This window comes from Lycium ferocissimum, chromosome 11 (assembly GCF_029784015.1).
Source record: "Lycium ferocissimum isolate CSIRO_LF1 chromosome 11, AGI_CSIRO_Lferr_CH_V1, whole genome shotgun sequence".
NCBI lineage: Eukaryota > Viridiplantae > Streptophyta > Magnoliopsida > Solanales > Solanaceae > Lycium > Lycium ferocissimum.
Genome location: NC_081352.1, coordinates 42,893,859 through 42,965,947, shown reverse-complemented (window position 1 = coordinate 42,965,947; position 72,089 = coordinate 42,893,859). Strand labels below are relative to the sequence as shown.

Below are 72,089 nucleotides of genomic sequence, written 5' to 3'. Positions count from 1 at the left end.
AAAACCCTCTATTTCTAGTAGTGAATAAACTCAAATTCACGCCAGAAAATTCATATTTGCGGGATAAAGTTCTTCCTAACAAAAGCGATTTCATATCCAGATCTCGAACCCGAGAATTCTGATTATAAATGAAAGTGTACTTACCACTACTCAACCACAATCACTCAGCCACAATCTTATTGATTATAATAGTTAATTTAATTCTTATTTTATATATTTCCCTAATTCCTTCCCCTGTATGTCCACCTCAAAAAGTTTGAGTGATTCCTTAAATAACATTTTTTTCTCCACAAGAATTCAAACCCATAATCATTAATACTACTTTAATCTATATTATTTTTGAGACTGATGTTAGACTCCTGGGCCTTTTAATTATAGGTGACAAATAGGTTTTAAAATTGAGTTGGGGTAACTCTAGTTTTTTTAATTGAGTAGGGGTGATAAACTTTGGATTAGTGATTAGGGAGTTTTGACTCACCCCAAAGTTATATTTTTAACACTTTGACCCCAAGCTTTGTTTTTTACACTTTGCCCCTAAGTTTTATTTTTAACACTTTGACCTAACCCATATAAACCCTACAGAGCCAAAAAAATGCGCCAATTTTCTGTTTGCCTGCACCGTTTCCACCATATTTGGCTTTTCTTTTTTGCTTCGTTTCTTCTTCTTCTTGCCGCTTCTTCTTGCTTCTTCTTCTTATTCTACTGCTCGTTTCTTCTTCTTCTTCTTCTTCTTTTTCTTCTTCTTCTTCTTCATCATCATCTTCATCTTGACTGGATTTTTCTCAAGAAAGAAAAAAATAAAACCACCTGATTTTGCAATTTTTTGACTGAATTTCATTCGTGTAGCACTGGGAATTACTTCATAACTCATTCCATTGTTCTTCTTTCTTCTTCTTCTTCTTCTTCTTCTTTATCCGCCATTGTTGCTCAAGAAAGAAAAAAACGTGACCACCCGATTTTGCAATTTTTTTGACTGGATTTTGTTGGTGTAGCACTGGCAATTACTTCATAAGTGTTTTTCGCTCATTTGGTAAGTACAACAATGCTGTTTTATTTCAATTTTTCACCTGGGTATAAATCTATCGATTTTTCAACAACTTACGAGCCATTGTTGTAGTTATTGCAACATATAATGTAGTTGTTGCAACTTCTACACGATTATGAATTTATTGTAATTGTTAAATAAATAACAACAACGGTGAGTGAGTTGTTGCAACAGTATTCCACTTGTTGCAACAACTCAATGATCTGTTGAGTCAACTCGTTTTATGCGAAACAACCCAAAAAGCAAGCCGCTTAACAGATTATTGACTTGCTGCAACAAGTTGTATAGTTGTTGCAACAAGTGTTCCACTTGTTGTAACAACTCACTATACGTTGGAGTCAACTTGATTTTTGTCCGAAATAAAACCTAAAAAAGCCGTGCTTCCAAATGATTATTGACTTGTCGCAACAAGTTGTATAGTTGTTGCAACGGGGTGTTCCACTTATTGCAACAACTCAACTATCTGTTGGAGTCACTTGATTTTTGCGAAACGGACCCATCTAAAACTAAATTTGCTTCAACAGCATTATTGACTTGAGCAAAAGTGTACTACTTGTTGCAACAAGTAATACACTTGTTGCAACAACTCGATAATATGTTGGACATCTTCAACAGTCTGAAACATTACCCCAAAAAATCGGTGACTCCACCCATTAGTGACTTGTTGCAACAATTTTATTACTGTTGCAACAAGTCAATAACTCATTGGAACAATCACTGAATTGTTTCATTTTGTTATAGATTGGTATGTACTCTCATGACCAATTTTTTGTTAAACAAAATATCTTCAGGTACCTCGAACACCACTAATGGGGGACTCAATAACAATAGGGGTTGATTGCCATGGTGAATGGATCGAGAAAAATAATCGATATATTTGGCGATGGAACGGTAGTGACACGTTAGAAATGATAGCGATGACTGTCCAAAGAGATGTTATGTTCGATGATTTTGTGAACCTAATCATTACCTACTGCGAATTAACTTGTGAACCAAAAGATCTTGCCATCACTTACATGCACAGCTCTTTTGAAAATCAGAGGGTCTTGCCATTTAAGATAACTGATTAGGTTCGTTTGCGTGCTTATTCGAATGATGTAGCTAGGCCCATTTTAAGGGTATACGTTGTTGGAAGCTTGGTAGAGAACCACAATTTATCTCAAGACCAACAAGATGTGTTAAATGATGAATTAGATGGGGTGGATGTGGATATCCCAGATAATAGAAGTGGGGCTGACCCGATTTCTATACCCGCAGTTGCGAGCAATACAGTGGGCACTACACAATCAATACAGTCTAACCATGTTCAAGATGACGAAACAGGTTTTTATAAAGAAATGTCATTCAAGAACAAGGAAGAACTAGCCACTTGGTTGAAACTTGCTTGCTTGAAGAAAGATTTTAGAATAAAAAAGGTGATTAATTCACGTCTTTGTGTATTACTTCAGATGTGTACATCCGGAGTGCAAGTGGTGGCTGAGGGCTGTGAAGCTTTTAAGCTCTGACAGATTTTGTATCAGAACCTACATAAAGCATCAGACATGTGGTTCTGAGCACATTACGAGCCATAATCCACACGCTACTGCGAAAGTCATTGGTGAATACTTCAAAGATAAGTTTCCTTACGGTAAAGGCCCATCTACAAAAGATATGAGTCAATCAATCCGTACGTATTTGGGTTGTAAGGTAAGTTATTGGAAGATTTGGAAGGGCATGGAGATTGCAAAGGCTTTGACAAGGGGGACACATGAGCACGGGTATGCGGTGCTTGATGCGTGCCGTTATATGCTTCGTTACGAAATCCGGGAAGTAAGACGGCATTGAAGGTTGATGAAAATGGGAAGTTCAAGTACTTTTTGTAGTCTATAAGGCTTGGATGCTTGGTTTTGCGCAAATGAAAAAAGTCATTGTTGTTGATGGGACATTCTTGAGGAGCAAGTACGAAAGAGTGTTGTGGTCAGCAGTCGCACAAGATGCGGAGAATCATATTTTCCGGTGGCATTTTGTGTAGTGGACAAGGAGTGTGATGCTTCGTACAAATATTTTTTTGAACAAATGAGAAGCTATATAGAGGATACCCCTGAGTTGTGCATAATTTCTGATAGACATCCAAGTATCAAAAACCTGGTTTCAATTGTCTTCCCTACATGTCATTATGGTTTTTGCATGAGGCACCTAGGGGAAAATCTGAGAACCACCTTTCACAATGGGGCGGTCGTATCTCAATTTTATAAAGCAGTAAAAGCGTACAATATTGATGTCTTCAATGACCATGTCAATCAAATTAGAGATTTGGTTCTGGGGCCTTAACATCTTAAACGTCTTTGGATTCCACAGATGGAGCAGGGCATTCTGCCCCGAAAATAGGTATTTGTACATTTCTGTTTCCAACAAGTAACGTATTTGCTACAACTAATAGGTAACTTGTTGCGGCAGATATTGTACTTGTTGTGATTTTTGACACAGCTGAGCCTCAGCCACATGTTCCAACACTAATATGTTTATTTTGTCAGGTATAATTTTATGACGACAAACGCTGCTGAGTCGGTGAACTCAATGTTCAATGTTGAAAGAGAATTTTCCATTACTGCTCTATTTGATTCCATAAACCGGAGGTTTACTGAGAAATTTCATGAGAGGCGTATGGAGTTCATCGACTCACCAACCATCTTTGTTCCCTTAATAGAAAAAAAAAATATCAAAATTTGTCAACTTGGGTAATCTAAACCCTAAACCCTAAACCCTAAACCCTAAGTTATTGGCCCATCAAATTGTCAACTACAAGTTCATTGTCATCGGCCACGGTTTAGTTGCAACAGTCGATCTGCAAAGAAGATCTTGTACTTGTAGAGTTTTTGACCTGGACAAAATACCTTGCCCACATGCTATGGCAGCGCTTCGAGTCCAATATGGTGAAAACTTTGGAAGACGGATTTATGACTACTCATCTCCATATTATAGGGTGGAGAATTACATAATTGCATCTTGTGTGTGAGGAAATGAATCCGTGCCTTCGAAGAATCTTGGGAAGTTCCTATGGAGATTTAGAGAGAGAAATACCTCCTCCACATATTGATCTGAGCAAACCGGGAAGAAAACGGACAAAGAGGAGGCGTGGAATCGGGGAATCACTTGTAACGAGAAAAAACAAATGCTCCATATGCAAAACAGCTGGCCATAAAAAAACTACATGCCCAAACCGAATTGTTCCCTAGTTGTTAAATTTGTAATGTCTTGTAATAATAATTACTATTGTTTGCATTTGTGAAATTGGATTTTATGACATTTTTATGTTGTTTCTGTTAGTAAAATTGGTTTAAATGATATGTTGATCTTGATCAAATCACCAATGTATGTTTTGTGATTTTGCAATTTCTGAACAGTTTCCACCAAGTAAAAATTCTGTTGCAACAGCTGTGTAACTTGTTGGGATTTTGCCAACCAGTAATCGGACTTGTTGCAGCAACTAACTTAACTTGGTTTTCCAACAAGTGACATGACTTGTTACAGTAAGTTCCTATAGTGTTTTGAGTTTTTACAACAAATGGAATGAGTTGTTGCAGAAAGTCCTTAACTTGTTTCATCCAACAAATGGAATGAGTTGTTTCATCCAACAAGTGATATGACTTGTTCAACAGCTATGTTACCTGCTGCAACAGATTATGTACTTGTTGCAACAGGTTATGCAATTATATGAGTTATGCAACAACATCATATGTACTTGTTGCAACATCTTATCTTCTTCGCAATGACATTATGCAATTCTTTGCAACAGATTATGTAATTGCTGCAACAGATCATGAAATTGCTGCAACAACTAGGATATAAGTCACATATATTTAGTTATTAACAGAGGGAACCAATGATATTTAGTGTTAAAAAAAGGGATTCAATGATATTTAGATGGTAATTTCATTGATTTGATGGGAAATTCTAAGCGTATACTTCCCAAATCGAGCGATCATTAGTGTAATTTGATGAGAACTACTTGATTCACCCATATTTAGGTGTAAACAACGAAAACCAATGATATTTATTATTTACTAAATGTTCCTAACCAATTTGATGGTATTAAAGTCAAGACATATGATCAACTAAGCGTATACTTCCCAAATCGAGCGATCGTTGGTGTAATTTGATGAGAACTACTTGATTCACCCATATTTAGGTGTAAACAATGAAAACCAATGATATTTATTGTTTACTAAATGTGAAGCTTTTAAACAGGTTACTCATCCGTTACAACAGATAATGCACTTGTTGCAACATATTATGAACTTGTTGCAACAACTAACCCATCTGTTGCAACAGATTACAAACTTGTTGCAACAGATGGGTTAGTTGTTGCAATTTCTTCAACAATTGAAAGATTTGTTGCAACAACTGACTCATCTATTGCAACAGATCACAAACTTGTTGCAACAAATTATCAACTTGTTGCAACTTCTAAAACAACAGTTAGATTTATCGCAACAACTAACCCATATGTTGCAATAACTGAACCATCTGTTGCACTTGTTGCAACAACTGACTCATCTATTGCAACAGATTACAAACTTGTTGCAACAGATGGGTTAGTCGTTGCAACTTCTTCAACAGCAGTTAGATTTTGTCGCAACAAGCACCCATATGTTGCAACAACTGAACCATCTGTTGCAACAGATTACCAACTTGTTGCAACAACTTACTCATCTGTTGCAACATATTAAAAACTTGTTGCAACAGATGGGTCAGTTGTTGCAACTTCTTCAACAGCTGTTAGATTTTGTGACTTGTTTAAAACTACTGAAACCACTGAACATAATGTATTGAACACAACTTAAATAATGAACACCTAATATATACTTAACAAAATGTCTTAGAAAAGTACTGAACACCTAATATATACTTAAATTACATAATGTCATAAAAAAAAACTCCTAATATATACTTAAATTGTTCAACAGGCCATATTTTGGCTCCAAAAAATGCAAAATCAATGAACTGTTTATCAACCCATCATAGGGCTCCAACACCTTTTCAATGACACCTAATGCCCATCTCCACTGCATCCTTCCTATAGAGTTGTCGCTGATTAGACTTTCGGGTTTTGTCACGGTTGTGCCGATAAGCAAAGCCTCCATAAAAGAAATTGACCACGAACCACATGCCCTACTAGTGACATTGCGGGAGTCGTAGCCTATTGAATTCCCACGATTTATTGAGTAACTGCCAGCAAGTGTGCGAACATTCCACTCTGTTGCAATAACTTGGGCCACAATTCCATTACCGGCTCCATGAAACAAAAGAAATCAGATTCTTCGTAGACAGGAACGTTTGTCATACATATTTACCACTCCCTCTTCAATCATAAACTTGAGAGCGACAAAATGTATGACATTAATATTCATCACTGTTAAAACCCTTTTTGCACCAGCCTATGAGCAGCCTCCCGGGTAGGGTCTGACACCCCTATAATAATCGATCATATCATCATCCCACTTGAATTCAGCAAGTCTAACCTTCAGAGGCACGGCATTTGGAACTGTACTCTCTTTTGTCAATTCTGCGTACCTCTTGGACATGTTGTTGTAAAAGTTGAGGTCCAAGATTATGTCAGTGGAATCATAGTACTCAGGGAAATTGATTTGCCTCATACGCATTAGAAGCAGGACTTCATCTACATACTAAAGTAAAAGTAGTAAAACAGTTAGTTACTTGGTGCAACAGATTCAACAGATTATCTACTTGTTCAACAACTAGTTAACTTGCTGCAACAGATTCAACAAAATAAAGGAACTGTTGCAACAGCTAGTTAACTTGTTGCAACAGATTATCTACTTGTTGCAACAACATACTGAATTAGATAGATATATACAAGTGTCGAAACTTACCCAATCCTCCCACAAATTTTCATGCTTGTCAAAGCCTTGAAGTCTCTTTGTTCCAAATTCATGCATTGAGTACATGATTCTCCCACTCTTTTTGGATTTGATTGCAGTCTCAACCTTTTTCTTTCTTTGGGCATGTACAGGCTGGAAAATGTCCACCTTCTTTAGCACTTTTGGCCCAACATCAAGAAGAGGAGTCTCAATTAACTTACTGGGAGTAGCAACAGATCTTCTTGATCTAACTGATGCAAGTGCCTTGGCAATTGCTTTGCCCCTTCTCCGAACATGAACAGGAGTATAAGGTGAGCAAAGATTCTTTGATGGATTGATACTCCTCTTGGATATCAACCTATGCATAGAAGTGTTTGTGGCTTCTTGGGCCTGCACTAATTCCTCGACCTTTCTAATCAAATTATTCATTTTGTCCTTGCAAGTGGTGCACTTACAAGCACATGAGGGCACCTTAGAAGTACCGGCACCAACATCAGCAAATCTTCTACCACTCAATCCACCACCACTAAAATTACTACCAAATCCGAAAAAATCACTCAATCTAGGAACTGGAGTAAATCCACCAATATTAGCATCATCATCTCTTAATTTTTCCCCAGCAATACTTGCTGGGACATCATCACCAACACCACCATCACCAACAACAACATCAACAGGCTGAACAACACCACCAACAGCATCAACAACAACATCACCACCAGCATCAACAACAACATGACCACCAGCAACATGACCACCACCGCCAGCTACAACATCATCAACCCCAGTGATGGCTGTCACTCCAGTCAATTCCCCTTTGAACCCATTAACAATCTGTCAGGCACAGATTCTATGGGCACAAAGGTGATAAGGCATGGCATCTCCAACTCTCTTATTGTTGGGATAAGCCATGGGTTCACAACCTATAACAAGAAAGTAGATAAATCATAATGATGCTAAATCATAAAAAACAAAACCTATTTAAAACAAGTTATCAGGTTGTTGCAAAAGGTTACACATCTGTTGGACAATGTCCAACAAATAGGTAACTTGTTGCAGCAGGTATCTCATCTGTTGGAAATTTTCCAACAGATGGGTAACTTGTTGCAGCAGGTTGCTCATCTGTTGGATATTGTACAACAGATTAGTAATTTGTTGCAACAGATTATTGTACTTGTTGTAAAAACTTACTGTAACAGATTCAGAAGTTATCAAATTAGCAAATAAAGTGATATGTTGCAACAGCTGTGGTACTTGTTGGAAATTGTCCAACAGATTGTCAACTTGTTGCAGCAGGTTTATCATCTGTTGGACATTTTCCAACAGATGGGTAACTTGTTGCAGCAGGTTACTCATCTGTTGTAAAAAACTAGTTGCATGTTATAACAGATTCATCTGTTGGGTAACTTATTGTAACAGGTTAATTATCTGTTGGACATTGTCCAACATGCGATAACTTGCAAAAGATTTAATGTGTTGTTGTAGCGACATTATAAAAGCATTTGCAACATCTAGTCATCTCTGTTGTGTTCTAATGCTTACGCCTTCCTTTGGGGGGTTGAAAAGGTCAACACTCAATTTTGTGTTGTTCCTGGCAATTGAGCCATCTAAGAATTCTTGGATAGGTAACTTTCTTGAGTGTTCCTTGACTTGATGCTCGAGGTGAGGAATGGCTTCAAATGCCCAAGCCTAGAAAAAAGATGCCATCAAAAATTAAAATAGTGATTGAAATAATAAAAAAAAAAAAAAAAGGTAAAACATTGAAGAAAATTTACCATGAAAGCCCAAGGGAAGCCATATAGGTTTTCAGGTCTTCCCGTTGGCTTCAAATCCTTCATCAAATATTCAACGGTCAAGCTAAAGCTTTGAAAACCCTGCATAGTTGTTGAAGGCATCATAGTCCTCGCAAGTTTAATCAATCCAAGCAAGATGTTGTAGTTTACGTCTCTTGCCCAAAGAATACCGTGCACAAACCAAACTAAGCACGTTGCCTCCTTGTGCTTTTTTGAGAAAGTTTTGGACTCCAAATCTTGCAACAATTTCTTTTGAATCTAGCTCTTTCCCACTAAGTTTACCAAAGAGACATCATTCTTAGCTTTGGAACCCTTTGCTTTCTTGGCTGCCTTGGGCGTCCGGGCTAGCTTGGTTAATACAACAGTAGGAAGAGGCTCACAAGGATAACATCTCAATCCGGTAACTATGACAAACTCCTTCATGCCAAAGCAAACCGGCATGCCACAGTAATTGATCCAAATCTCATCCTTTCTATCACAAATAATCTTACGCTTTAAAAGCTCAAAAACCATTGTCATTTGAAATCGGGCACCGGTATCTTCAGGCAAATCTAAATAGAGCCCAAAGCAGCTAGCCCTAAAGAAATTCTCCAACCCCTGCTGCCGGAGAATGCCCCTGAAGGTGTCAAAGTCCTTGCCTATGGTTGATCTAACCACAAAATCACCGGATAAATCCTTATTTCCATTCAGCGGCATCGTCACGCCGTACTTTTCAATGCTGAAACTCTTGACGACCTCCTCAATCAAAGGTCTATTGGGATATGTGGCAATACTAGAAGACTCAACAAGATTGGCATCCACATTATGTTTCCTTTTTCTTCTTAACTCGACCAAGGTCTGATCTGTTGATTCTTCTTCTTCTTCATTACCATTTTCAGTTTCTGCATCTTCTTCACCTCCTTCATCCCTTTCAGCTCCTTCATCCCCTTCATCTCCTTCTTTTTCATCTCCTTCTTCTTCACCTACTTCTTTTTCATCTCCTTCTTCTTCATCTCCTTCAGCATTTTCTTCATTTTCTTCATCTCCTTCAGCAGATTTTTCATCATCTTTTTCACTTTCTTCTCTAGTTTCTTGACTTTGTTCATTTTTATCACTTTCTTCTTCATGCCCAAACCGAGGTTTCGTGGGTTTCCTCTCTTTCGAAGCCCAGCTTCACTAACTCTTTCCTCATTTGTTGATTGACAAATAGTGTCACAAGCTTATCTAATGGTGTTTGCACCTTAGCTCTTTTACTACTTTCTCCCTCGAGTTGGTTTCTCTCCTTTTCTTTTAACTCGGAGCCATTTTATCTACACACGGAGAGATAGAAAAACAGTTTTAATTGGTTAGTGCAACATTCAAAGTTAAAAGGAAAAGGAATATGTTGCAACAAGTAATCGGTTGTTGCAACATTAAGAATATGTTGCAACAAAATACGAAGTCATGTTGCAACAACTTATTACTTGTTGCAAAGCATAATCTTAATGTTGGAAATAGAAGAACACTAAAAATGTTTTAGCAATCGTTTTGATTTTTTACAACGGCTTGTTAATATGCTACAACAATTGCTAGATTGCCGCAAAAACCTCAACAATTGTTTTGATTTTATCGCGGACATTGTTGGATAAAATCAAAACTTTTCCTAAACCATAGCATGACAGCAACAACAACATCAAAAACATCTAAATTTAACTACAAAACATCTATATTTCACTACAAACACACAACCATCACAAATCTCACTCACAACTTAAACAAAATACACCAAATAGGATTTTTTTTTAACCATGCAACCTCAGCAGATGTTTGCAACTGTCAAACAAGTGCTGAATTTGCTGCAACAGCAACAACAACAGCAGCAAAAACATTTAAATTTAACTACAAAACATCTATATTTCACTACAAACACACAACCATCACAAATCTCACTCACAACTTAAACAAAATACAACAAACCATACAACCTCAGCAGATGTTTGCAACTGTCAAACAAGTGCTGAATTTGCTGCAACAGGTAACCTCAGTTATTGAAAAACATCAACAAAATTGCAAGCCTTTTTTTTTTTCTCGAAACAACAGGAGAATAACAAAAACAGCACCAAAAACCATAATTTCACTACCACAATCACTATTTACAAACTCACAAACCCCAACAAGTGCAATAAATACACGAAACTACAATAAAACAAACAACATTCAAGAAAAACCCATGCTCTTCTTCATCTTCTCTAACCAAAATCATCATTTTCACACTCTGATTTCAAAACCCTAACTTTTGAACCAAGTGAAAAAAAAAAAAAAAGTTTACCTGAGAATGAATAGAGAAGCAACAGCAATGGAGAGAGAGAGAAATGAGCAGCAGCAGCAGCAGCAATAATGGAGAGAGAGGAACGAGCAGCAACAATGGTGGTCGCCGGTTTTTTGCAGCAGCAATGGAGAGAGACAGAGACGAACTGGGAACTGCTTTTTTTTTTTTTGAAATAAAATAAACAAGTAGTTGGGGTCGTGGGGGGAAGTGGGTTGGAAGGAGTTTTTGTATAATGTGTGTGGGTTGGAAGAAGTTTTTGTATAGTGTATATGGGCTTTTGTGTATTTTGTAAAAGATTAAAAGTTTTAAAAATTATAATTCAGTCCCAATTTTAGTTAATCACATTTTTAAGACAAGTTTGACCTTGGCTGGTCAAACTTGTCACCATTTCTAATTATGAGACTTTTTTGTCACCATAAGTTAAATCTTCATAGACGCGTTTCAAATAAGTGCTTATTCCACTTTTGATATTTTACTGTATTCTCCAACACTTCTTTACCAAGCTCAATTAAATATTAATCATATGATTCAAATCACCGGAAAAAGAAAAAAAAGAACTAGCAACGGTTAATTTATGTTACTAAATAATAATAAAAAAAACTTTATTAATCCTATTTAACGCTGAATCGTCAATGAAATTGTTAGCTACATGCTATCTAATGCTATATTGCGACGAATTTCGTAGCTATTTTTTTTTTCTTATTCTTTTTATAGTGAATGTTTCACCTCAATTTTTTGCAAATCAACCCAGTGTATTTCAGCTCATTACCAAAAAAAAAAAAAAAAAAAAAAAAAAAAAAAAAAAAAACAAAAAAAAGAAACAAAAAAAAAAAAAGAACTAGGTTGATCTAGAAATAACTGAGAAACAATGGAAGAAACTATTGAGATAATTGTTATCGTTCTGAACGGTTGCGGACACAAACTGCTTCGAGTGGCATCATTCAACATTGCTACTTCTTATTAAATGTGTATATATACCTGATATTTTTAAAATTATGTATATGCAACCACCTGAAAAATGCACAGAAATACTAGTTTGCGATGGAATTAAAACTCCAAAATTTCGAATCCAAATGCGTTCACTAGTTCAATAGTAACATCAATCGGTATCACTTGCGTAAAACCTTGCGGACATTACTGGTTAAGTGGCTATAAATATTAATTTTAATTAGTTAAAATATGGAATTTTGAATATTTGAGCACTTGTAGAAACTTGGTAAAATAGAAGTACTACATTTAACAAATTTGATACTTTTGTAACTTTTCGATGAATTAGGATTCAATTAAACCTCATTGCCAAAGGTGGCCACCCTATATGTTAAAAAATATACAGTATATTTTAGTTTCCCATTTATTGAGAATAACAACATTTTTTTTTTTATTCTTCGATCTAAAAGAAGTAGCACATGGATGTTTTCTACAATTATTTTAATGACATCGATATTCTCAAGTTTAATTTTAAATGTTCATTTACTGACGAGATAATGTTGTTAATTGTAACTTCTTGTTATGCAATTTCTGTATATAATAACTGTGACTTGTTGATAAGGATAAACATCATCCAAATAGCATTGTCACATTTATCACATCAAATTGGTTAATGTACTAACTTGTCAAGTAGGCTCGACAGGCCACTAGCTAGTAGCTATGATCGTAGATGATGAAAATATTGAATGAAAGTTTAGGATTTTGCTAAGTGAACCAATAACCTAACTCCTTAAAATAGTATACTCGAGTAGCACCAAAATTTTAATTGGATTAAGTACATTTACAAATTTGTAAAGTCCTAGATGGCTCAACAATTCGCGACAAGACTTTACTTACATAACATATGAATGGTCAAACATGCATAAGATTCGATATTATCTTTCCATAACAGTCATTTTCTATATCAACACTTCACTATAGCGGTCAAATTTTTTTGGGACCAACTTTCCGTATATATATATATATACTAGTTATGTGAGGCCCGGGCTTAGACTCAAGATATAAAAGCAGATATTTTTACTAAAGAAATATAATTTGTGTTAGTACAAGTGTACAATAACAACAACAACAACCATATACCCATTATAATCCCACAAGTGGGTAGTTATATAAAAGCAAAATTTTCATTCCACTCCTTTAATATTTTAACTTCCATTTTGATGAAATTATTTAATTCAAATCAAATTTGGAACAGAATTTGACATTATAACTTATGTATCCTAATTTTCTCAAGTTATTTAGTTCTAAATAAATAATCTATACATAGTTAATGAACTTTTAAGACAAATACATAATTTAACTTGTGCGTAGCATGGAGCGCTCCTCTCTTAATTAGGGATTAGGGGTTCGAACATGGATATGGAAAAAAATCTTTGGAGGAAGCGCTCCCCCGAATAGGCGCGATCGGTGCGTAATTATCGGATTAATTGGGCTCAAATGCGGATATCGAGCACCAATCGAAAATCAAATAACGTGAAAAATGAGGTAGGAGGTTCAATAGCTTTTGAAAAGTAGACTTTAAAAAAAAAAAAAAAAATTGACATAAATAAATAAGATTAGGACCTAAAAGTAATTAATTAAAAGTTTTAAAAAAAATTGAAAATTATTGTAAGGACTACAAAAGTCCCTGCGCTCGATAGCTTTTGAAAAGTAGACTTTAAAAACAAAAAACAAAAAAATTGACTTAAATAAATAAAATTAGGATATAAAAGTAATTAATGAAAAAGTTTTTAAAAATTTGAGAAATTATTGTGAGGACTACAAAAGTCCTCACATTCCCTCTTATGTATAATAGTAATATATATATATATAGCTGAGGTCTACTGAAAATAATCTTTGTATCTTTTAAAATAGGGATAAGGTCTGCGTACATTTTATCCCTTTCAGACCCCATTTTATGAGATTTTACCGTGTATGTTGTTGTATGTTATATATATATATATTCTGTCTAACAACATTTTCCTATAGCAATTAAAAAATATTTGAGCAATCAAAGTTGTGTAAAGAGATTTTTAATTGAGCAATCAAAGTTGTGAAGAGATTTAATTGTAACTGTACTCATTTCAAATTCTGAAACCAAAGGGGTCGTTTGATTAAAATCAAAGTTATTCCAGCTGGATTATAATTTTGGGATATAATCAAGACAGATCTTTTTATATTTTATATAAGATAAATAATTTCATGATTTTGATATAAATTTGATCCTGATTGTAGTTAATATCCACAATACCACAACCAAACATTGAACAAATTTAATTCCAAACTGGAATCATCCCCTAATCCCTCTAACCATACAATGATTTAGTCTTTGCTTTGATGTATTTGCTCATTCGAGAATGACAATTTGATGACATCTATCTACCTGTAGTGAAGATCTTAAATATCAAAATACGTGTGTTGTTGTTTTTTTTTTTTTAAAAAAAAAAAATCATGTAACCAAACCACCGGTAAGTGTTTAATTGCAAGAAAAATCCAAAGATTGAGTTGCAATTTTTTTTTCAGTGCTTTATTTTCAAGAACTCAAAAATTGAATAGTTTAGAACTTTTTTTTTTTTTTTGGGGAAACTCGGGTTTTTGAACTTTTCAATCAAAAACTTATACTACTCCGTATTAGATTAAGATGTTTGAATTGCAATCTAATGAGTTGCAATCAATGGTACAAAACTACAAATCCAATATCACTGTCTTCACCTCTTATGTCTTCACCTCTTATTTATTTCCTTCTCTAAGATCACTGTGTCATCATATAGGGAAAAGTTAGGCATAATATTTTGGCATCAAAAGAACAGGAATAATGGACTAGAGATTTAGACTAATTAAATGAAAATGATAATGCCAAGTGCTGGAATAATTAAAGCCTATAAGTTAGGTAGCACGTGTTGACTAGTCCTTTTTTAATTTGTCAAATGAATATTATGCAAATCACTTGCCGTTATTAATGCTCTAATTGCAAAAGCTATCATTAATGTCAAAGATTTATCTATTTATATCACATGATCTGATGGACTGAAAGTGGTACCTATTCACATCCAAAAGTAAAAGGAACAGCTGATAAAAAGTTTCAACTTTCATTTTGTCCTTAGAATGGACTTAACATAAAAATTGTGTGGATGAAGCCCTACAATTCATTTATCCTGTCATTTCACCCCTGGAAAAAAAAATGGAGAAAAATCCTGAGAAGTCACAACCATTTGTTTTTATTATTCCTTTGAAATTTCATACAACAAATTAAAAGTATACCAACCAATAAAAACGTACAAACAAGTTAAAAAACATGAAATTCGATGTCACATAATAACTAATGTACGATAACTGAAGTGTATATATAATTATTATAGAAAAAATATTAGTACATGTAATGCTAATAAAGACTGAAGCTCAATCTTTATTAGTATTACACGTACTAATATTTTCTACATGTGAGTTTTCGCTGATAACACTTTAACCCAATTGAGGCTTCATGACCAACGGTATTGTCAGGAAAATCGAAGTGAAGTTTGATCTTAGAAAAAATCAGTTCACAGTAATAGAAGATTAAAGTGTATTAATGACCAACGGTATTATTAGTGTCCTGTTGTATTAGTCAATAAATGATTATTTCATTAAAAAATAATTTAGTAACTTTGATACAACAAAATAATAATTTAAAGAACGAAAAATTAGCACTATGAAATTGGCTGATGTCCCGTTCTGGTCCCCATTTAGATTTTGTTATATTTTTAAAAGTTGAAAAAAACAAAATCCTTATGAAATTATTCTTCCGAACAATGTTACACTTGAGTTCAATTTTTGTTCATGTACTTCTCAATCTTAGAGATAAAACATTGGATTATTGTCTAATATTAGCAATTGCTCTCTAAATTTTAGACCGTGAGCTAATGCTTTCTTATATGATTTCTAATCTATTAAAAAAAAATAGATCGCGATCTATAAGATCCATAAAATACATGTAAAATGATAAGAAAAAGATATTTACTCCTATTAACTTGCTCCAGCCTCCACGTGCTTCCTAGGCAATACAAATATAGTCAAAAGAAGTGTAAAAGCTAAACCCCACACATCATACTCAAGATTAAAAAGCTTATCTAATCTCGGCCCCCTTGCCGTACCAATCTATGCATTAATGTGAATGTGTCAAAAAAAAAAAAAAAAAAAAAAAAAAAAACATTGCTTCAGTAAATTGTTAAAGAAATCCCCCAAAACATTCTACGTAGTTATAACGTACGTACATAAATACCATTGGACTACTTCAAAGGAAACTCTAGTATACTATTTTTAGGATCTTCAATCTTAATGTTACATCCACGCGGTTTACCAAATCACAAGCTATTGCTGCTTCCTTGTTTTGCGTTTGGTAGGAAACAAACGAATTAATTGTAAAAGTGTGCTCTATCAATTTTTTGGATTGGATGGGAGAAATATTTCGTACATAGTATATGATATGTAAATAAAAAAAATGTTTTCTATAGGTTGATATTTGATATCCGTATTAGGGTCCAAGTAAATTCAGATTCGCGCCGAGAAGTTCTACATAAAGGCAAATTAAAGTGCTTTTCATGAAAGCACAACCTGCACAAGTGTTCAAGATGGTATTTGCTGAATGCACCTATGCATTATGGACAGAAAGAAACCAAAACTCTTTTAAAGACATGTGGCTTTTCATGACAAGGGTGATTCTATCTAATTCATAGTTTGTTGATTCTGATAGTTAATGTGTTGATTTTGAGATCTTGCTTTGACTAAACTTGTAATGATTGCTACTGGTGATTAATAAAATATGTTAGTTACCAAAAAAAGTGCTTTATGACAAGGGTGATTCTATCGATTCCGCATTGGTGCTTTTTGCATATGGTTTTGGCGCATTAGGTCACTGCATGATACTAACTTTTTTAGATGAGTTAGGTATAAAATTCATTATTTTATTATACCCTGGACTCGAACCCAAAACTTCCGATTATTAGATATTAACTCAATTTGTAACTAGTCATCCTCTAGATTCTTATCATATTTGATATTAATATTAATCACTATATTCTTACATGTCGTGCACTTATCGTTTTGTAGCAAATACTAAAAGTAGGTGTAATTAGAAGGGAGTATCTTCAGTGAGATAAACCTTACCCTATTAAGTGCAAAGAGTTATGATAATAAGTTTGCAACTCCTATGCCTAAAGATATTTGATTTACGTGAATAACTTTTCATTATAAGCTTTCTCCCACTTTTTTTCTTCCTTTTTTGGGGTTTGCTTTGCTGTATTTAAAGTTGGAGTCCTATCAAATAATGTCAAATTACTTGTTTTTGGAAAAGGGAAATATCTATGGTCACGTTAGCTAATATTTTATGTGTTATTCGACAAATTGATCTATATTCGTAGCAGTGTTTAGCCTATTGATGTGAAATTACAATATGCCAAAAATAGAGTATCGATCACCAATTAAGAAACTTAACATTAGGCACTTCTGCAGCTAATATATAGGTGTATGTATTTATACTATATCTATCCATACACTTTCTAGTAATTAAGTTTTTATACTGTAGTTATGCATGAAATAAGCTAAAATTGGTTGATTAACTAATATCTTGATTGTATCTATTAATTAAAAGATGAACATGATTCTGATAAAAAGAATCTCTAGTCGATTCGATCGTTTAAGATATGAAATCCAAAATCTACTTAAATTCCGATTTTCTGCTCTTTTTAACTTCTCTCATTTTTCTGGGGAAAAAAAAAACACTTCTCTCAAGTTTTTTTTTTTCTTTTCTTTTTTTCTCTCTCGAGGTGACGCCTTTTGTTTTTTTTACCAAAAAAAAAATCTTTGATTGATTACGAGATATATTCGAGATTTAGAAGTAATAGAAACAATTAATAGTAATTCAATGTAATTTCCATCAATTAATAAACACGTGAGGAGCTTCTTTACCTTTAATTAATATCTCGAATTGTATCCTGACTCACATAATATATTTTTTGTTCTTTTTTTGAGGAAACAGAAAAATAACCATATTGTTTGTGTTTTCTTGTGGCTAAAAATCAATTTGTCCGAAGATCAAAATATAAAGGTCTCAAAATTTAAAGATTACTACAAATACTTTCTGAAAGCATTTTTCTCAAAACAAATCTAAACACATACTATCTTCAAAGCTGTTATACAAAAAGTTTTTAAACTTTAGTCTTTGAACCCATGATCAAATTCAAATCTTCCTTCGAAAAAACCAAACATTTGGAAAATTCGTTTGAAAAAAATTGAAAACAATTCGAAACGAAAAAAGTTTTGCAAAATTTTCTGTTCAGTTCTTAAAGAAGTGGTCAAACAAACGCCACAATTAAATTAGTGGCATTCCGTTTGGTTAATTTTATATGACAAATTCAAAGCAATTTAAAACATTTGACATGCTATACGGTTTTCATGAATTCCAAAATTAAATTAAGCTATTCAAATCTTCAGATATTTTTCTGGTCATACTGTCTTTTATTTTAAGATTTTCTTCTCCAATTGCTAAATAAAATTTAATTAACATCTTAAACTAAATATTAGTCTAGTACTATCATAAACCAATTGAAAATATTTAGGAAAGGAAATAACGTTTACTAGTTAATCTACTTTCCTTAGAATTCGTAGACATGGTCGGGCAGAAAAAAAATATAAAGCAAGAAAAATAGACCTAGTCGATATTTTGTCCGAAAAATCTTGAAGTTCCCAAAATTAGAACGAATTTAGTAATATATATAAAAAAATTAAAAAAAAAAAAAAAACCTCATTGTTTCAGCGGTGAAAGTATGAAAGAGATAATTTGTGAAATTTATCGCTTTTCTCTCTCCTCTCTCCTCTTAGGCTTATATTAGTTATCGTGTGCCCCTGAAGGGATAATGGCAGGAACGAGCACTAGGGCGACCTCGCAAGGAAGATCAACAACAAATTGGAACCACTGAAACTACGCAACCCATTATCACACCGCCGCTACGCCTCCAAACAACACCACTATAGTCGGTAAATGAAATTGGGAGTTTTTCCGTTACAGTGCAACCTCCGATTGTGGCGGCAGTTAGGGGTTCAGCTGGAGTAGCTCGAACCTTGAATCTTGAAATAGATCCATGGTAAGGGTGTGGTAAACCTAGACCAAGTTCAAGGAATTGAGCAAATGACAGATCTAGGTAAAACACATGCTGAATCTGTTGCTCCAGCGAAAGAATGGAAGAGTTTATTTACTAGTAACCGAAGTGATACTAACAGTATGGCTCTTACTTACATTCCTCCGACTATAGTCAATGGAATTGTAGAAGTTTAACTAGAAAATTTGAGGTAGAAAAGGAGATGGAAAAATGGAGTAGTTCTTTGATTGTATATGTTATAGGGGAAACTCCTGGTTATAACCATATGTGTAGAATTCTCAGCCAACTGTGGTCCAAAGTGGCATGTTTTAAATCTATTATCATGAAGATGGATATTATATAGGCAAATTTACTGATAAAGATGATATGAATGACACACTATGTGCTGGACCATACTCAATTAATAACCAACCTTTAATTTTCAAACATTGGACCCCCAGAATTTGATCTTCATGGAGAATTTTTGTCTGAAATGCCCTTATGGGTCAGGTTCCCTGATCTTCCAATGAGTTACTGGAGTTGTGATTCCCTCAGCAGGATTGCTAGTGCTTTTGGGATACCTTTGTATGCTAATGAGTGCACCTCCAAGCAGTTAAGGATATCCTTTGCTCGGATGTTGATACAGGTTATTGTGACTAAACCTTTACTATCAGAGATTATGGTGAAAGATCCCTCAGGTCGGCAGTGCCAACAGTTTGTTACATATTATTGGAAGCCTGATTTCTGCCCTAAATGCCAAGAGGTTAGTCACATCTGCCCTGAACTGCAAACCCCAACTGAACAAACTTTTAAGCAGCCAAGGAGAAGAAGAAGAGCTAGAAGAAATATTCAGGCTTACCAACAACATAAACCTCCTCAGAACAGGTTTGTACAAGCTTGGAAACCAAGAGATGGGGATCCTATACAGGCTGAGAATAACCAAGAGCCAAATGTGCAATGCCCTGAACAACCTCAACCAACTCCTGAAAATATGCAAGGTGATGTTACAGTGACCAAAAATCCTGATCAACAGCTGGATAAACAGAAGGAGAATAATCTTGCTAAAGGACAACATAGTAGTATGAGTAATGCTTCTACTCAGGCCTTACCCACAAGCCCTTTTTTGAAGAGTAAAGAAGAATTTCCTGAGTTGATGGGTAAAGTAGCTAAGGCAAATAATGGGAATAAGAAGCATATGAAGATGATGACAAAAGTTGCTCCTCCTGACAGAAGCAGACCCCCTCCATCCTCCCAATGACTTGGCTTATATGGAATGTTAGGGGTATTAATAAGAGATATAAACAAAGAGAAATAAGGAGTTATATGAGTAGAAAGAACATAAAACTTGATGGCCTCCTAGAAACTAGAGTCAAAGAACCAAGAGCTAATAAGGTGGCCAAAACTATTACTCCTGGCCACTACAAGCTAACTACTAAAATGCTAGAAATGGTAGAATTTGGCTACTATAGGATGAAAGTTGTTATGAGGTGGCTGTAATCAGGATAGAAGCTCAATTGTTTCATGCACTGATCCAAGGCAAAAGAGATGGTTTTCAATGCTACCTCACTGTTATGTATGGAGTTAACAATCTTTGATCAAAGAAAGGTATTATGGAAGTTATCAATAATCCATCTACAGGTATCTCTCTCTCATATCTTGTCTGTGGAGATTTTAATGCTGTCTTATCTCCTTTAGATAGAATATATGGTAATCCTATTACAAACAGCTAAAGTAAAAGATTTTTCAGACTGCATTCATGGCTTATTTCTGTCTGAGCTACCATGGACAGGTGATTACTACACCTGGTCCAACAAATAACAAGGTGGAGACAGGATTTGCAGCAGACTTGATAGGATATTTGGCAATAATAGTTGGATGATGAATTGGGGTACTGTTAGCACCACTTATGACTTGCCTTTATCTCTAATCACCCAACCATGCTCTTATCTATTAAAGCCTTTACTTGGTCTCTTCAGATACCATTTAGATTCTTTAATGTGTGGGGTGATCATATTGATTTTATTAATGCTATACAGACGATGTGGAGTACTCAGTTATCCCTTAATGTAATGAAGGACATTTGGATGAAGCTGAAGGCTCTGAAACCAATGTTTAGATAGTTGAATATTACATAATTTAAAGGCATAACACAGAAGATTGAATTAGCTAGAAGTGAATTAGCAGTTGTCCAACATAACATCAACACTCAATATTTTGATGCATTGGCAGATAAGAAAAAAGAGATACTGATGCAACTTGAAAAATGGTCTCTTATTGAGGAAAGTGTAATGAAGCAGAAATCTAGAGTAAAATTGATGCAACTTTGGGATCCAAGAACAAAATATTTCACTGTTGTTATGAAGAAGAGAGGCCAAACGAAGCATATTCATGAACTTAATGCTATTTCAGGTAGTAAACTCACTTTCCCTGCTGATATTCAAAATGAAATTATTATGTTCTACAAAAATCTCATAGGTTCTACTGGTCCATCTTTGCATGCTGTTAACAAGTTAATCATGAAGAATGGACCTTCCCTTACCCATTACCAACAACTTAATTATGTCAAAAGAAATTTGAGAAGGAAATTACTGATAGTCTATGGTCAATAGGTGATGATAAATCCTATGGACTTGATGGTTATAATGCATATTTCTTTTAAAAAGCCTGGTTTGTAATTAAAGTTGATATATGTAAAGCAGTACTAGACTCCTTCTCCTCTAGGAAACAATATAGACCTATCAATTTCTTTTTTATAACCCTGGTACCAAAAGTGGATAAGCCAAGCACTATTAGAAAATTTAGACCAATTGCTTGTTGCAGAGTTGTATACAAGATTATTTCTGAGATATTGGCTAAAATACTTCAGAGAGTTATTGATTCTATTATTTGTGAGGCTCAAGCTGACTTCATACCTAGTAGAAAAATAGCTGATAATGTAATCATTGCTCATGAATTGATCAAAGGCTACACTAGGAAGAACACTTCTCCCAGATGTATGATCGAAATAAATCTGAAAAAGGCCTATGATTCTGTTGAATGGACCTTACTATAACAAGTTATGGAGGGGCTGGGGTTCCCTACTAAGTTTAGTAGCTGGATCATGGAGTGTGTCAAGACTGTAAACTACTCTATTTTAGTTAATGGGGAGCCTACTACTCCTTTTGATGTTGCTAAGGATCTTAGGCAAGATGATCTAATATCACCTTTCTTATTTGCCATTGCTATGGAGTATTTGATCAGGAGACTGAATAATTTGAAGAATGACAAGACTTTTCAGTTTCATCCTAGATGTAAAAAACTTGGCGTCACCCGTTTGAGTTTTGCTGCTAAGCTCCTACTGTTCACTATGGGTACTGTTCCATCTATTATTGCTATGCAACACTGATTTTCTCACTTTTCTGATGCTTCTGGCTTGCAAGCCAATCTGTATAAAAGTTGTGTTTATTTTGGTGGGGGTGGATCAGACAGTCAGGCAACAAATCCTCCAATAGCTTAGATATGGTAAGGGTGACTTACCATTCAAATAGCTTGGTGTTCCTCTTGCTTCCAAAAAACTATATCTTATACAGTGGCAACCACTCATTGAAAAAATGGTTGCTATAATTTCATCATGGACAGCAAAAACACTATCCTATCTTTGGAAGAATTCAATTAGTTAAGACTGTCCTCTTTGGAATTCATGATTATTCGCCCAGCTTTTCCAGATTCCAGTTAAGATTATGAAGGCTATTAATGCTCATTGTAGGAGCTACATATGATCTGGTACTAATGTGATTACTAAAAAAAAAAACCTTGTGGCCTGGGACAGAGTTTGCTTTTCTAAGTGCGTTGGGGGACTTAGCCTTACTAATCTCCAATTATGGAATAATGCTTCTATAGCAAAGACATATTGGGATTTGGCTCATAAACAAAACAAGATGTGGATAAAGTGGGAGCACATGTACTACATAAAAGGACAGCAACTAGACCATATTGATACACCAAAACAGGCTTGTTGGATGGTTAGGAAGATCATGGAGGCCAAGAAAATGTGGAACCAAATTCAGCCACTTGTTGGGAAGAAACGAGCAATAACCAAATTGCACGACGAGGTAACAACGGAAGAAATACCCAAGTCGAAACTTCCCACACTATTTGAACCAAGAGAAGACAATAAACACTAGCACAAATGGAAATCCAGGCAGCAGCTATACCAACAATAAAATAGCAAAGCAAGCAAAAATAAATCAATTGCAAGAGACACCAAATTTACGTGGTAAAACCCCTTCAAGGTGAAGAGGAAACATCCACGGGACCTCCGGCCCACAAAAGCTCCACTATAAATAACAAGAGTTACAACAATGTTCTCCAAATGGCTACAATAACAAAGCCAAGCACGGAGCAACAATACATAAAAGATAACACCAAAACTAGCGAAGAAAGGAGAGAAATCACCCCCAAAATGAGCTACCGCTCGTACTCAAAAAATGGAGCTACAGACCACAAAATTCGATCTCCACCGTTGAAAATGAAGAATCAGATGTTGAGAACCCTCAGTTCAAATTTCAGCACGATCCAACGGTTAACAAATCGGAAAACGCAATTTAAAGAGGACTGCTGTAGCAGAAAATTTCTGGACGAAAATCTGCTTTCTCTCTCACGTTTTTCTCTCTCTATGGCTGCTATGAATTCACTTTTGTGTTCTCAAAATAAGACCTAAATTGATCCTATATATAGAGTAAATTTTGGGCAAAATTGGCCTGGTTCAAATTGGATTGAGTTTTATTGATTCAATTCCACATAGGAAGGGAAAATCCAAAAACCTAATTGGATTGAGTTTTATTAATCCAATTCCACATAGAAAGGGAAAACCCAAAAACCTAACAATTCTCCCCCTCCCGACTATGTGGAGAAAACCGCCATCCCGGCGATCAAGCAACAACATTCTAAATCGAGACTTGCAGCCAAGCCCAGAACAACCTGAATGGATAACATCTTCACAACTGGAGAAAAGATTTCATCAAAATCAACTCCCTTCTTCTGATTAAAGCCCTTGACAACCAATCTAGCCTTGTACCGTGGAACTGGGTTACCATCTTCATGTTTCACCCTAAAAGCCCACCTGTTTTTCAAAGCTTTTCTGTCTCTAGGAAGCTTAACCAGATCAAATGTATGATTATCATGCAAGAATTTAATCTCATCTTGCATAGCATCAAACCACCTTTCTTTTTCTTCACTATCCATGGCCTCACAAAAACTTTCAGGTTCTCTCCCATCAGTCAAGAGTATAAACTCATTGGGAGAATAACGAGATGAAGGTACTTTCTCTCTAATAGATCTTCTGAGAGAACTCTTTGGAACATCAATAGCAATTGGTTGCTGGCCAACCACATCATCTTCCACCTGAGCATCAATAACATCATGGTCATTCTCGAACATGATCACTATCTTCATTATCAACTTGATCTTCATTATTTTGAAGATTTTCTTCGTGTGCAATAGTCACAGGCGGATCAACATCAACTAAGCTCTTATTGCTCGAGAATAAACTTTCGGCCTTTGTCAAAATCTTCAATTGTCTGGTCTTCAAAGAACACAACATCATGGCTTCTAACAAGTTTCTTCTCAACTGCATCATAGAAACGATAGCCAAATTCGTCTTGACTATAACCAATGAAGATACACTGCCTAGTTTTAACTTCCAGCTTTGACCTCTCATCCTTAGGAACATGCACAAAGGCCTTACACCTGAAGACTCTCATATAAGCATAAGAGACATCTTTACCAAACCAAACTCTGTTAGGGACATCACCATCCAAAGCAACAGTAGGAGATAAATTGATAACATAAGCAGCAGTATTAAGTGCTTCTGCCCAAAATGAATGCGGCAACTTAGCATCCGAAAGCTAAAACACTAACCCTCTCAACTAGAGTTCCGTTCATCCTCCTCGCTAAACCATTTAATGAGGAGTCTTTGGAGGAGTTTTTTTCCGATGCCGAATACCCGCATTGTCTACAATAATTATCAAAGGGACCAATGTATTCACCACCATTGTCCGAGCGGATGCATTTTAGTTTCTTCCCGTCCGTCTCTCAACCAAGGCTCGAAAAGTCTTGAACACATCAAGTACTTGATCGTTGGACTTCAAAGGAAATACCCAGAGTTTGCGAGAATGATCATCAATAAAAGTCACAAAGTAAAGTGCACCAACACGAGAGCTTACTTTAAAAAGACCACACAAATAAGAATGTACCAACTCCAGCAAATCCAGCTTTCTTGAAGGCGAATGACCGTGAAAAGAAACTCTTTCTCGTTTCGTTTAAGCAATGAACACATCTCTTTAACTTTGCTTGTTTCACTCCGGTAAAAGCAAATTCTTCTTAGCCAAGTTATCAATCCCCTTCTCGCTCATACGACTCACCTTTCTATGCCATACTCGATGAAGTATCATTCTCCACCAAATTTACTGAGTCACCACAAATGGAGCCCTGAAATAAGTACAAGTCAGACATCATGTAACCTCGAACCACAACCATTGAACCTTTAAGAAGCTTCCACTGGCCACCACCAATGGTTTGATCATAACCATCATCATCAAGCTTTCCTACGTAAAATTAAATTTAGACGAACATCTAGAGCATGCTTGACATTGTTAAGAACCAACCTCGAACCGTTCTTACTTTTCAAGCAACCGTGCCAATACCAAGTACCTCAACCTCACTATCATTGCCCATTCGTAAATTTTCAAAATTACCCAGAGTATAAGAAGAAAATAATTCCTTCTTTGGTGTGACATGAGAAGTGGCACCTGAATCCACAAACCAGGTAGACTCATCACAAACAAGATTGATATTATTTTTACCACAAGCAACAAGAAGATCATTTTCAAAGAACAACAAAGAACATGATTTTCATTATCGCATTCTTTCTTTTGCCTTTTCCGGGTCTCTCTCTCTTAAACTTGTAGCAATGTTTCTTGATGTGCTCTTTCAAGTGACAATAGTCACATGGAAGATTCTTGTACCTGGAGGATCTTGACTTGCTTCTACTTTTGCCTCGTCATTCGACCTCCGGTTACTTCTCCGTCTTCTCGCAACCAAAACATCGGAGTTTGAAGTTCAGAAGACGAAGCTTGAGATCTTCTTCTCATATCTTCATTCAAAACACCACTCTTAGCATATTCCATAGTTACACCATTACTGGGAGTAATTAGTCAAAGAAACTCAAAGAGTTTCCTAAGAGTCGGCAGAGTATTAAGAAGCCAAAGTCCTCGTATTTCTTCATCAAACTTGATACCCATTCCGTATACTGATCAAGGACACCCCCGAAAATCATTGATATGATCGTAAATAGGATTGCCTCTTTGTATCTAATATTCATTAATTGTTTCAATAGAACAACTTATTATTGCCAGCGTCTTGACAAGATAAAGTGTCTCGAGCTTTTCCCACAAGCTTTTAGCATTTGTCTCATTCACAATATGATCTCGAATATTATCTTCAACCCATTGCTTAATATAGCCACAAACCTATAAGTGCTTAAATTCTCAATCCTCATCTTCAATAGACTCGGGTTTCTTAGAAGCGAACACAGGTAAATGCAACTTCTTGACAAATAGAAGATCTTTCATCTTGTTTTTTCAAATATGATAATTACTGCCATTTAAATAAACCATCTTGCTCATATTTGCCTCCATCATTCAAATAGACAATCAACACAATCAAATACAACCACAAGCTCTGATACCACTTTGTTGGGAAGAAACAAGCAATAACCAAATTGCACGACGCGTAACAATGCAAGAAATACCCAAGTCGAAACTTCTCACACTATTTGAACCAAGAGAAGACAATAAACACTAGCACAAATGGAAATCCGTGCAGCCTATACCAATAATAAATAGCAAAGCAAGCAAAAATAAATCAATCGTAAAAGAGACACCAAATTTACGTGGTAAAACCCCTTCAAGGTGAAGAGGAAACATCCACGGGACCTCCAGCCCACAAAAGCTCCACTATAAACAACAAGAGTTACAACAATGTTTTTCAAATGGCTACAATAACAAAGCCAAGCACGGAGCAACAATATATAAAAGATAACACCAAAACTAGCGAAGAAAGAAGAGAAATCACCCCCAAAACGAGCTACTGTTCATACTCGAAAAATGGAGCTACAGACCACAAAATCCGATCTCCACCGTTGAAATTGAAGAACCAGATATTGAGAACCCGCAGTTCAAATTTCAGCACGATCCAACGGTTAACGAATCGGGAAACGCAATTTAAAGCGGATTGTCAGAAGCAGAAAAATTTCTGACGAAAATTCTTTGCTCTCTCACGTTTTTTCTCTCTATATGGCTGCTATGAATTCACTCTTGTGTTCTCAAAATAAGACCTAAATTGATCCTATATATAGAGGAAATTTTGGGCAAAATTGACCTGGTCCAAATTGAATTGACACAACCTACACTGGGAGGTAAGAGTATCATCAGACAAATCTATCTACAGCTACTTGTTCCATCCCCTAGAGTAGCTTGGAAATGCCAAATGTTCAAAAATGATGCCAGGGCCAAATATCTTCACTATGTGGCTTTAACTACAGTCCATACTTCTTACTAGCGACAAACTAGTAGAGTGGGGATTGGATATTGAGCATGAATGTGTATTCTGTCAAGCTTTTATTGAAACTAATGAACACTTGTTTGTATTATGCCCTTATGCAAGAGCTTTATGGCAAAGAGTCCTCACTTGGCTGAAGAGACAACCATACAGTGCTACAAACGGGGAGATGCATATGACTTGGAGCATCAATAATGCTAAAGGTCGATCACAAACAGCTCACATTTTCAAAATGGTGTATGTAGAGGTCATTAATGCTATTTGGATGGAAAGAAACCAAAGAGTTTTTTAGAAGAAGAGCAGGACAATTGAAGACTTAGCTAAGGAAGTTGCTTACACATGCAATATTTGGGCCTCACCTGGTATTAGAATCTTACTACAACTATATCCCTTCTAGAGCTGGTAGGCATGAGAGTTTATTAAATTTGTATTCTTGGTTGTAGGCTCCTGTTTTGTTAAGGAGGCCATGGTTTTATGTTGTTTTAGGTAAATATGGACAGCTAGTTGAGTTGTAACTTGGTTGCGGTTTGTAATGCTCATATTTGGTGATTAATAAAATAACTTAATTACCACAAAAAGAAAGTACGAAAGAGATCACAGCCACTGATTAGAGATTTTAGGTTCCTCATTGTTCAAAATTCTTAGTAATAAACACATCTTCCTTTAATAGACCATAAAGTGACATGTGAAAAAAAAAAAAATAGACACAATAACACTTTTTGTCCTCTATTTATTGATGAATTATAATTTTTGTTCTTATGATATTTAGTAAAACACATTTGACATTTATCTTTTGTCAAAGAGGTGGTTTTGATCCATTTATAATGGATTTGATCCATTTATAATGGAAATATCTTATATTTGGATTACTTTTTTAACTAATTATCATCAAAATATAGAGTAAAAAGATAAAGTTAACATAACAGATGGAATAATTCATTAAATTTATGTAAATTTACAAGCATGGGATCAAAAGTATATATTGCACTTAGTTGAAAGTTATACATGCTAAACCATTTATTATAAGGACTAAAATAAAAAATTATCAATAACTGAGAATCAAAAGTTCAATTGTCCCAAAGAAAAATCGTGAAAGAGACATCTAAAGTCATTTAATGTTAGATATTCCACTTAATTATACCCAACTACTACTAATCTCCCCCTCACATACACACAGTCTTGTTCTTATTCCAGTCAAGTTCAACAGTTCACCAAAAATCTGGGAGCAAGCTTACAAAATTTAATTCAAATCAATTATGGAGTAATAAGAAATCATTATAAAAAATTATGACTAGTAAATTGGTTTTATACTTGGATAGTGGTAATATAGTATCCAAATATGTGTTGATTTATCAAGAAAGTTGATTCCTTTTTTATCAGAAACCATGGAATTCCGTTAAGACAAGGTCATATCTACAGCCAACCCCCACCCCCTCGCCTGCTCCCACACACACCCTTCCAAAATAAAAATCATTATTCCCTCCGTCTCAATTTAAGTATCTTAATTTAACTGAATATAAAATTTAAAAAATGAAGAGAGACTTTTAAATCTTGTGATCTTAAATAAAATATATGTGTATATGTGTAGTCTTTCAAATCTGAAGAAATGGATTTTTAGCCGATTACAATTTTTTTGTTTTGTTTATAATTCTTTTACAAAATATTTTCTTTTTTATCCATAAGAAATCTAAAAAAATACATAAGAGATCTGAAAAAAGCCATTTTTTTCTATTAAAATTGTAAAAAGACAAGAGAATCTAAAACTTATCAAAAGTTACTAACTTTTTTTGGTAGAGACAAAGAGTAAGACACTTAAATTGAGACGGAAGGATGGAGTAAAATATAAACCCCATAATTTTTTCAGGTTTACATAAAGCTTCCACTTGTTCATCACTTCTCAAAATATTTGTAACAGCACAAAATTGAAAGAAAGAAAGAAGCTTGGTTTCTTCGCGTGAACCCACAAAAACGTCTTCAAATAAACTTTTCTCCACATTTTGCTATCTTTATCTCTCACATATTACGCCAAACTCTCGGCTACTTTAATTTGTGTGTTTGTTTTCATTTCTTTGTTTCTGTTATACCTTTTTGTGTTTGCAGAGCACGTCATTTTCCAGAGAGAAAAAAAAACTAACAAGGCATAAGCACTTGTTGTGTACTGTACTCTGTTTGTTTGTTTGTTTTTTTTTTTGCTTTGAGGGTCGGTTATATTTTCATTTGAATTTAAAGACAAGTCTCTTTTTTCTCTCTTGGGTTTGTGTTTTCTTTAAGTTTAATGAAAAGAAAAATTGTAACTTTACTAGATTTTGTGTGTTGACTGTTAGAGAGAAAATTAAGCCGGATTCATTGGTTTGCGGTGACCGGAAAAAACTAGAAACAAGAAGACTTTTTGTCTTCCCTTTTTCGTTTTTTTAGTTTCCTTATAATAATAAGTAGTTGTCCAAACGTCAAAAAATAGTTTTCTTGATTATAGTATATATATTTTCACCTTCTATATAGTATCGACCGAGTTATATTCTCCCTTAATACAATCCCGTCATTTTCTCTCTTTCTTTCTCTCTCTTTTTTTTCCTCATTTCCATTTCTACTTTGTGTTTGTGTTTTCATTTCTCCTCTGTTTCTTTTGGTTATCCACTTTTTTCACAGAGTTTATTCAGAGAGAGAATTAGTTTGTGTATCTTTTTCTCTCTCTTTTGTTTTTTTTTGAATTATAATAATCATGTCAATGGAAAAGGGGTCATTGCAATCAAATTCAAATCTTGATTGCTTCTTGGAATGCACCACACCATTAGTCTCTTCACAATTTCTACCACAGGTATTATTTTCTTCAATTTCATTTCTGTTATGTTTTTATTTTAATTTCAAGAATGTGATTTGTTATATGATTTTTCTTCAATTCATTTCTGTTATGTGCAGAGTGAGATGAGAAATCTTAATAGGCTATGGCATCCATGGGAAAGAGAAAAAGTTGAATATTTCACTTTAAGTGATCTTTGGAATTGTTATGATGAATGGAGTGCTTATGGTGCTGGAGTTCCTATTAAAACAAATACAGGAGAAACATTAGTCCAATATTATGTGCCTTATCTTTCTGCTATTCAAATCTTTATCAGCAGATCATCTGTTAATTTCCTCAGGTAAAATTAAAATTCTCTTGGTCCTACATTTTATTTGGTATCTCAATTTGATCATAAGAAGAGTAACAACATATTGCTTGTGTGACAAGTTGAGCGGGTCAAATTATGTTTTTGTGAATCTAAACGGCTAAATGAATTGTTGTTTATGTTGGTAATTATGCGGAGTCGGGATTTTCACTAAAAGGGTTCAAAATATAAGAAGTAAATACACATAAGTCAAAGATTCAACATCTACTATATACATAAAATATAGTTTTAACCTGATTATACAGCTCTGCCCCTACCCTAAAGTTAGATAATTTGTTAAGTTTGTTAATTGCTTATTAGCAACTACATTTTTGATTTTTTTTGTAGGGAAGAGATGGAGAGTGTTTGCGAGACGAGGGATTCGTTTAGCGATTCGTTTAGTGATGAGAGTGAAAGTGAGAAGCTTTCAAGATGGGATGGATGTTCATCTGAGGAAGGTGATAGTCTATGGCAGATGAATGATAGATTGGGTTATCTTTATTTTCAGTACTTTGAGAGATCAACTCCTTATGGAAGAGTCCCTTTGATGGACAAGGTATCCTCATTTACCCTGATCAAGAAGCTACCCTGAATTTTTGCACCTTTTTTTTTTTTTGTTGTTGTACTTTTGCTTCTATTTTCCACTTGTGAAAGTCTTCTTTTGACCCAAAATTTGTACTTGTAGCTAGTGCTGTAGGAAATGTATGCGGTAGATAGAATCAGATAAGATTAGTTGTATATTTCTTATTTCTTCTATTCTATCTCTGGTTTCCTCTGTTTTTGACCTCCCTTTTATGAGCTTCAGTTTAGAAGGAATGGACTCACTGGAATATGTTTATGTATCTTTCCTTGTGATTTGTAAACGCATATCTACAGTCATTTTATGCTTTTACCCCCACTATAATCGTTGTTGACATATCTGTATTGTTCTTTATTATGTTTTCAAGCCTAAGTTGTGGATTATGTGTGATTTAATCACCCACTCATATTTGTTTATGCAACTCAGACAGAATCAGAAGCATTTTCTTTATGCATTGGAGTTATTGAATGATTCTTTGTTTGAATAGATATATCAGATTCCACGTGACACATGTGTGAATTTTTAGTATATATTGCTTTGTTTTACAAGTTATTTGACTGAAAAATCTAATTCAATTTGCTTGCAGATTAGTGGCTTTGCTGAAAGATACCCTGGACTAATGTCATTGAGAAGTGTAGATCTTTCACCAGCTAGTTGGATGTCTGTTGCTTGGTATGCCATCTCTCTCCCTGCTATCTCTTTCTGTGCCCTTATGATCATGGACCTGATGATCTTGTCAAGTTAATGAAATTTATGCTCGTAAAAGTGTTTTTAAGTACTTATGATCGGTGTTCAATTGGATCTTGTTTTTAAGTTTCATGACACCTAAGTTGATCCTGCATCCTTTTGGTATTGCTGACTTGCTTGTTTGCCACCAGCAAACTTTGAGAAGGGGAATAAAAGAAGGAACTTTGTCACTAACCCTTTTGATCTGAACATTACAGGTATCCGATATATCACATTCCTATGGGAAGAACCATTAAGGACTTGTCAACATGCTTTCTCACTTTCCACACCCTTTCTTCTTCTTTTCAAGGTATTATTCGATCTGTCTTTTGTACTTCAAATTCACCGTTGCTTTTCCCTTTTTATCCTCTGATCTTACGAGGGAATGAGTGCTGACCGTACAGAATATTTTACACCAACCTTTTGGTCTAATGGTGCAGATATGGACCTTGAAGACGACATGGAGAATGGTAAACGGAAGAGAAAGGAAGGAGAAAATATCCCTCTTTCACCTTTCGGTTTAGGCACTTACAAGATGCAAGGGGATGTGTGGCTTTCGAACAGGAGTGGAAGGGACCAAGAGAGGCTTTCATCACTTTTTAGTGCAGCAGATTCTTGGCTAAAGCAGTTGGGTGTCCAGCACCACGACTTTAATTATTTCATGGGTATTCGTCGTGGCTGACTATTTCAAATGATCATGAAGTTGCACTTTAAACCCCACCAATGGGGCTGAGTACTGGAGTTCCTTTTTCTTAAGTTTCTGAGGTGTTTTGGTTTGTTGCTTTTGTTAGCATGAACAGCCTTAGAACTGAAAGGTTCGATTCTCCTTATAAAGGCGTTAGTCTTTTACGTGATGTTCTCCTAAAATCCTAAACTGAGGATTTTTCCTGTGTCTTAGTGCCTTAAGCTTTGAGATTTCTGTGACTTGTTTTTGTATAGGGACTAATTGACATGACTATGATGACCCCTAGCACTTTGTGAGCAATTCTTGCACGCTTGTGCAATTTGCTCCATCTTTTGTATAAATTCTCTGAGGTGCCTTTTTGGTGTTTCTTTTGTGCTTTTCCTTGTAATATTTTCATGTAAATAGTTGATCTTTGAACAGTTAATTCCAGCACAAGTGGATAATGCTAGTTGAATAGCAAAAAAAGAGTTGTTGTGTTCACATTGAATCATCTTTAATAATCATTTCTGCTTGTGGGTAGTGGATGAGTTTGGTTATTGATTTTATGGAGGTCTCAGAAAGTCTAAAAACACGAATAGAGGTGGGTCCATTTTTGTTACACAAGAAGCCACGGCAATTGTGTGGACCTCATGTCATTGCCATAATTATGTGTCATTTTCTTAAAATTTTGCAAGGTCTGGGAAACCAGCACTAAATCTGTTGGCCCAGTCTAATGGACTTTCTGTATTTAGTCATCTTATCTTAAAAATAGTTTAAAATATGCGTTATTTTAAAAAAAAAAAATCTAAGAAGTATAATTTCTTCTTTTCCAAACTTACTTTTGCTCCAATATATTGCGTGAAAAACATTCTAGAAGTCTTTTCAACGTATTATTTACATTTGCTAGGAATATAGGAGTTGTATATTAACGAGGTAATATTTTTTTCAAGACAAAGATGAAGGGTAACGTAGTTAAATTACTCTTTAACTAATGTAATTAACCAAATTTCTTAAGGGTACTCCGTATTTTTACAAACTGATTAACTCTTTTATTTTCCCCCAATCTTTTTGTTTCTTCCCTTGATTATACCTAGAATGATTAGAACATTTTTCTGGTGAAGGAATTGAATAATAAATTGTCATTTTTGTGAGTTATAAGTTAAAAGTAGCACCTATGATTTAACAAATCAATATATTATTAGATAAGTTTCTGCTAGAAAAAACTTCAATACTAAATGAAAGAAAAAAAAAATTGGACAAAAGATCAGATGATATTAGGAAGAAATTCATCCATAATGCAATGTACCGTATCTATAATGATGTTTTCTCTCATGATTGTGTGTACAAAAAGAAGAGGGAATATTTAGTTATTTAATTTATTTTGAACATCAATTCTTAGTCTTTATTAAATAATAATTCTACTAAATAAAAACTTATAGTAGTATAAAAGAGTATTAGAAAAACCCTCAGGGGTTGGCGCAGTGTGGATTAATGACGAGCGCGGGGCCTCCCTTTCAAGGCGCCGAGTTCGAATCTAGCGCAAACAATTTACGGGCCCCGGACGTAAACCTCGAATTACCCGTGGTGCACTTGCGGGAAACTCGCTTCGAGGGCACTCGTGCACCCCGGGATTAGTCGGGGTTGAAAGAGACTCGGACACCCGGTGCTTAATAAAAAAAAAAAAAAAAAAAGAGTATTAGAAATTGAAATTATAAAAATAATTTAAGATTTGGCAATGGGGTTGGCAATGACAAAAACAGAACAGATAACCCACAATTCCCAACCAAGTGTCCAATAAAAGTTTCCTCCTTGTACCACTCATTCAATTCTCCCCGTCCATTGTATTGTGCTTCCAGTTCATTATCTTAGATTTTCTTAGCTAATTTCTTGAGATGACATTGAATAAAGTATCAATTAATTGTTTAATAGTGGCCCAACTTCTATGTTGATAACCATGAGTACAAGAAAGGTCCATTAGAAAATTACCTCTACCAGTATTTCACTATTCAACTCCACAATCTCTTCAAGCACTAGATATTAAACAGCTAGCTGAATTTGACCTTTTCTTTTACAAGGCAATGGGACCGACTTATCATCAACTTTAGAAATGGTCCAATAGGAAGAATTATTAAAAAAAAATAAAAAGAAAGGATGATTTCACTATTGTATTCAGGAGTAGAACATTTTGTTGATCTAAAAAGTACGACCACTAACCATATGACAATAAGAGACTATTTTGAGTGCAACCACCAACAAACAACTCCTAGCTATACATGGGGTATTTTGCTTATTTTTATAGTCAATTAAGTCAAGAAGTCATGCCCACATTGGTTGTATAGGACATGGCACTTATTCAAATTCAACTCATGTTGTGCAACAAACAACTAAGGAATAAATGAATTGTATGATCCAATTTGAGAACCAATGAAATGAATGCATTAAGGAGAGTTAGGATTTTCTAGTATGGGATTATGATGATCCAATCTATTGGCGGTGGATTATTTGATTTAGTGCTTGATGATTGGACAAGCTCAAACATAGAGATAATCAATTCTTTTATAACTGTGGTGTCCACGCAGCTTGCGCGTACCTCGATTAACTCCACTGGAATCAATATAGATACTGGGTAACTCTGACCGCTAAAGCTTGGAAGAAATCACCTAAAATTTTCACCTCTGCTAAGATTTAAGGGGAAACCTCATGGTTCTTAACCCATTTCATTGATCACCATACCCTTGAATGTAGATAATAATCTTCATTTTATAACTGAAAAAAAATCATCTCAACTAATTTCATTGGCCACACCCTTTTTATCAATAAATAATCTCACTTGGGCTTGTGGTGTCAATGGGAACATGCGACTTTGAGCTGTGGCACCACCATCATGAACTTTCCTATACTTGTGGCTGATCATCATCATCATATACTGCTTTACCGTTTCCTCATAAAAGGTAATTTGGAAGTGCAACGCATTAGAAACCTTAGGTAAATTTTGATAGTTTTCTCAAAATTTTAATAGTTACTTAAAAGGAAGATTTGGATAAGGTGAGATGCAATTGTACAAAGTTTGGTAGGTTTCAAAAGATATAATTAATTTCATATCACGTGTTAGGTGACATTTCGTGTCGAGTTAAACTAAAGGTTGATTAAAGATTCAAGTGACATATTTTCGCAATTAAATACGATGTTGCTCATACTCAAACAAGTGTAAAAGAGATGATTGCCTCTCTTTATTACATTTATAAATTAAGAAAAATTCATCTCTATAATTTATTGAAATGTCCCGAACTTCTGCCTCATAAGTAAAATTAAAACTTATGCCTAAAATTTATAACTAAAATTTATGCCTCGTGGATATCAAAAGTTTTACCCAGTGGATCTTTTTAAGTTGAGATCATTGTTTTAAAATTTTGTTAGATAGAGACAAAAGTTCAAGACCCCCTTTTACAGCCCTATTTCTGCAATTTTGAGTTTATTTACTAGAAGAATTAACCTAAATAGCAGCTCATACAATCACTTAAACATAAAATAACGGGCGAATGTATAACATATATATATATATGTGTGTGTGTGTGTGTAACCACATATAATCAATGTATGATTATGTATACTGGCTAAAAAAGTAATATAGTCAAATCTCTCCGTAATGGCACAGATTTGTTCGAAAATTTCATAGCTGCTATAGTGAGGTGTTGTTATGTATGTATACTTGCATTTCATGTTTGCATCTCATTTAGCTGTTATAAACACAACTACGCCAAAAAAAATATATATATATATATTTCTATACTTTTTATGTTACAAACGAAAACAAAATACTTGTTAATTTTAAAATCTCCATTGATTTTCATATTCCATTAATTAAAAATTGAAGCGACTAATAAATTCATAACTAGTTGTACACTTGTACTGTACCGATAAAGAATTAAAATCTAAAGAACATATGCCTTTGAAATTAATTGAAAATTTAAATACGTCAAGTTTGACGTAAGAATTTTACAATTGTAGGTTGTTTCGTAAATTCTAGTCTCTTAATGCTTGATAAGATTCCTAATGAAAACTCTAGAAATTAAAAATGGAATTAAAATGCAAGGAGTTAATATAAAGCAAGACCCAATTAGTAAAGGAATTATAGGCAAATCTAGGTATATTAAACCTAAACCCTCCTAATTGATTCCTACTAATGAACCTATACTAATTGATAGTCAACAATGAAGACCCAATGAATCCACAAATGAGCAATTCAATGTAGAAAATCAAGGACAAAAGTTTTGGATTACCAACCAAAGATCCACACAACTAATCACTAAAATAATTTCTAATTAACTAACTAAACAAACTATCACTCATAAGAGGTTTTTCTTCAATAATCAAGCTAAAAACTAATGAAATGACTAAGACAACTATATATAGTCTTGCCTTTTACAACTAAGGGCCAAAAGTGACCTTTAGCAAAACTAGCCACAAGTTGGCCGAAAATAGCCAACATTGGCTCTTCTTTGGCCGTTTGCACTTCTAACCACTTTTTGTGGCTTCCATTCTTATGCCTTCATCTTCAACTTCCTCCCAAGCAATCATCCACACGTTGTACACTCTTGAGAGGTGTTCTTCAAGCGCCTCCAATGCCCCGCTCTTCATGAACATCACTTGCAAGTCTTGGAGCTCCTTGGCTTGGCTACGAGTGAAGGGCCTTGAAGGAGTGGTGCCCATTGGTATCATATCAGTGCTAATATAACGTATGAATTGACGGAGATTTTTGTCCAAATTTTCAGCAAAAAAGAATTTAATAGCTTTTACTTGGTGATTACCATAATAATTTTAATATTTTATACATAATATATTTGTTATAAAATATTATTACACAATATTTGAGTATGATTGTTATAGATAAGTAATTTTACAAAGAGCCTGCCGCTATAATGAATGCCACTGCTATTATAGGTAGAATGATGTTATAGAGAAGTAAAATATAACATGAAAAATCGGTTCTGGAGAAAATCAGGCCGTTATAGTAAAATATTATTATAACGAATGACAATTATAGAGAGGTTTGACTTTTGACTGTAGTAAATCAAGCTGGTTATTGGTGTATAGATCCCTTTTTACGATGACATATGTACATGGGGCAATTTGCACGATTGCCCTTATTCTAGAGTGGTCTTTAATTTTTACTCCTCAAATTGTTGGTTTCTAATTTTTGTTCTTCACCTAAATACCCAGAGGTTCTGGGTTCGAACCCTGGCTCAGTAAAAATAAAAAATAAAAAATCGCAAGGCAGAATTTCGTACTCCCTCTGTCCCAATTTGTTTGACACTTTTTTTTTTCGAGAGTCAAACGAGTTGTTCTTTGACCGTAATTTTTTTATGTCTTTTAAACATTTTAATTATGGTGACTTATAATACTTTTTTACGTAGTTTTCAAATATGTAAATTTTATTTTGAAGAATTTAAAGTTTCTATGTTCAAACACACAGTCAAAATTAAGAAGTTTGACTCTCGAAAAGCGAAAAGTCTCAAACAAATTGGGACGGAGGAGTAGCAAAATTAGGCCTATTTGGAAGGCCTAACTTATGTAGAATTCCAGCATAGTAAAATAAAATTTCAAAATTTCACAAGGCAAACTTTTGCCTTAAAGGCAGAGGTATCGTGAAGCCTTGCCTTGCGATTTTTTTTTTTTAACTGATCGGAGGTTCGAACCCAAAGCCTGGAGGTATTTTAGGCCACTTTTTTAAGCGAAAGACAAAAATTAAAGACCAGCAATTTAAGGGGCAAAAATTAAGGACTGACGCCTTTGAAGGCCAATCCACGAAAAAAAAAAAAGATGTACATGGGCCCTCTTGATTTCCGTTGAATTGATCCATTAGAAATTTGAATTGGGATATTGGATTGGGCTCTATGCTCCTAAACCAAGATGGGCCTGAAAAGTGAAATAGTGTTGACTTAAGAGTAAAGTCGGATGTCAAAAATTTGCTAAACATGTATTTCTTGAAAAATACACACCAATTATCGTAATCGAAAAAATTTCAAGTAAGCTGTGATAAGAAAAGACCGTTATATCCTAATGTTAGCAATCTAAAATCGAACTTTTGGCATCAATGGATCCTATAACACAAAGTTTGCAGAAGTTTTGTATGGAAGCAAATCAAATGCAATCCATCATCGATTGTTATTAAAACTTTGGATTTGAGGCTCATTAATATTAGAGATGGTAAAGCTACACAAGAATATTTAATCAACAACCAAGTCGCAAAAATTAATAATAAAAGAAGAGATGGAGTTTGAGGTGTGCTAGGAAAGGGCAGACTTCACAATAGATGTATCCTTTAAAGATTGGATGACCTAGCACATTTTCACAAATATTGTGTCTTGTCCAAACGATATATTTAAAGTTTGAATCGCTTCTAAATAAATATCACCAAAGATATTAAAGAACATAAAAAATGTCAAACTAACTCAATACACAAAATATTACTTGTAAGTCTGTTCGAATACACATAAGAATGTTGCCTATTTATGTGTAAAAGAAGTACAAATGAAAGTAAGTTCTAATGGCAAACTAATTTAAGAGTAAGAAACAAAAATATGTTGAGAAACACTGTATGGTAATTAAGTAGTTTATTTTTGTCATCAAGGAACAGGATATGACTTGTTATGGCACATACATTTGTAAGCCATGGGACAAGTCTCAGCTTCTTCAAATGATGAACAAACAAAGCTAACCATGACTAATCTACAAGGTGTACAAGATCCACATGAATGTGAACAATCTGGCAAACTTGACCCTGCTATTTGTAATGTATCTGCTGCTCTTTTGCGTACTGTTCCCCTTCTTAATTCCAAGTTCATTTCTGGCTTCACCACGGCCTTTTTTCTGTCTGGGCTCACAGGGTGATTGCTCTGCATCTGCTAATTACATATCAAAAAATTCAACATCATAAGCACTAAGTTATCCTATTTGGAAGTTAATTAACTGTTTATGCACTGACAGTGTATAATTTTTGTAAACTAGATGACCTACAACAACCAGTAACTCTTATACCAAGTCTAATTTCGTAATGGATTTAGGTTATATGCACATACAATGCAAATAACATGCTATTACTTTATTTTTCAGGTTTACATTATTACGTGTTTTATCAATAGTTACTAGTTTTTGTAAGTCAGCTTGATTTGATAGTGTGGTTGGGGCACAGAATTTAAATCTTTGGTTATATAGAAATTAAAGTAATGACCTATTACAACAAGTTAAAATGCGTCGATTGTGAAAAAATCAATTACTACAATGTCAGTGCACATAAATTAAATTCGCCTCGAAAACTAATGTATTAAGAGAGAAAAGAAGTAAGCCATACGTGAGTGTAGCTTGCGAATATGTCGGGCATGGATGAAAACTGGGAAAAAGACAAGAAGAATGAGAATAGTTGCGGTGCACACACAACCCTTCATTGGCTTTAATCTTCCTTTTTTCTTTTTCTTCTTTCCTCTTAGCTTTGTGATCCGCTTCTTAGCTTGTTGATATGGTAGAAAACAAGTTTAATTGGTTATGTTGAATAAAAAACTGGAAGAAATGCATGGATATTTAAAAGGGTAGCAAAAGAAAGGTAGAATTGAAGCAAGTCACAGGCAAGAGTGTGAGTGATAACAAAAGAGGTCACATGAAAGAGGCAGAGTTACAGTGATGAACAGGGCTTGAACCTTGTGAGATATGGACATATGGTGATTGTATTTGCCTTTTCACAGTTCACACACATTGAGGAACTATGGTGATTATTAAAATTTACTGAGGAGCTTATTTTTCGTGAAAGTTTCAATGGAGACTTACTGGAATTGGCTTGCCATGCATGGAACTGCCAGTCTGCTTTAAATGCGCAGTGCATTAGTAAATTCTACTGGAGTTAAGTTATGCACTCACAGTGTCCATAAAACATAATTACTCAATCAGGTTATTCCTTAAATAGGTCAATACAGGTAAATCTATTACTCCCCCTATCAATTTTTGTGACACCTTTTTGCTTCATGAGAGTCAATTTGACTAATTTTTTAAACTGAATTGGATAGGATCCACTTAATATATTAAAACTAAAATAGTTATTCAAAAATTATATCAAAAGTACCATAAGTTGCAATTTTTCTCATGTATATATGATGAAAAGATACATTTTAAATTATTGGTCAAAGTTTACATAGTTTGAATCTCAAAAAATGAAAAATGTCACGTAAATTGGGACAGAGAGTAAGATTTAAATTCTATACATTTTTGGTATCTAGATTTTTGGCGTGGCTAGGCTTGGCGGAGCTTAATGAGGCTTAGCTTAGTGTAGCTTAGCTTCATGATATTGTAATTTATGCAAAATAAAAAATTATTTAGAGCATCCGTATTTGCATTGATCTCTCTCCTTCAATAGGTGTCATGGATGGTAGTTGATTTTACCTATCTTATGAGCTAATTTAGACCATTTTTGCACCCAATAGAAGTGTCAAACGGAGTAGCAATGTGGAACAATGTCTAATATCATAAGCTAACAACAGAAATAGTATCACCAAGGAATTTTATTGGCCGTAATGGGTGGCATCAGGCTACGTTGGAGGGGCCTAACATAGCGGGGCTTAAAGTGGCTTAGCAAGAGCTTGGCGGGCTAGGCTTAGCAGAGCTTAGCGCGGCTTAGAGGGGCTTTAAGTGGCTTGGCGTGGCTAGGCTTAGCGGGGCTTAGTGGAGCTTGGCATGGCTAGACTTAGCGGGGCTAGGCTTAAACGTGGCTTAGCCTGCTTAGTCTAGCTTCTAGGCTCATGTTAGTGTAAATTATGCTAAATAAAAAATTAATTAAAGCATCAACATTGCATAAAAGTTGATCTCTCTTTTATGCTAAATAAAAAATTAATTAAAGCATCAACATTAAATCAATAGGTGTCGGGGATGGTAAGTTAGGTGATATATATTTCATAGCAAGTTTGATTTAGAGCCCGTTTGGATTGGCTTATAAGTTGGTTTTCAAATTTTTTGAAAGTATTTGACTTTTTAAATTTAAAGCCATTTTTGCTTAAAATAAGCCCAAAAAACTAATTGGGTTTATTTGGCTTAACTTATCTAAAGAAATTATAGTGAAAAACGAACATAAGCCAAAAAAAATAAGTTGGACTACACCAACTTATTTTTTTTTTTGCTTATAAGCTGCTTTTTTTAAGTCCATCCAAACAGGCTCTTTAGTAACTTGAAAAATAAACACTATAAGAAAAAAGAAATTTGCCAACAAAATTTTTTGTTGATGGTATTGACCATGTTGCAAAAAGTATTTTTGGTAACAACATTTTTTCGTTGTTGCATAAAGTTTTTTCTTCGGCTGTTATTGCAACGACGTGCAACAACTTTTTTGTTATTACCAAAAGTACTTTTTGCAACAATAGTCAATGTATGACAAACAAAATTAAATTGTTTGGAAACCAAAAAAAGTTCAATTTTAAAAGTTTCAACATATATGCCAACAATAAAATTAAGTTGTTGCTAAATATTAAATTTTACCAACAATATTATTTTTGTTGCCAAAGAGTTGTTACCATTTCTGTACTTTACTTTCTTGTAGTGAAAATAATAATCCGGTGTAACCGGTTAATTTTTACATCATTAATATATATCACTTAACTTCACATCTTAATAAATATTATAATTAATAATCTGATAAAAATAATAAGTGACCGTGCAACTAGAAACTTACACATACGGTGGAATATACCAGCTATAGAAGATTAGTTACCTTATTTCTACCTTTTTTCAAGTTATAAGTTATAAGTTTCACTGATTATAGGTAGTTATCCTTAACAACACTTTACTATGTTGATAATGTGAAATATGTATTCAAACTAGTATGAAATGCAACATAGTAAAGTGGTGATATTAGGCCAAACTAATGTGACTGCCATAAATGCTTTTTTTCCGGTTAACAATCAATGATTCAGATAATTAGAAAAAAAAAAAATACAGAAAAATGTTTCTACTGCACGTGATGTATTTATTACTCTCACTGAACTATTCTTATCGTAAAAACTACTCCTTTTAAAAGTTTCATACGAGTCTTACTTTTTTCACCAATCCAAACTGCGCATCTGGCTCCTCTCCAGTAGCCAATCCCTCCAATTGGTCCAGTAAGCTGTTAAATTCACTGCACGTGTTCTCTTAAAAAATTCATCCTCTAGATTTATTTGATTAACTATTTTAACCATGGTTACAGGTTCTCTCTCTTTTTCTCTTGCCTTTTTCACTGCCAAACAAGAACCTCTCTTCCTTTCTCCCAAATCTCTCAAAGAAGAGAAAACGAGAGCAATAATATCCGAGGCAAATACACTTCTAAAATTTTACTGTTGAAGAAAAAAAAAGAGAAATAGAAATAATGACACTATACTTCTTTTCACAAATGATTATGTTTTGGAACTTCGCATGGTGATGTTGTCATCACAACTCTGCTTGACTGCTTCTCCCTTGGAAAAATTGATTCTACTTCTCCCTTGAAATTAGAAAATTAAGTTGCTTCTCTCCATTTCGTACTAAACACATAGTCATAAATAAGTACCATTTGTTGGTTGCTCAATTTGTAGGTTAATGCAATTTGCACCAATAGTGATCCGCAGTCATATCTCAATCGAAGTGCTACTCATACAAATTTTCAATCTATTTTCTGAATCGAAGAACCTTAAGAAAATAATCAAACCCTGTAAAAAGATATGATATACTATTATTTTAGAAATAAGCTTGCACTTCTGCAACCATTGTTTATTAGAAACTTCAACAAGTAATATTACTGAAACATTCTAAATCTTCATCTTCCCATATTCCTTTCTTGTAGGATCCCGCTGGACCAAATAAATCTGGACCATAAATATTTTAAGAGGACACGTGCAGTAAATCAACTAGCCAACTGGAGGATTTTGGTACTGGAGGGGAGCCAAATCCCAAAACTTCAATGAGTAACAATTAAATTTCCAGGAAAGCCGCAAGGCATCAATTTGTTTTTCCCTAAATGAATAATATAAGCCGTAAGAAATGACCAAATCAACTATATATACTTGGATTATCTTGTTGCGTGAAATGCAGGAAATAAATAATTTCAGAGTATCTAGGGAAAATAATTTCTGAGAATCCAAACTGATAGCAAAACAATTTTGGAAATAGAAACAAGGTATTGTTAAATTTGAGAAATTGAATGAAAATAGTTAAAGATCAATGCAATTGAAGCCCATTTCCCCTCACCACTGCCTTTATATTTTGTTGTTTTGTTTTTAATTTACTTTTTGTTTTGAACAAAATCCATTTCTCCGATTTTAACACAACAAATAATATGTATTTAGTGTCCGCACTAATTCAAAAGGGATAAGTAATGTAATGTGTCATCCTCCATATAACATGGAATAGTGTTATATGCTCAATTAATTATGTATATTAACTGAAAAAACAAAAATCATATCATCCAAATACGTTTCATTTTGAGAAAGGGAAAAACATGAAGAAAAAAATACAAGACATATAAAAATAAACCTCCCAGTTCAAATGTCAAATCTTTCTTAAATTTCAATCCACTAATTTTTTTTTTATGACAAGGAATCTGGGAATGCTGCGTCTTGCCCTTCGGGTGCGCACAAGATAAAACCATTTCTTGTAATACCGCAAATACACAAGAGAGAAACCACACAAGAGAGATAACCCACACTAGGCAAATCCCCTACTATCGTAAGCGGGGGATTTCACCTTTCCTTAATATGAGACTGAGTGGAAGAGGATGAAAGTCACGCTAGAGGATTAAGCAATGCTTTCAGTACCTTTTGAGCCACCGTGAAGCGTGGTTTCAATCCACTAATTTTCTTCTCACTTATTAATACACCTTTCCTTAATATGAGGCGATCTGAGTGGAAGAGGATGAAGGAGTCACGCTAGAGGATTAAGCAATGAAGCTTAATTTAGTACTCCTTTTCGTCTCATTTTACGTGAAGATATTATTGTTTAGAACAGTCAAATAATTTTTTCTTTGATTATAATTTTCTCAAACTCTTTTTTTTCTATATATATTTTGAATCGTTAGCTATGTTGATTTGTAGTATTTTTCATATAATTTTCAAATATTATTTTATTTTAAAAAACTTGAAGAATCTATATCCAAATTCATAGTCAACATTAAGTGTTTTGATTCTCGTACCCAGAGCCTTTGACATAAATTGGGACACATATAGTATCACAACGAGACTAAGCTTTCATCACCAACTGATATAGTTTAACCGAATAAACCATGCGCTTTTACACTTGAAAAATTGCGAGTTAATCATTTTCTTTTAGTTTGCTTGTCTTACTTTTCTTTTTAGTCGGTTTGAAAAAATGTCTCTTTAATTTTTTTGGCAATTTTTAATTCCAACTTTCCATATGACATGTTTAAGATCACATAATTAAAAAGCATTTTGATCTATAATACAAATCTTTTATTTAAGACCACAAAAGTCTTGTTTACTTTCTTAAACTTCATGTCAAGTCAAAATCAGATAAACAAAAAAGTATAATTTTAATATGTATGTATGTATAACATATTTTATCAAATTGTTCAAAATACAAATAATCAGATAACTACATACATGAACAATCATATATTCAATTGGAAAACACAACTCGCATTTTCAAATATGTTCTTAATATCAGCGGCAATTCGAATGGGATAAGATGGGCCGCAGTCTGTTTAAAATGGGATGGTATAAACTATGCTTAATCTCTTAATTAAGTACCTTGTCTATGTTAATAGTTGAAAATTTGAAACTATATCATGTAGAGAGAAACTTCCATTTCAGACGGCAACAACATGATGAAATAAACACAGTATAAACAATTAATTCAAAGGAAAATAAGCCTCCAAACTTGGCTGCTGACCCAAGTTTCTGTGCTCTTTCTTTTCTAATTGCGTACGTAACATCTAATAACTAGCCACAAATTACGACATCCCTTCTAAATGTGTGCCTTATACTAGATGTTATGAATTGTCGACTTTGACTAGTAGTTTAATATTACGTACAATCATCACTTGCCCAGTATTCAATCTAGAAAAAATGGGGAAAAATATCAACAAAAAATAGCAAGATTACTAGTCAAACCCCGCATTTAGCACATTTTATAAATCTTTAAGTCTATAAATAGTAAACCTCGGAGTACTATTTATCTGTTCTCGTTGATTAGTAGTTGTTTGTCGATACTATATTTTTGTCGAATTGTAGCTAATCTCTCACCCATTCGCAGAGCTTCACAACTAAAAAAAAAAAAAAAAAAAAAAAAAAAAAAAAAACGTTAGCTAATCTCTCACCCATTCATTTCTGTAACTAAACAATAAAATCCGCTGCTAATCTTATTTAGCCACGGAAGATTATCGAAAATATCTGTTAAACTGGGAGTAATTTAGCGTCTTAGCTATTTCCAGATTTTTTTGTAGTGAATTTTTCAGGGTTGATCAGCCATGAACAGTCTAGCAAGGAACACGCCTTTACGTTTTAGCAGAAGGGTCAATGAATACGAGCCTTTGGATCAATTACAGACAGGTGAATCAAGAAACGAAATTGAAGTTGCTGGTGATGATGATCATAGTCGTCAATACAGGCGTCGGAATATAACTACTGTAGAGCAGCAAAAGAGTACAATAAAGCAGCAGAGAAGTCCAATAATATGGAGTTCACTTAGTTACAGAAGAGAACGAGCCAGAAAGAGGCATATTTTTCTACAAAGCTACAAGCTTGAATCCTATGACAGTTCGAGGGGTACGAAGTTGAAGAAGATTGTTGTCAAAGTGAACTCTACTATGGTCTCTGTTTTGTCATTCATGTCGCCTCATAACCTCAGACCAGATTGTAATTGTCAGTCCTCGTTGTTCCTCCCACTCGAATCATAAGGCATTGTTGATTAGGGGTTCGAGCCGTTAAATCGACCAGCCACTGATACTTGTATGAGGATACGCCGCCTACATTATACACCCCTTGGGGTGCGCCCTTCTTGCATTGGGAATGCCCTTTTTAAAATTATTCTCTCTACTTCCTTTTCCTATGAACTTTCTTTGTCAAATTCATCCTCGCTCTTAATATTGTTTAGAGTTTATATATATACCATCAGTGTAAAGGCCTTTTAGACCATCATGTCATCTTTATTTGTTGTAAAACATAACCTGTCTTATTTTTAATATTACAAGTCTCACATGTTAAGAATCTTTACTTGTAAATATAATTTGAGTGATCTGATTATGTAAAAGTAGTCCTACACGAACAATGTATGTAATTTAAACTCATTTATTTATAGTAGCAATTAATACTATCGAGACAGAGTATGAGACTATTTATGACTTATTATTGTAAATAGTACGTATTCTTTTCACTAGTATTATGTATCTTTTGTAAGGTATGACTATAATTCAACATGCGGATAATAAGGAGCTTAAAAATCCAGAGAAAGATGTACAGTAATCATTACAATGCAAACAAGCAGAGAACCAAAAATAGGAGCAATATTTTTGCTAATCTTTAGCCACACATATGTAACAATGTCCTTAACCAATGGAGCAATTCAATAAATAGGATCCATTACTCAAACTACCTCTTCTTTTCTCCCTTGAAATAACAATACTCTCTAGTTTCCTAACACGGAAAATAAAAAAGTGGTGGTCCTCCATCCATAAGAAAATAGGTCCACCACCACCAAAAACTACTTGTATTAATCCTAATTTGTTAATTTAATTTCCTCCTCCTCCTTCCTCCACCATAATGCATAACCCTCCGTACGGAAAAGCTCCTCGATATGGCGGGGAGTATTACTATGAAGAAAGGCGAAGAGGAGGAAACTTTTGCGTTAGATGCATCTGCTGTGTCTACTGCTTCCTGTTTTTCATGATCCTTGTTGCAGCCGCCCTCGTCTTCTATTTTTACGCGTACTACGATCCCAAAATGCCCACTTACAAATTCCAATCCCTCGATGTTAAGGAATTCGGATATCAACCTGATTTCAGTGTCACCGCGGATCTTATTATAACAATGAAAGCCGATAATCCCAACAAGATGATAGGATTTATTTACGGGGAAGATAGCTCGATCAACGTGACATATAGCGATTCAACAATTTGTTCAGGAAAAGTACCAGCTTTCCATCAGGGTCACAAGAATACAACTATAATGCAAATTGAACTAAAGGGGAAAAGTCAATTTGGATCAGGGCTTTATGAGGCATTGCAAGATAATGAGAAACATGGGAGAATTCCATTAAAGGTAATGGTTAAGGTACCTGTGCAAGTTGTTTTGCGAGATATTAAATTAAGGCAAGTCAATGTGTTTGTAAATAGCACATTGATTGTGAATAATTTGAAACCTGGACAGAAACCTGAGATTGAAGATAGCAAACCCACGTTCAAAGTTAAATTCTGATAAAATCTCCTCTGTTACTCTTCGGCGTTTTACGTATTGAAAACATTTTTTTAAGTGTGTACGATTGAATTTATTGGTTCATGACATTAGAAAAACGAACCATGGCTCTCTTACCTTGTATCAATAATGAGCTAGTTTCTGAAATATATCATACAAGTATATAAGGATTAATTGAGAGCCCACATAGTTTTGTAGGCTTTTTCTTTTGCAGTTTAGAAGGTTTCTCATGATCTGAACAAATAAAGATTGGATCGCCTATCTTGTTACATTTGCCCTTTGAGTACTGCATAAATTAGCAACTTGCACAATTCAGATTTTACCTTTTCTATCATTTGCATAAGTAACAGGCAGCCCAGAATCCTGCTTTTGGTATGGTCCGGTGAAGGGTCAGACCACATCTGCACAATTATTTGACCACAAATTTTTCATCCCTTTTTTTGGTCAAGTGGATAAGTTATATATATAAAAAAATATGTTCAACTACCTGCTAGTTTAAGGGTAACACTCATAGGTAATTTTGTAGAGTTTGGTACTACATAATTTACTATTACAATCCGTAACTTGCTATCAAAAGTAGTTCCTAGAATGTCTGCTCATACAATGTCCTTGGCAAACATCGGAGGAACTACCGAAATCTTTGTACCATTAAGAAAGTTCTTTAATTCCTTGCTCCTTCCTTAACTAGAAGTCTAGAACAAAAAACATAACTTAAAACAGAGCTACATATTAATTTACAAGGTATGACAAACATTCATATCATTGCTAAAGCACAATATTGATTTGATCTTTCAGAGACCTATTCTGGAGTGATTTCTTATTCTTGTCCCCAGTCCACTTCACCAGCAAATCATTATATATTAGTATTATTTCCAATTAGTATTATTTTTAAGTTCCAACTTCAATAAACTTCAAGAGAATACTTATGTCAGTAAAAATTACTTCTCTATCTATAAAAAGTTAAAGAATTGGCACTGAAATGTTCCTAAGTATAATAAATATGTAGTGCATTGAGCAACCTTACGAGAATGTCTTATTTACAGAATTACAGTCACTTAAGATCCTATTGTTATTTCTCCCGAACATATTTAGTAGTCAAATATTCCTGAACATCTTTTATTAATTAGTCCTGTGCTGTAGCAAAAAAGAAGATTGCCAGGGCGACTTATACCTGATCAACAGAAAGGATTCGTTTTTTACTCAAAATGTATAAACACCTACTTTCAAGTCCTGATAAAACCGTTTCTTCAAATCTTGGCGGTGTGAAGCATAATGGTTTTGAATTCTGTCCATGAAAATGAAAAGAACTACAATCGCCATACAGTACTATAGCAAGTATGAGAAAAAGCTGAACTCCTTTGATTTATGATTCTGCAAATTTTTAGAGGCAATGATATAGAACTATCAATTCTGCCTACAGTGCTTGTACTACTAGTAGGTTAGTAGTTTAGATTTTGTATCTCCAATTAATTACTAATAGCGTTACGCTTCGTCCTTCAAGAAGCTGATTGATCAAAAATTAAGAATTGAATAGATTTTCAGCTGGACATAGTTGCATGATCATCAAAGAGTACTTCCTACCCTTCTAACAGGGCATTTAGCCGAAGAACTTTAACCGTGCTATCAAAGAATACACTTTTTGTGGTAAATTTGTTCAATTTCAACTTGAACTTGGATTTCATTAAGTCGGTGTTTGGCCATGAAAACCAAATATTTTTTCACTTTATTTGGTAGTTTGGAGTTGAAGTTGGAGTTGAAGATGCAGTTGTGTTTGGTTATAATTTTTGCAAAGAATATTTGGTTGTTTGAATGTATTGAAAGTGAAAAAAATGGGGGGGGGGGGGGGAGGGGAAGAGTAAAAAATAAGATTTTGGTTGTTTTCCAAATTTCAAATACAACTTTAAGTTGTATTTGGAATTTTTATGGCCAAACACCATAAAGTAAAAAAAGTGAAAAAATATTCCGGAAAAAAGTGAATAATTCTCATGGACAAACGAGCCCTTAGTTAGAAGAATAGAAAGAGATGTTAAAAAGAACGGTCGTGGAAACTTGGGAATCTAAAACAGGTCTTTCTTGTATACAGAGGCGGACCCACATGGAAGGGTGGGAGTGCACACCCTTCGAAAAAAATTACGTATATATATGTGTGTGTGTGTGAATATACCTTGAGAAATTAATATATATATATAATTGTGCACTCTAACAAACGAAATTGTCTTTGGGGCAAGTTGGTTGCAACTGTTGCTTCCTTTACATGTCACTCCGGATCGAACCCGAATGTCACTTTTAATTATTTTTTTGAGCCTATTTTTAGGAAAACAATAAGCGTTAAATGAGTTCGCACAGATTCGAACCTGCACTGCACCACATGTTGCACAGCCTTAGCCACTGAGCTATCTCTTTGATTTGCTTCACTTTATTAAATTTTATTTATTACACAAATTTGACCTATATACTTGTATTTTCGTCACTGCTATGCTATTAATGACCCATCCGATACGGTATTATCCCTCGGTCGTCATTAGATTTTTTGTTGGTGTTTATGTTAAGATAATGGTGCTTCCGCCGTCTTAAAATCATGAGTCCGCCTCTGCTTGTATATCCCTCGTGTCGAGAGCTACTTTTTTGAATTTCAAGGCAGCACAGCACACCTTGGTCGTGGATGATTTTTGATTATCTACTTTAGGCTATAAGATTTTGTTCAATTACCATTCGAAAATTTGGAGTATGCATATGAAAGTGTCAATTTCTACTTTCCAGCTTGTTTCGCCATCAAATTTAGGAGTTAAAAATTTATGTGATCACTCAATTAGCCACTATAGTCACTCAACTTTGGGTAAGTAGTCTCTATAGTCACCCAACTTTATTTTTTCTTCCAAAAGTCACTCATTGGGTAATTGGCTTCCATAGTCATTTTAGCCGGTTATATAATTTCCGGTACATATTTAATGACGTGGTAGTTATAATTTCTTTTTAAAAAATATCTTAAAAAACTAACAATAATTAAGAGCCTGTTTGGATAGACCAGCTTATATGCCATTTTTAACTTTTTTAGATGTTTGGCAAAATAGAAAAGTGCTTAAAATAAGCCAAAAATAAGAAGTTGGTGAACCCTAACTTTTTCCCTTTTGGCTTAAAAGCCATTTTGGTTTGACCAACGATTTTACTCTTTTATCCTTTATACTTTCTTCTAATTTCAATATGACCCTCACTACTAAAAACCCTAAACTGTCATCTTTCCCTTTCAACAACTTATTTTCAAGTTCAGCATTTTTATCCAAACACGTAACTGCTTATTTATAAAATAACTTTCAGCACTTAAAAAGTACTTTAAGCACTTATGCTTAAAAGCCAAATTTTTTTCAACTAATCCAAACATGCTCTAAATTTATTTATTTAGGATCCAATTCATCATAATCAGTGCATATAACTAAATTTTAGGATATTATTCATCATTAATACATAAAAATAATGAACTTAGACAATATACCTCAAGCAATACTGCAAGACATAAATAATAATAAAAAATAATATTCTAATAATATAAATTCTTTTTTTTTTGTTTCCCACCTGGTGTTCGGTACCCGCATTGGAGCCCGACTATATCCGAATTCGCATCGCGTAGGGCCCCATTTGGGGGGAAGCGCTTCCTACCAAGGAATTTTTCATACCGAGGACTCGAACCCGAGACTTCTGGTTAAGAGAGGAGCAGCCCCATCCGCTGCACCACATCCTTTGGTGGTAAGAATATAAAATTCTATCAAATTAAACAAGTGAGCCAATAAACCCAATTAGCCGGATTGTCAACAATAACAACTAAAGTCTACAAAAAGTTACTGAAACAACACTAATAACAACCATAGAAGATTTGACCATCCGACAAAAAAGTTAAATCTTCTTTGATATTAACAGTTGATATTGGTAGTAACTTTTTGTCGGATGGTTAAATCTTCTTGGGTTGTTATTAGTGTTGTTTCAGTAACTTTTTGTAGACTTCAGTTGTTACTGCTGATAATCCGGCTAATTGGGTTTATTGGCTCACTTGTTTAATTTGATAGAATTTTATATTCTTAGAATTTTTTTATTGGAGTGTTATTTATGCTTTGCAGTATTACTTGAGATATATTGTCTAAGTTCATTTTTTATGTATTAATGATGAATAATATCCTAAACATTAGTATTAAATGCACTAATTATGATGAATTGGATCCTAAATAAATAAATAAATATATATATATATATATATATATATATATATATATATATATATAAAATTTCCACGTCATTAAATATGTACCGGAAATTATATTTTCAGCTAAAATGACTATAGAGGTCAATTATTCAAAGTTGAGTGACTATGAAGGACAATTACGCAAAGACCAAAGTTGAATGATTTTTGACAGACAAAACAAAGTTGAATGACTGTAGAGGGCACTTACCCAAAGTTGAGTGACTTTTGAAAGACAAAACAAAGTTGAGTGCTATAGAGGCCACTTACACAAAATTGAGTGATTTTAAGCTTTTAACTCTCAAATTTAGATATTAAAATTTAAACAGAACTCATCCCTTTCAATTTCTTTGAACCGCATGAGAGTGAAAACCTTATGTTGATCAACCAAAGAGGTCACCCAAAATTCTCAGGTGGTTTTAGTCTATGATACCAAGTTAAAATTCCACAAAGACCATCAGTGGACAGATTCTAAGACTATTTGATAGGTTTCTTTGTATATTTACTCATGACTGAGCTGATAGAGAGAGCATGACTTCTCCAAGTAATCTAAGCTTTATATTCCTTGACCAAGAGGAAAAAGAAAATGAAACTTGTAGAATTTACTAACAGTTGTAACAATATTTGGTTTGCGTCATAAAATATTGCAGTTAAGTACAACCAAATGCAAATTCAGCTTACCTACTAGCCTAATTTTCAAACAAGTATCCAACTTCAAGCTGCTTAAGCTAAACAAAGTTAACAAGAGCTCTTGTATGCCCTTGTAAAAGAAAGAATTCAATTACTACCAAGTACAATACAATGGGGTACAAAGTTGCACCTGAATTGAACTCACTCACACTCGGCGCTTACAGTACAAATTCAATAAATACATGTGTCACTTAATCGTTGTTAATTAACACACATTGTTAATTCGATTTTATCACTAATAGATAAAACTATTATATGATTTGGCGTAAACACCATAGATATGTGGTACAAGGGTAGAGATAGGATTTACATATAAGTTTGTCAAAACTTTATTAATTTTATCTCAAACCCTTAAAGAAAATTGTTAAATATGTATAAAAATTAAATTCAAACATTTGAGATTGTTGTTTCTGAACCAATAAAATTTAAATTTTGGATTCGGAATAAAGTTTGTTGTCAGATCATCATTAGGCTGTGCAGGATTGCGAGGTACCTGACATTTAGCTTCATGCCTTAGCCAACGACCCCACTTTTCCATGTCACTTTTTCGAGCATTCATTTTTTTTTTCACTCGGTGTTTGGTATTCGGATTGGAGTCCGATTACATCTGAATTCGCGTCGTGTAAGTTCCATTTCCAAAAAAAGCGCTCCCCATTAAAAAAAAATTATACTCAAAGCTCGAACCTGAGACTCTGATTAAAAAAAGAACAGGCTTATCCACTGCATCATCCGTTGATGGTTCCAGCATCCATATTCTAATGAATGTTTCAGGTATTTAACAGTTGGTTAACAACTCGTTGCCTTCCCCGTATTAAATTCTCCATTATTTATTTTTGTCTTTTTTTCTTCTCCCAAATGGATTGAATTTGGTGTACTGCTCGTTTGACTCCAAAACAAATGTATTTTAATTAACGACAAGAAATCACTGCGTGGTTTTCCATTTTGGAGAAGAAAAAAAAAGACAAAAATAAATAACATGTGCAGATGGTATTTGCTCATTAGACATAAAATTAGATAATGGTAGAGAAATAAACGGAGCAGTTTCCTAACACTAATTAGTTGTTGATCTTTTCAAAATCCACTAAACCCCCTTCTGCTAAAATGACTACCCAACTTCGTCCACTTATGCTATTGGTTCAGTTCATCATCCTTTAATTAGCCCAAAAATCAACTTTTTCTTTCTTTTACTTGTCTGATCACTGTAGCACGTGGCACTCCTTTAATTTATCACTTCATTTTCACTTGTTATAGGGACCACAGAGCACACCGATTTGTTAGCTTGGAGGAACTTAAACAGACATGTTTGATATACTCTTTGGGTGGAGAAAAGCTTCTAAATGGTAACCATGAACCAGCTTGTTAAAGAATGTGTAAAAAACCTTATGTTCACTTTACTTTTATTTTTTTCCTTTTCTGAATCCTATATATTGCTTTCGTTGTTAGTTGTCATATCTTCTTCATTTTCGTATTTCATTTCTCAAACTGCTTTCAAAATCTTAATTGAAATTGGGTCATCTGAAATGCCTCTCTACCTTCACGAGGGTAGAGTAAGGTCGTATGATGTGACTTACCCGCTTGCACCCATACATGCGAATTACACTAGGTATGTTGTTGTTGTCGTTGTATTGGTTATCTTTCTATGACAGCAAGAATTTGATTAAAAGGTTTATTTGGGACTGAGGCGTAGTTAGGGGTGTTCACTGCTCAGTTTGGGTCTGTTTTTTGTTAGAACCAAAAGCAAACCAATTTAGTTGGTTTTTTAATTATTAAAACCAAACCAAACATAATACATATCCATCGATTTAGTAGCTGCCGGTTTAATTCGGTTTGCATCGGTTTTTTCAGAAACTTAATGCTTTTCTCTTTTTCATTTTTTTTTTCCTACGACTAGGAAAGACTTTTCCATCCCTTTTCAACTTATTATCAGTTATTACCCTTTTATCGTGGGAGCTATACTTTTCTTGGAATATGGAGAAAATGTCTTAAAATCTATAAGCTTTTATCAGGTAAATAAAGTTTATAAGTGCAACTTTATTTAGGTAAATCTAATAGATGTTTCTTTGAATAAATGAGTTTGAATTTATGAATTTCTTTTAAGAAATGGGCTTAAGGTGTAAAGTTCATTAGCCTAATAGAGATAAAAAAAAGTTGATGAAAAAATAAACAAAGTACTTAAAATTATTTATCAAGATTAATATATTGTTATTTAATTTATGGTTTCTACTCTACTATTATCGTCATATACTCTAGAAATTGCATGAACTTTTTTTCTTAGAGGACATATATAGTTAATTAATACATGTATAAGATCCATCAAAGTTAATTCTCTTTCAATTCTTCTTTCATTGATCTATTTAATTTTAATTTTATTTTTTAACATTTTGTATCTTAATAAAACAATAATATATATAGACAAAAAATCAGCAAAACGAAGCATTCTAAATTATGTATCTAGTGATGACATACCATCCTATATCTCACCTTAAGAAAAATCATTAAAACCAGTGTTCCTTATATGGTTTACTATTTTTATCATCGATCTCACTTACTAGAAATTATAAAAATTGTGTATATTATTTGGTCAGTTAGGTTCGGTTTTTTCTTCGGTTTGTTTTTATTAAAATCAATCCAAATCAAATATTGTCGGTTTTTAAAATTCAAACTCATACCAAACCAAAACTAAACAACTATTGGTTTATTTAATCGGTTTGCGGTTTTGGTTTTTAACCAACCCGTGAACACCCCTAATTAGCGTAGTTGTTATTTGCTACAGTAAGAATTTGATTAAAAGGGTTCAATGCCGGCTTAAGCTGCTGAAGAATAAGAGAAGTTGCATTATCAAGCAATTGAGGGATGATTTGTCTGAGCTACTCAGAAATGGGCATTACGAAATTGTCACTGAAAGGGTAAGCAAGAAATAGATTTCTCATTTTGCTTCAAAATTATCAAGAATTGCCCTGCTAGTCTAATGTATTCCTTTGTTCATTAATCTGTTTGTTTTCCTACAATTTTCAGGTTGAACAGCTTTCATCGGATGAAAGGAAGGTTGCAGTGTATGACTTATTGGAGACTTACTGCGAATTTATAATCTTTAACCTTCCGTATATTCGAAGACATAAGTAAGAAATGAAAGCATTTCAATCTACCGCATATTATAATTGTAATGACTAGTGATTTATGTGTTCACGTTTATTTTTATTTTTTTCCTCAGGGATTGTCCCAATGATATCAATGAAGCAGTGTCAACTCTCATATTTGCATCAGCAAGACTCGGCGATTTGCCTGAGCTTGTAGCGATTCGCAAGCTATTTGGTGAACGATATGGTCAGATATTTGAAACATCTGCACTTCAATTACTTCCTGGGAATCTTGTGAGCCATCAGGTTAAATTTTTCCCCAAACTTAAAAGTCCTTGAGCATTTTTTTTATAACTTGTTATTTTTTTTTAAACTTTTATCCTTATTGAATATAGATAATTGATAATATATGCACAAGTTCTGTATCAGAAGAAGAGAAATACAGATTGGTGGATGAAATAGCAAGGAGTTGCTTTCAGCAAGGACCTTTGCTTCTTGAATACATAAATGAATCACATCAAGAGCAGGTAATTATGAATGCAATCCATAATGTCGCTAATCTGTAGCTAAAAAGATATCCTGATAATCCGTCATTAAATAGGATTAAGACAGATTTTCATTATTTAGTGACAGAAATTATCCATCGTGAAATAGGATTAGGGATGAATTTTCACTGTTGAGCGACAGAGGTTGTCATTCGTTAAATAGGATTAAGGATGAATTTTTACTGTTTAGCGATAGAAATTGTCTGTCGTTAAATAGATTAGCGTCGGATTTTTGCTGGTTAGCGGTAGAAATTGTCCGTTGATTCCTGCTTCTTTTTGTAGTCTTAAGGCACAAAGAAAAAAAAAACATGTTTGTCCTGCTTTATTCTTATTGGCACCACACAATTCCTTAATGCCCAAAAATTGCAGGTAAATGAAGGGAGTAATGCTGCAGCTGATTACAAGGAAGCTGAACAAATGAGATTAAAGGATCCCAAAATCTCACAGACAGAACTGCTTAAACCTGAAAATTCAGCGTGTTTCTCAACAACTCACACTTTTAATGATTCAGCGAACTGCTTGAAAAATAATGGTAATGAGAGAGTTCAAGATTCTGCTCAGCAAAGTTATTTATCCCAATCCCCTATTTCAAGTCCTGAACGCGTCACAGGAAGGGATACAGGGAATAAACGTGCATTTATTTCGGAGAAAAACATAGAGAGAAGAGCTGCAGAATCTTCTACAGAAGATTTAGCTGAATTACCTGAGCAGATGATATATTTGGATGACATTCAGGAATTTGAATCTGCTGTGAAGAAAGTCCCTTTTTTTCCTTTGAGACTAAAAATAGATACTGGAAGCAATTTTGAAGGCATTAAGAGAAAATGTGAGTTACGGAATGCACAAAAACAACCAAAAAGCTCGAGGAAGAATAACATGATATCTGGAAAAAGAATGAGAAGGAAAGCAGTTTCCGTCGTGTCAGACACTGATAGTACAATCTATTACGGAGACTTACGTGAGAGTTCTCCGGATAGCAAACCAAAACGACAAAACAGGAAAAGGAGTTCAAGAAAGAGTTATGTTAAGGAAAGTCATCAACCTTGCTATGTCAAATTCAGAAGCACAATGACTTTTGTCAAGTGCATCGATGATCATTCCAGATCAAACTGCAATTCGGGGTGCAATGGGCCAATGGAAAATCACTGCAGCTTGGAGCACCCACGTTATTACTGGATTGCTGATGGAAAAGACATTGGGGAATCTCCACTTTGCGTGCCAAAGAGAAGAGTCAAAGCTACAAAGGATCTTAGTAAATGCCAATTTTCCTGCAGTCAAGATGTTGAATCAGTGAGGCATCATTTTGTAAAATCCGATACTGAGGAGGTATGGGAAAGCCAAGAAACTTGTAATTCAACGATGTCATCATCATCATCAACAATGACATATCAAAGGGAAAGAAAAGAAAATCAGGCTCCGTATTTGAGGGCAACGACTATGCCTCCCGAAAGGCCTAAAGATAGCCTCATTGACAACTTTGTTCGATCAAATTCTTTCCCGGTTCAAGAGCCTGGAAATGAATTATATGGAACTCGCCATATCCATCCTAAGCTACCAGACTACGATGAACTATCAGCTAAGTTCCTGGCTCTCAAGAATGAGAAACTGCAAAAGAAATGCTAGCATCAAATCGAGGCTTTACCATAGCATGGCCATCGTCTAATCTAGGCTGGAACAAATTACTTGAGTTGCTTTTTTTTTTCTTCTATTTTTTGTTCATAAAACTAGCAAAACATACTTGCATTGTAAATGGAGATTTCTTTGTGTATGTCTGTGGGTATTGGTGATTCATAGAAGTAGTTGAGGTGAAATGAGTAATGCTTTGATGAAACTATATTGTGTTTTGGTGATTCATTGGTATATCCTTAAGTGAAATGAGTAATGCTTTGGTGAAACTGTTTTGTCTTGGTGCTTAACTATTAAATTATGAGTGGTTCAGGATAATTTTATTAATTGCTGCAGCTTTGATATGGAATTTTTTTAAGAGAATCACATATTATAATACCATCATTATTCTCATTTCATTTAGAATATTTTTTCTACTAAAAGTTTCACTTAGGGGAACATTCCTCAATTTTGGGCAATTGAGAATTGATTATTTTGGTGAACCATCAAATATTAGCCCATATTTCACCCGTATTGGATGGAGTGTACAAATAGTCGTTTGAAGGACCGCTATTTAAACATAATCGAATTTACATATTAGTTTTACTTTAGCCATTTTGTGATCAAATTTGAGATCTCAGGTTTGAAGTTATGACTTCAGTTCAGTCCTTGGGTCTGAAGTTGGGAACTGACAAGTCTAACTTCAGGACTCAAGTTCAAGTTTGAATGGTAGTTCGCAAATCAACCAATCGAGTTTGAAAACTTTCATACAAAGGTTTGAGGTTGCGAACTAGCCAAACCTAACCCCAGACCCGAAAGTCAAAAAATTAAATTTCAAACTTAAATTTGAAACTTTAAATCTTAGATTCCAAATATTCGGAGATGTGGGATATAACAATTTTTTTTATTCCAAGAATCCAATTTTTCTTTTTGGCATATAGTTATAAAGGAAGCTAGATCATAATTACTGGTCTCTATTGCTGTGAATTTTGGCATTATTATTAAATATAAGGGACAACAAAAGGGCTTTTGTAGTCCTCACAAAACTTTTTCAAAAATGTCAAACTTTTCAATTAATTACTTCTAGGTCCAAACTTTATTTTTTAAAGTCAAATTTATTTTTTGTTCTTATGGTCTACTTCTTAAGAGCTGTCGAACATTCTGCCTTATTTACCTATTTTATATTAGGTATTCGGTAATCTGCTGTACTTTATTTTCCCTATTGCTTTCTTCCGTTAATCTTATCTATTAACCTCAAAAATAGTCATTTCTTCGCTAGATATTTTTGCTTCTTGTTGCTCTTTGTTTTCTTCGTTTTCATTTGTTGCTTATTATAGATTTTTACATGCAAGCATTTTTTTTACTTTATATTTGTATTATGAAATTTGAGAATTTCTGAAAATTCTTTTACTTTATATTCATACTTTAATGAGCTCATATGTGTTTACCAAGATTAGTACAAAAATGATTTTCAGATAGTTTTAAAAATATTAAATGATGCCATATAATGTTAAAATAAAGAAAATATTATTAGTTAAGATTGGGGTATGTTTAAAATCTGTTGTTTAGTTAACTAAAATTAATCTTTTGAACACAAAATGAGAATGAAGTAGGGCGGAATTAGAGTGTCAACTACCGATTTGATCGAATTCCGTAGCACTTTGGTCCAAATTTTGTATTTGTCTTAAAAGTTCATTAAATATGTACAGATTATTAATTTAAAACTAAATAACTTAAAATTTTAGAATTCTTAACTCATATATTTCAAATTATGGCTCCGTATTTAATTTAAAGTAAATAATTTCATCAAAATGAAAGTTAAGTTATTAAAGGAGTGAGATGAAACGTTTTGCTTTTATATATTGAAAATATACTTATTTGAAGTTTAATTATTACCCACAAAAATTATATTTCTTTAATTAAAATATTATTTTATATATCTGAAGTTGGGCCCGGACTTAGCACGGGCCTCGTGAAACTAGTATAACTATATAGGAAGAGGACGAGGAGCGCAAACAAACGGTTTGAAGTTTACTCGAATTGGCCATTCTTTAAATAAAATACCGCGAATTGCCCTTCTTTTGGGGTGGTCTTTAAATTTTGTCCCTCATATTTATAATCTTTAAACTTTGCCCTTCGGCTAAAACCCATGGGTTCCAGGTTCGAACCCCCACTCAGTCAAAAATTTAAAAAAAAATCGCAAGGCAGAGTTTGAATTTCGCATGCTCCCCCGTGAGCGAAATTTTAGTTATGTTTAACCAAAAGTCCATTGGGAGAATTTTGCTCGAGGCATATATTATTAGGAAAAGAACACTATGTGTCCAATGGCCCAAAGTAATGCCACATTTGGCCAATATTGAGCCTAATACCCTCAGAAGTGCGCTCGGCCCAAAATAATCCCAAAAAATGGTTGGTCCCCAAAATAATGTCGAAAGGCTACGGCCCTAATGCCCAGCGTCATACAAAGATATATACACATGTTGGATATATACACTTTATATACAAGAATTATACATTTTATATACATATGCTGGAATTAATCTTACATTTATTTTACATAAATTATACGGTAATTATACATTTCTTATACACATATTATGCAATAATGATATGATATTTTTTTTTTTTACATATACATACATATTATATACCATAATGATACGGTTTCTATTATACATTTTTTATACATATGGTACACTTTCTATACAAGACTGATACAATTTATATACACATGACTAGAGTTATATATACACTTTCTATACAAAAAATGATACATATTATATACAAAAATGATACAATTTTCTATTCTATACAGGGCAGTTGCACTATGCTGATACACATTATATACACAAATGATACATATTATATACAAAAATGATACATACCTTAGTGATTCATATTTTATACAGTTTCTATACATTACAGATAGGTACTGATACATATTTTATACATAAATGACACACATTATATATAAAAATCGCCTCAAAAATTTTTGTGTTAGGATTTTTATTTAAAAATTGTCTTATTTAAGTTTTTTCTAATGGATGGGATTAGTTTAGTAGGTATAATTTGGGTTTGGGAAAAATTGGGTTAGATGGTGGGATTATTTATGGCCGACCGGCCATATATGTCCTTTTCCCTATATTATTATTTTATTACTTTTCAAGGTAAACTTTTAGTTATGACTTAACTAAAAGTGTGCCCCATAAGACATAATTAAAAGTATACCCTATAAGGCGGAACTTTTCCTTAAGAAATAACTAAAGTTATGTCGGACCCGGCATAACTATAAGTTCCGCCTTATAAGGCAAAGTTTATGCCTTAAGAAAAAGTTCCGCCTTAGGGGCATACTTTTAGTTATGTCTTAACTAAAAGTCTGGTCCATAAGGCATAACTAAAAGTATGCCCCATAAAGCAGAATTTTTCCTTAAGGCATAACTAAAAGTATGCCCCATAAGGCAGAATTTTTTCTTAAGGCATAACTAAAAGTTTGCCTTATAAGGCAAAAACTATGTCTTAAGGAAAAGTTATGCCTTATGGGCCATACTTTTAGTTATCTTTTTAATTAAAGGCCAAAGTCATAGATGGACTCCTGAACTTGTCCTGATTTTCCATTTAGACCCTTTGAAACGTTGATAAAATAAGATAAACTATGTCATTTCCGGTAGGCATAAGTGACATGGAAAAAACAATAAAAATAAGCCATGTCAATAAAAAAATTAATTTTAAGAAAAATTTATTTTAAAATTTATTTAAATAATTTTAAAAAAATCGAAAAAAACCCAACCCATCCTCTCCGATAGCCCACTTCACCTCCGCCGCCGCCGCTTCAAAATCTATTTAAATGATTAAAAAAATGGTGTCGTTTTTCGTCGGAGATTTTTTTAAATAGATTTTGAAGTGGAGCATCGGCGGCGGCGGCAAAGGCAGCGGCGGAGGCAGCGGCGGCGGCGAAGTGGGCTATCGGAGAGGATGGGTTGGGTTTTTTAATTTTTTTTTAATTATTTAAATAGATTTTAAAATAGAATTTTTGTTAAAATTAATTTTTAATGATTAAAAATTTTAAAAAAGAAAAAATTTGATCTATCACGGTCACAAGAGTTGCACGCGTGTTAACCCGTAATGAGGGTTCAAATAGCACAGTTTATCTTATGTTTGGGGGTTCAGATGGTCAACGTTTCAGTTAGGGGATCTAAATGAAAAATCATGACAAATTCAGGGGTCCATCTATGACTTTGGCCTTAACTAAAAGTCTGCCCCATAAGGCATAACTAGGAAAAGACTTTTAGTTAAGGCTTAACTAAAAGTCTTCCCATAAGTATGCCGGACCCGGCATATACTTGTTAAGGAATAACCAAAGTTATGCCGGACCCGGCATACTTATGCCAAGTCTGCCCATAAGGCATGAGTGTGCCGGGTCCGGCATAACTTTGGTTATTCCTTAACAAGTGTATGCCGGGTCCGGCATACATGCGACTAAAATATTGCCTTGTGATTTTTTTTTTTTAATTTATGCTTGAGCGGGGGTTTGAACCCAGAACCTCATGATTTCTGCGCGACGCTCAGGATTGCAACGCGAATGGCAAAAATTAAAGACCAGCAATATGGGGGCAAAATTTAAAGACTACAAATATGAGGGGCAAAATTTAAAGACCACCCCAAAAGAAGGCAATCCGCGCAAAAAAATGTAAAATACCTGAGCTTTCTCTCCTTCAAGGCCCAACGCAAACATTATCTTGAGGCCACGACCCTGTAAAACCATATGCAATAATTATCTTAGTAGCAGTCCAACAAGTTCAACAACAAAAAGATAACTTTAATTTTTATTTTATTTATAAATTTTAGTCAGTATGCATGCAGTATATAATCACTATAATATCTATGCATTAATATCCTGTCTGGCCAAATTTCTAAAATCAACTTATTTTGAAAATTATTTTTTCAAAAGTGCTTTTTAAAAAAGTATTTTTTTGGCAAAATTAGTTTGTGTTTGACAAATTAATTTAAAAAATACTTTTGGGCAGCAATTAGTGTTTGACTAAGCTTTTAAAAAGTGATCCCAAATGTATTTTCTCAAAAGTGCTTTTGGGCAAAAGCTAATTTTTTAGCTTCTAAAAATTGTTTTTGCTACTCTCTAGAATAACTTATTTTCTCCCAAAAGCTTGGTCAAACACATCTCTTTTTAAAAACAAGCACTTATTGGAGACACTAATAGAAAAAGTGATTTTTCCCACCGACATTCAATAGGAAATTTGTGCTATAAATCATGTTTTTCTCACCTCATTTCCACCGAACAATTAATCTCATTGGGAAAATGCATGATGGGAAACAGGTTCCCATTGAAACGTTGGGAAACCTCATAATTTTTCCATGTGAAAATTCTACTATTTATGTTTTTCCTACCCATATTCAGTGGGAAATAGCCATTGAAAATTTTTCAGTGGAAAAACAGTCATTTTTTAATAGTGACAATAAGCACTTTTGAGAAAAAATAAATCTGGCCAAACAGGCTATAAGTATACACCGGTGACAACTGCAAACTATTACGCTAGATGATTGAATTCTTTTTAGCTGACTAACTAAAACTTTTATATGAAATACCTCCGACAGCAATTTCCCCTCTTCCTCCCTTCCCAAAAGGAGGAGCACAACATTTCCCCCCCCCCCCCCCCCCCGAAAATAGAAAAATGAAAATGCTTTTTAAATCACGAGTATAGTCGCTTAGGGTTGCATGACATGACCAAGAAAAAAAGGGTTGCATGAAGAATATCAAATAATTAGAACTCTATTTCAGAAACACTCTTGTGGGAATAATATTTACATAAATAGTGTTTATATTGTAAAAAATAAACAAGAAAACATATTATGTTCACTTTCCCAAAATTTCTTACTTTAAGAGATATTTCGAAGCAAAAAAATATCTGTGTACCAAAAACATTTTATAATTGATTCTATCCAATTACACGGATTTGACTTTTTAAAGTCAAACTTTGTCTGATTCCTTTCAATGTAATTATAATTAGTAGGAAAAAAAATATCTAAAACAGTAGGTCTTATAAATAACCATTAATAAGCATTGACTTTCTTATTTAAGAAAAGAATTACTTTTTTCTACAATATGTAATCTTGAGAGACTTTGTTGACATGGAACCTTAACTAGCATCATAGTGCTCAATGAAATGGCATCCAAATGGCCACTAAAAGTCATTTTATAGTAATTAAATTTGATGATAACACTGGTCTCGTCAACAAATCACTCAAGTTCACTAATTAATTTTAATTGCAGCCGACCAATTGGGATTGTTTATTTGTGTAATTACTTATGATTAAGTTTTAATCCTCAAGTCATTGATTCCCCGCTTTCCACGAAACCTAAGTTCACGTCTAACCTACGAGTACTAATCACTAAAACCACCTCATAGACTTTTTCTTTGTCAATTACCAGTTAAAGGTTAAATTAATCTAAAATGTGGTTTGAAGTGGACAAAGTACTAAAATACTTAATCTTCACAAACCACTCTTTCCAAAAGAAAGCGACCCGCAAAAAACCATTCCAGTAGAGAATTCTTTAACGGAAACGGTTTCCTGGCCTGATTATTGAAATTCTTTCCGTTGATAAAAAGATATTAAAATGCGAAAAGAATTATATAATGGCACATTTAATTTGTCTGTCTTTTAATGCCAGGACAATATGAGTTGATGATAGCTTGTTTGACTGGTTGTTGCTCAGGTTACATAATATATTGTACTGTATTATTTTTTGGATAAGGCGTTCAAATAGATTGTATCATTTGTTGTAGTTTGATATATTCTTATTGTTTGATTTGATTGTGTTGTATTAATTGTTCAATCACAAATAGGGAGGCAGTGGCAGGGTGCAGTTACCATGAAAAGTACGGGTTCAACAGACTCCAATAACTTTGATTCAAATCATGTATATTTGTTGAGAACTTCACTTAATATATACATATAAAATACTTCAAAACTCGATAAATTTCAAATCCTGAATTCGTCTCTATGAAAAAAAAATAACTACAGAACCCTTAAACTTATCCTAAAAAGTCAATTACACATATTCTAACTTTACGAGCTTCCTTTTACTCCATTATCTCGTTGGAAGTGAAACTAACACCATCCAATATTTATTCTAAAGGTAAGGAACATGAAAAAGTAAAGAAAAGAAGAAGAAAATTTCAATGTCGAATGAGAAAGATGCTAGTTCTAGAGAGTTCCGTGGTCAAATAATGTTGTTATAGGATAGGAGAACCACTCCCTTCATGATTAATTTTGTTCTGTGGCCATGTAATAAGGCAATCCAAAAGGGGCATGACACTTTCATGCATGCTTTGGACACCTAATCTATTTAGATAGATTTTGGTTGGTGAGTTTTCATCAATAATGGAGGGGTCTAAGATAATGACTTCTCTCAATTTTGTCACATTATTAATGATATTAATATCTGCTAATCCATTGGCTTCTACACAAATCTCTTGACTTTCATCGTGTTAAATATGTGCATGAGTGTATCAAATAGATAGGTCGAACTGAATTTGAACGGGTTAAAATGTACATTATTGATAAATAATTTGGTCCTTAATTTACACACTAATTTTTTTTTTTTGGACTAAACTGGCTGAATAATAAATCATAACACAACATGCCTAACTTTTAGTAAGTTTTAATTTTTTGCTTATTTTTTTATAATTTATTTAATTACCTAATAAACTTTTTTTCTTCCCTGCTTTAATTTCCACTGTGTTAACGTCTTTTCTACATTAATTTTCTGTCCGCTTTTCTTTCGGTCGGTTGTTCACTTATTCAAGTCTAGCTAGTCTAATTGTTGATAGGCAAATCACAAATATCTCCGTGAAGTCTTTGAGCATAATTATGGATTAATTAATCTCCATGAGGCAAAAGTCGCACTTCAACAATCGATAACCGAAAAGAAAATATTTATCGTGTCTTGTGTTCACATCATACTATATTTATTTAAAGATATTTTGCATGATATAGGTAACATCTAAAAGATATTTACCAACCTTTAGATGTACTTTAAATTAATTACCTACCGTAGCTACACATATTTTCGAGCAAATACACATTTAAACCTTACTCCTCCTCTTTTCTTCTTCTAGCCTTAATTCCTCCGCCACTGTTGTCTCCGATGTTTGACGACGATCTTGTCGCCAGTCCCTCCTCGTCGCCGTCATCATCACCTCCTCCGATGTCTACTAAAATTTAATTTTGAACATATGCAAGTTCACGGTGGCGGTGGTTCTTGGGTGAAAGAAGATGAAGATGATTTCGAGTTCCAAATTGTCGTCGTTGTCATCGTCATCAGATCTTCCTCGTCGTTGTCGTCATCATCTCGCACTCGCCAGATTTGATATTCGCTAGAGCTCAATCGACGGCCATGGTGGAGAAAATGGCTAGATCTGCAACGATTTCGAATTTAGATCTGGCTGTCGTCATTAGGGTTGTTCACGGTTTTGGTTAAAACCAAAACCAAACCGAAAATTTAACTAAATCGAATAAAAAAATCGACATTTGGTTTGATTTGGTTTTAAATTTTAAAAATCGATAATATTTGGTTTGGTTATGGTTCTATTAAAAAAAAATCGAATAAATAACCGAATCAAACTGATAAATTATATACATAAATTTTATAATTATTTATATGTATAATATTAGTTTTTCATAAATAATTATAAATATTTTATATCTTTTAATCATTAATTTGATTTTTGGTCTATTTATTTCACATGATTGTTTAAGGACCATATTTTTAAGAAAATATCCAAGCCCATGTCTTTAAGTCTTTTAACTCTTTTAAGCGTTAAGTGTAAACCTACTTATGACTCACGTTAGAGTCTAATGTCTTTAACTTAAATTTTTAGCCTTTTTTTGTCGCCCATTTGATTTTAGGTTGTTTCTTCTTCTTTTTTGAATTTATACCTTTCTTTTTTCTTGTCTGAATGGGTTAAAAACTTCTAATATTTTTCATATGAAAAGGACGGAAGGTTATAGATTTGGAGGTTCCTATACATAAGATCTTGATAACTTGTCGGCATTTTTCGCAACTCAAGACATGGTAATGCCCTAATACTTCTTCGTAGGTAATCTTCCTAAAAAGCGAGAAAAGAACAACTCCTTGTGAATCGAGACTAGCCTTGGGGATAATGATAGAAAAAACATCTGAAGTTTGGGATCATTACACAAAGTTTTTTCAATAAAATGGGAGAATTGAGGACAAAATGCAAGTACTGCCCCAAAGTTTGGATCATTACACAAAGTTTTTTTTTTTATTTCATATATTTTTTGTTTTAATTTTAGGTAGTCTTTATGTTTAATTAATATGTATGTTTGTAACAACAACTAAAAGCTCCTATACTCTACTTTATTTCCAAGTATGTGTATTAAGATGACAAAAATGGTGCAGCCACTACTAAGTTAGTTTTTAGCTCTATATGTAATAGTTTAGTAATTTTGGGTAACTTGAGTACTACACAATCACTAATAGTGAACATGTTTCTATGATGTATGTTCCACTTTAAACTATAAATAAAAGTTATCGTTTGAACCAAAAAGAAGACATGTCTTTTTCAACTTTTTAATGTTTTTCTTGATGTTTCATTGCTAGTCATAAACCGAAAAAAATCGAACCAAACCGACAATAACCAAACCGGTGGTTATTATTTTATTTGGTTTGGTTATGGTTTTAGACATTTAAAAACCGACTAAATTGGTTTGGTTATGATTTTAATCAATAACCGACACAAACCGAACCATGAACACCCCTAGTCGTCATCACCTCCACCGCCGACACCGGCGGTAACTAGACCACTTTTCCAGCTGACCTTGCTCGCTGTATTTTGTTTCTTATATTTCTCAGATCTGAACGGCTCAAATCTGGCGTATTTGAGTATATTCTGCATTTTTTAATGTAAATATAGTATGTTTTTTATATTTTTGCCTGTGTTTATGTATTCCGAAGGAGATTTTTTCTGCAAATCCCTGTATTTTTTGAATTTTGTTGTTTGGATAATGCCAAATTGAATACCATGCGAAAGTAGCTATGAATGAATACAATGTAAAATTAGCTACAAATGAATACTGTGAATTGAATACGTCCGAATATCCCTATATTTTTTTATTTTTTGTTGTTTGAATACTGTGAATTGAATAAAGTATAAAAGCAGCTACGAATGAATACAATGAATTGAATGCAGCCGAATTGAACACAGCAAAATACACCTGACAGCAACACACTTTATAGCTACGAATGATAATTAACGAAAGTATAGCTACGCCTTTCAAACAACGTCCAAACTATAGTCATTTGTGAAAAATGTCTCATCAAGTTACTTAAAAGATGATTGCCAGTAACTACATTGTTTGATATATTGAAAAGATAAATTTCACTTGATTTAAATTTTTATTACACTAATCATAATAGCCATATCGAAATAGCTCAGCTCGACACCAGGAGATGTTTGCACAAGTGAAATAAATATAGATATTTTGGTGACAAATCAAAGAGAATTACTATAGTTTCTTTTTCGTTTTTTTTTTTTTTTTTTTTTTTGTGGTAGGGTCCCACGTGTTGATGGAACCTGAGAAAAATATAGGGAGAAAATGATGAAGTGACCTAGTGACCACCGACACGTGCCATTTTCCGCCGACCCACCACCCAATAGACATTGGTTGACCTTTTTGTTGGGGAAATTGTTACTGACTTAACTTCAAATACCTGACATTTTTTAAAAACATTTTAAAGTTCTTTGCCGAAAGTTGGTGATTACGTGGATAGACTAATCTCACACATTTCTCATTCTGCCTATCATTGTTCTCTTCGACTCAATTATATGGTAAAAACTTATCCACATCATGTGTTTACACCATATCAATGAATAAATGTCATATGTTTGGAGTATATAACTTTCATTTAACCATGACTAATTAATCTATATATTCACTTTATTAAATCGTTCAACCATAATAAATAATTGTATTGATTTGATGTAAACAGTCTGTGCGGATAAGTATTTACCAATTATATTTAAGTTCTTCAAAATTACTTTTTTTTTTTTTTAGATTTAGAGTTCACCTATTACAATAGAGAAATTTTCAAAAATACATATTTCAACACAACACTTTGCATTTAAGTAATCACAATTTTCAATTTATATCCGTATCTCCAACATTTTTTACAATATTTATGCAGTCTTACATTATTACTCAAAATTTATATACATATATGTAAACAATGTAATTATATTGTATAAAGGTGTATAGCCATATGTAAAAGTATATAATAAGTCGCTAGCTAAAGAAACGAATTTCTTCTGGAGTTTCAATTGTTCAAACTCGTATCGAATCTCCATCAAACAACTTCAGATTTCGTAAACAAGCTCTTTAGCCACTCCAAATTTCTCACAGAAAAACATATTCAAAATTCAAACTCACTTTTTCAAGCTTTTTCAATAATGATACGTTATCCTATCTCTAATCTGATATTCACCATCCAAATTTTACAAAATTAGACACAACAATAAATCGAGTTTGTCAACTAACAATCAGATGCAACTGGGTTGAAGAAGAGAAATAAGAGAAGTGATCTAACTTTCAAATTGTGTACAATACGGGACAATTCGAGCAAAGATTGGAAAATGACAAGTTTAGTTATAAGCTTGGTCGTGTAATTGAGTGTGTAAAAATTTGGGGATCCAGAAAAGAGAACAGAAAGAGAACAGTGAGAATTGAAAACACGCTTATTATCCGGAGAACTCCCATTGATATCGCTATACTCCTAGCTTTGGTAGTATTAAAAATTAGACTTGCATTAGTCCAAGTAGATGTTGGGGTCGAAATAGCAGGGCGTCATGCAGAAGCTAACAATTGCAAACCTTGATGGCAATAAATCAGATGACAAGAAAACTATACTAAAAAAGAAGCATAATATATTAATATGATTTTGCCAACTGACCTATATATCAAATAAAAAACTAATATAAAAGAATGATGAAAACTATTGAGAGAATAATCTCCCCCTAAACAAAACTCTCTTTAACGATTATATTGTGGATATTATTGTGTGCTCTAATTGTGGGAAGGAAGTCTTCAATTTATAGATGTCCAAAACTTTTCTTTCAAGAAAAGGGTTACTCAAATATGAAAGATTTATATTTTCATTTTAGAAAAAGTAAAATCAATTATGGTAAGTTTTTTGCCCTTCCTTCGAGAAAAGATAAAATCCAAATATGATAAAACAATCATGGCAAAACCCTAACAGTAGACTCAAAGTATACAGTGTTGTTAGAACATATATGAAAAGAGAAGAATTAATTAACTAGGTCGAATAAGAATCACCATCTGATCAGGCAAACCTCGTATCTCTCCATGAAAAGGAATGCAACTCTCCCAACCAACTGTACGTGTATGTATCTGTTTGTTTCTTAATGTTTTTGGGCTTTAATTTCTCCATGTTGTCTGTTTCTTATTCATTAAACTTGCACTAAAAGATGCTCCACATTTTTCTTTTTATAACACATGTTTCAATTTTGGAGAGTTAATTATTAATGTTATTGGCAGTATTCCTTCTTTTTTGGGCATTATTCTTTGTTTTTAATAATACAAAGATTATCGAATTCTTATTGATCATTTCCTCAACTATTTTCTTGTCTTATGTGAAAGACAAATGTCTCTCATTAATTAAGAAGAGCTCTTTTTTCCTTCTTATATTGAACTGTGTCATCAGTCATGTACTGTGTTTATACAGAGCTAGTAAAAAAGAGTGGCCTCGTGCATGTAAGAAATGGACTTGAAGGTAAAACTGGTCAATTTACCCACTTGCTGCGATCCACATCTTATTTTGAAACAACTATTTTTAACTTTTTTTGAGCCTAAAAAAAATGTGTCCAAACACAAGGATATGTCTAGATACTGTCTAGAATTAATCCTTATAATAGCTTATTTTAATCCTCTGTAACAACCATCTTGAATGGCGTAACAGCCCTTATAATGCACTCCGCAGCTTGTCTGTTTCTTATTTCAGTCGAACAAAAGAAAAATACGCATGTTCTTTTCCATTGAAAAACAAAAACAACAAATATAATTCTTAGGAGGACATCTTCAACCTAATTTATTAGCCAAGTGAGAGCCGTTAGAATCTATGGACAAGGACTATGTTTTTCTTAATAACGACAATGTTTAGTCGGTTAAGAGATAAGATTCTGTACCATTGTTAATTTAATTAATTAATTAGGCACCTTTACTTTTATCCTTGATGCCTCTTTAATGAGCTATATTTATTGTGATTCAAAAATGCACAAACTTGTTCATTTTCCATAAGATTAATGAATTCGACAGTACGACACCAATGAGCTAGGGAAGTGAGTATATGAAAAACAACTAACTAATTCAAGTAAAGTTTTTGTTTTTTCTCCATATCCATGTGATAAACAGAGTCTATTGGACCAATTGATTGTAAAAATTAGTTGGCCTAAAAGGTGCGTGGGTGCTTCATGTGGTCTATCAATGACATATCAATTCACATGGTTCATGCCCTATCGACTAGATTAAAAGAGTGACTCCATTGATATAAATGTGTATTCAAGTTTTGCATGTCATTTTTAGGTAGAATACTAATATTAGTGATCTAAATTAGATCCATATACTGCTCCTAGTTATCTTTATTTTTACAACAACAACAACCCAGTGAAATCCCACAACTGTTATCTTTATTTTTACATGAGAG

General features: G+C 33.8%; 4 protein-coding genes across 4 annotated transcripts; 3 read left to right on the top strand and 1 right to left on the bottom strand.

The window, feature by feature from the left end:
* Nucleotides 1-29,528: 29,528 nt before the first annotated feature.
* LOC132035898 (uncharacterized) lies at nucleotides 29,529-33,276 on the top strand. Its single transcript, XM_059426052.1, has 6 exons — nucleotides 29,529-30,477; nucleotides 30,579-30,799; nucleotides 31,154-31,361; nucleotides 31,972-32,057; nucleotides 32,330-32,421; nucleotides 32,552-33,276. Exons 1-6 carry the CDS (start codon nucleotides 30,382-30,384, stop codon nucleotides 32,791-32,793), a joined length of 945 nt encoding a protein of 314 aa, XP_059282035.1. The 5' UTR covers nucleotides 29,529-30,381; the 3' UTR covers nucleotides 32,794-33,276.
* Nucleotides 33,277-39,372: 6,096 nt separating this feature from the next.
* LOC132036593 (protein EPIDERMAL PATTERNING FACTOR 1) lies at nucleotides 39,373-40,342 on the bottom strand. Its single transcript, XM_059426961.1, has one exon. It carries the CDS (start codon nucleotides 39,675-39,677, stop codon nucleotides 39,402-39,404), a length of 276 nt encoding a protein of 91 aa, XP_059282944.1. The 5' UTR covers nucleotides 39,678-40,342; the 3' UTR covers nucleotides 39,373-39,401.
* Nucleotides 40,343-47,365: 7,023 nt separating this feature from the next.
* On the top strand, nucleotides 47,366-48,457 carry LOC132037163 (NDR1/HIN1-like protein 6). The gene has a single exon (XM_059427634.1). The coding sequence runs from the start codon at nucleotides 47,538-47,540 to the stop codon at nucleotides 48,189-48,191; it is 654 nt and encodes a 217-aa protein (XP_059283617.1). The 5' UTR covers nucleotides 47,366-47,537; the 3' UTR covers nucleotides 48,192-48,457.
* A 5,595-nt stretch (nucleotides 48,458-54,052) lies between these two features.
* Nucleotides 54,053-58,562, top strand: LOC132037476 (uncharacterized). Its single transcript, XM_059428010.1, has 6 exons — nucleotides 54,053-54,446; nucleotides 55,880-56,012; nucleotides 56,122-56,225; nucleotides 56,318-56,489; nucleotides 56,579-56,710; nucleotides 57,098-58,562. Exons 1-6 carry the CDS (start codon nucleotides 54,406-54,408, stop codon nucleotides 58,349-58,351), a joined length of 1,836 nt encoding a protein of 611 aa, XP_059283993.1. The 5' UTR covers nucleotides 54,053-54,405; the 3' UTR covers nucleotides 58,352-58,562.
* Nucleotides 58,563-72,089: the final 13,527 nt, after the last annotated feature.

Bases quoted from the DNA above. Each gene is read 5' to 3' on its own strand.
- LOC132036593 (XM_059426961.1), bottom strand. From the start codon at position 39,677: ATGCAGAGCAATCACCCTGTGAGCCCAGACAGAAAAAAGGCCGTGGTG.
- LOC132037163 (XM_059427634.1), top strand. From the start codon at position 47,538: ATGCATAACCCTCCGTACGGAAAAGCTCCTCGATATGGCGGGGAGTAT.
- LOC132035898 (XM_059426052.1), top strand. From the start codon at position 30,382: ATGTCAATGGAAAAGGGGTCATTGCAATCAAATTCAAATCTTGATTGC. The intron at 31,362-31,971 runs GTATCCTCATTT...ATTTGCTTGCAG, and splicing joins GAGTCCCTTTGATGGACAAG to ATTAGTGGCTTTGCTGAAAG. The intron at 32,422-32,551 runs GTATTATTCGAT...CTAATGGTGCAG, and splicing joins CCTTTCTTCTTCTTTTCAAG to ATATGGACCTTGAAGACGAC.
- LOC132037476 (XM_059428010.1), top strand. From the start codon at position 54,406: ATGTTTGATATACTCTTTGGGTGGAGAAAAGCTTCTAAATG. The intron at 54,447-55,879 runs GTAACCATGAAC...TATTTGCTACAG, and splicing joins TGGAGAAAAGCTTCTAAATG to TAAGAATTTGATTAAAAGGG. The intron at 56,013-56,121 runs GTAAGCAAGAAA...TACAATTTTCAG, and splicing joins ACGAAATTGTCACTGAAAGG to GTTGAACAGCTTTCATCGGA.